The sequence below is a fragment of the Physcomitrium patens genome, chromosome 12 (assembly GCF_059467195.1).
Source record: "Physcomitrium patens ecotype Gransden chromosome 12, ASM5946719v1, whole genome shotgun sequence".
In the NCBI taxonomy this organism is placed as follows: Eukaryota; Viridiplantae; Streptophyta; class Bryopsida; order Funariales; family Funariaceae; genus Physcomitrium; species Physcomitrium patens.
The window spans coordinates 5,372,940-5,434,178 of record NC_143421.1 but is presented as its reverse complement, the minus strand read 5'-3'; the positions used below and the strand labels follow the sequence as shown (position 1 = coordinate 5,434,178).

Below are 61,239 nucleotides of genomic sequence, written 5' to 3'. Positions count from 1 at the left end.
TCTTGGTTGCAACATGAATTACATCATATTTTCTATAATAGATCATAACTCTTCCAAAAATGCCTTCAAGTTATCTAATATTAAATCTTATTATTTAAAAAAATATTTTTAAAAAATCATGATAATATAGAATCTAAAAATAATATTTTAATAAACTTAATCTGTAACCTTAAAATTGAATAGCTTTAAAATAGAAGTTCAATCACCAATTATACTTGAATAATGAATCTTTAAACTATTGATCTTATACCATCAAACTTCTTGAATATGACAACTCTTTGTTCTCTAATACTAAAACAATGTTCCACCATAAGAAAAGTAGGATGATATGGTGTAAATATTGAAGTAGCTCCAATCATCTCTATATCTTTAATTCTTATCAACCTTATTGTTCCCTATAGTAGTAAATTGAATTAATGCATTGTAAGCATTAATCTCAGAATTGCTCTTGTATTTAAGCCATTGTAGTCTTCATTTCAACAATCTCTACCATAATAAAATTAGAAAATATATATATATATATATATATATATATATATATATATATATTGCTTTAGATAATAGAAGAAGAGATTTAAAATCAAAGAATATACTAAAAAAAATATCAGTTTAGAAGATGGTAATCTGTGACTTTTAATATACTTATGTCTTATCAAAAGAAAAGAAATCTTAAATTCTTAATCAAAAAAAGACAAAGCTTTGATATTATAAGTATACTCTTATCAATTTGTCAAAGAAAAGAACTCAAAGAAGATATATAAATAAATGAGATAAGTATCAAAGAGAGATAATAAAATGATAATAAAAAAAAAGTATGTATATTCAAGAAGAAATTAGAATAGCTATTATCAAAGACTAGAAATCTAGAGACTCTTGAAACTAGACTAGGGGCAAGAAAGAAGTTGAAAGTGAAGAAGGCTTCATTCTTGTCTCCATATATATTATTTAATGAAGAGCTCTGTTGTCATGTTGTGATACGATTATATGGTGAAAATATGACTAAAAATGATTTTTTTAATTAATATTCTATTATATTAGTTCAATAAGAATTTAAAATATTTTAATAAGGCTTTTATGAAAGCCTCTTAGCTTATTATCTTGTCTTAATAGCAATTAGATAAAAATTAGTTAGTATTTTTACCTTCTAAAATATAAAAACTTTTTTATTGCCTTAGAAAGGCCATAAATTATTAAAATCAAAATAGAAGAGATAAATGGTTGGTATGATTGATACTAGGATCAAGCTAAAGATAAGATTGGGTTAAAAAATCCTTAGGATAGATTAGATTGATACTTAGAGATAGACCGTTTGTGATGTAGGGTCGAAATCAAACCTCTGGTCACTAAAATGACTGCTTAGGGCAAATTATGGATTCATTCAAAGATCGGAGATTAGACTTTGAGAGCTAGCTTGAAGTTCTTTTCAAGAGCATAAGAATTTTTTTTTTAGGATTTTTGAAGAATTAGCAATTGTTGTTCAAAATCAAGGTTTGTATTGGTGAATTAGATTTTATATAATATAACTAGGGCTAGCAATTTTGGCTAGTTCATGCAATTGGTGTAACATCTATAATTCAAAATTTGACACTATTTAGATTATTAGGTGTATTAAGTGTATACAAAATTTTGTAATAATCTAATAGTGTGGTTTAGAAATATCTGGTTTTTAGCACAAGAGGGTTTTGGAAGTTGGCAGTTTGGAGTTGGGTAGGGTTATTATGATATCTAGAGATCTACTAGTCGGATCAAGGTGAAATTTGGCATGGTGTTGAAAAACTTGAAGATCAAGCTACACACCAATTTTGAATCAAAGTTAATAGTTGGAGAAGGACAAATCATTGCTGGGATTTTTGCTTCACTTTTTAAGTTGGCCACCGAGTGACATCAGTGCAATTTTTGGAGGTTTTTTCACAATCTATAAGTTGGATTGGGCTGAAAAATTCTTGAGCGTATATAAGACTTATATTGAAAATTTCATGCAAAATTTTACATCAAGTGGATAGTCAGATTGGAAGTTACAGCTTGTTAAAACTCACTGATTAGGATTGGAGCTTATAAGAAAAATCTAAATTGCTTAAATATGAAAGTAACAAGGTAATTGAGGTTTATGTGTGATTGAGGCTACTAAGAAGAGTGTTTTTTAGCACTTTTGAATCGGAATTTGAATTATATTCTTCTCATATGGATGAAACCTATGAGGATTTTTTGGATGTTTGTGAACCACAACCTCACCTTCTATAGTTAGGTACCTACTGCATTTCCAAGCAAGACAATTCATAATATGACTCCATGGCAACGTTCTATTGGATCTCCAATATGAGTCCAATTAGAAAGACATATGTCTTAACTTATAAGGTAAGTTTCCTATATATATAACTAATGGTTAACTTATATCACAAGCTATCAACACATACAACATGTGGCTAACTTTGTTAGTCAAATGTTCAACCTATTAATCATCTTTAAACACATATAAAGGTAAAACAATATCTATAAAACTTCTAAAAAGCTTTTCTATAAGATATTATCAAACTTATCTATTTTTACATACTTCTACCTATTCGTATTATCTAGATAACTATTGGCATAAATATGTATGTTTGTGATAATTGTATAGTGAGCAATTGAATTGAAGCCTACTCGAATTTTGATTTAGAACTTGCTTATGTACTTTCTATCTTTGTAATGGAATTTCTAATATTTTCACTACTAACTTGTTTTTTTTGCTTACTCTTCCCCTCACTAATACCACCACAAACAATATTACTCATAATACTTATCTAAATTACTCTAACTAGAATCCACATAATAGTAATAATAAAAATTTGAGAAAAGAAGAAAATATACACTACATTAGAAATACAAAAATATGAATACCTGTAGATGAATAACTCTTCAATCTTAGTTTAGCACTCTTCTTTATAAATAAAAACTCTCCACAATTTTGGTAATTTTAGTTGTAATGATCTTTGGTCACTTCCACATAATCAAAAATTACATGCATAAGAGAAGAAAAACACACTAAGTTCGAGAAGATTGAAATCACATAGTTTTCATGTTCATAAGTACATATTTGTGCTTAAATAATAAACAACTTATCTCTATTAATACCCTTGATTATTCAAAAGCACTATTATGATTTTAGCATACAGATGTCACACTTTCTTTCTCTGCTCGCTTGGCCCACCTCTCCTTTTGAATGTTTCATTATGACAAAGTGAACTTGTTCCTTTTACCAAAATACCTAATTTACCCTTTAAAGTCACAGTGCCAACAGTAGAAGAGAGTATTGGATAGTCTTGATGGAGACCCCCTTCACACTCATGAAGAGAGTCTCAAGCAAAAGAGATGCTTAAATACAAAGGACAAGTCGTCCTTTACATTCATAGAAGATGATGCACATTGCATGGAATAGAGTAACATTGGACTGAATTAATCATTATATGGTTTAGGAGGTGTAGCTTTAATAAGTCTATATATATATATATATATATATTATAATTACATAAATCTTATGGTTTTAGTTTGTGACACACTTTTGAATTTTGGATACATATTTTTTATATTATCTATATATTTATTTTATTTTTTTAATATTATTATATATTTATTTATAATTTTTTTTTATCAAAAGAATATTGACATGTTTTTGTTAGAGATTTAAAATATAGGATGTTTGTGAAAAACTTATACAAACATGTTCTTATAAATCTAACATTGTGCATTTTCACCAAGAACATTTTAAACATTTTACTTTTTAAAGATGTCATATTTTTTAAATATATCCTATTTCATTTGATTCCGTCAAATTCTGTTCATCGTTGCATTTAGGTCAAATAGTGGATTAATTTTATGGATTTCAAAAAATAAATATTTTATCATGTATATAATGAAAAATAGACAGTTAAAGGAGAAGAAATGCCTGTATAGAAGCAAAAATATAAGAATATATGTAGCTCAAGCTTTGCTCATTAACTGAAACTTAAGATTAAGAAAGGAAAAAATCCTATAAAAGTACGTGTATTCTTCAGATAAAGGGACGATGGATGTAACAGTATCCAAAGGAATTCCCAGTTCAAAATTATTTGGCAATTTCTCTACAACATTAACATGCGGATTGTCGGATTGTGTCACTCTCCTCGTTCTAAATAAACTCGATGATACCCGTGTGACGCTATTCTTTAGTCACCTCTGCTGGTGTCCAACAACAATGTCGGTAAAATTACCAAAACTGGACCCATTACAGATTTTCTTGAGGATTAATGCTTCCATTCTGTATGCCACCGCATCATTCTATATTTCTTTTGCTCTCCAGTCATAGGCAATGTCATCGTCGTCCTCCTCGTCTTCAGACTCGTCGTAATCGTCAGCACCCATAGTAGCAGGAAACGCCACTACGCTCTCTGCTTTCACCTTTGACACTCTTTCTTCTTTCGCCTTCCGTAGCATCTCAACCCTCTCCATAAAAGATCTGGAAGATTAGAAATAATGGATTATCAGTAAAAAAGCATGCATTTGATAATTAGAAAAAAGACAAATCCTCTTGGATGAGACACATTATTGCTTCAACAAGAGGCCATGACACTCTTACTGCCGCTCAACTGGCATCAGTTCTGGTACATAATCCCAAGTCCTGAGCTGCTCAATAAGTGAGTAATAATCTTGTAACGAGAAAATGAGTGATACCTCTGCTCAATCTCCTGGAGTTCTTCTCTAATGTCTGCTGCTTCTTCCTGTCAAAATAACACATGAAGAACAAGCCTCTGAATACTGTACGAAATTACAGCCGAAATGTTGGAGCCTAATGGTCAAGCTACTGGTAATATTTAAGCACCAAAGAAAATCGCATCGATATTGAGGACTTCCCAGATCAACAAACCTCATCTTCTTCTTGCTGAATATCGACTGCCACCAAATCCACCTTTATACTCTTCTGAAACTCTTTGTATTCCTCCCTACGTCACAACGGTTCGATAAGCAATTGGCGGCACAAAACCACTTCATAATAAACAATGGATGTGAGATAGCAACAACATTACGGTTATGCAGAAATCAAATGCTCTACAAGAGACACATACACCTGTATATTGACTTTTCTGTCAATCTTGAAGCGAGGTGAGAGGTCAGTTCATGACGTTTTCAATTCAAACATCGTATCTATTTGCTAAAAAAACAGGAGATTTAGAGAGTACACACTCACTTGATGTCAACTTTGGGAGGTTCTAGACCTCTAGCACGGTGGTCGGCATCAACATTATCAAAAAAACCTTCGGGAACCGTCCCAGTGACAGCATCATTCTCAGCAGAGGGAGGTGTAGGTTTTGCAGGTTGCACAGCTCTATTTAGCAACGTTTGAACAACTGGTTCCTGAAAAGTTGGAGAACTACTTGTTGTTTGAACCTTGTCTGTTTCTCCAAAACACACAATAGTTAATATTTCCTCATTGGATTATTGTCCACTCTTGAATTCACTTTCTCGTTGCCTACACTACGTGATATACCCCTTCGACAATCAGGGCATCTAATTGCTTCTCTTATTCGTGATTTCTTACATCATCAGCCCAAACGTACTCAAGATATACGCCAGAATCTAGCACAACAGCGTTTTTGTTAATAAGATGCAAAGGACCAGGATTATCCAAATCCGAGCAGAAATTACCATCAATACACACTCTTTTGGCACTTGGGGCATTCGAGGAATCAAAAAAGTCCGCAGGTAGTTTAGAGGTTGGTGCACTCGGTGTGTCAAAGAAGTCTGCTGGTAACCCGCTGGAGCTGACATTAGGCGCAGCTGGTGTTGCGATTGAGTTGGCTTTCGGAGCAACTGGTGTAATGGTTGAGCTGGCTTTAGGAGCAGGTGGAGGTCTCCTCGCGTGTAACTGTCATGAGATCCAAGAAGTGATCAACATCAATCAAGGTATTCAAACTTCATTTGCAAATAGGAACCATAAAGACCTCCCTCAGATAAATCAAGCAGAAGATCTTATCTTGCAGCTTGAGTCAACTGTGTAAGCCATTGAAGGCCAGTGAAGTGCTATAACAAACATCATATAAGAGAGATATTAACCAATTACACCGCAACAAAAAGGAACAAAAGAAAACCATCTGGAAACCTTCAATAAACTAATACCACCCGACCAGTTTAACACCCAACCAGTTTAAGCTCTGGATTTGAACACTAAAATGTGGAAGGGCTTAGAAATGGCACGAGCAGGAAAGCCACAGCAGCATCCTAATATCTTTGTCAGACCCCCCGAGGCGTTCTTCAAAACGATATAAGTAAGTCCTCGACCCTCGGAGTCCAATCTTTTCCATCCCCTGGACAATTGTTATGCTGACTGCCATCATCACCCTAAATTACCAAACACAGCAGTGACGAGGAACAGCAACTCACAAGACTAGCATGGGTTACAGCTGGAGCAGGCTTGGCAGACTTCGGAAATCTTCTCTTCACAGGTCCTGTCATTGCTTTTCGAACCACCCAAAAGCAGGGCTATCTCGTCACCACCGACTGCTTCACAGCGACCACGAACACGCACTACCGAAACCCTAAATTGTACAAAACCCACGATCAAAATTATAAAACGAGCCCAAACCCTTACATCATACTCCCTTATCGCAAACACATTCCCAAAACCTCTCCAACAGCAATTAAGCATTCTGCACAGACCCAATCTTAAAATGATGACGCCCAAATCGACAGACACAGATCATTGAACCTAAAGGAGAGCTTCTTCACACCTAAACTCGGCAATTGGTGGAAAGAAGTAGCTTCACGGGCAGAATCATCGCAGATCGTTTTGGAATTTTCTACAGAACCGTAATGGGCGTGGTAAGGGTGACAATTCGTGGCTTCGGTGAGAGTTCATGGAGCAGGAGGAGCATCGAAGTTCGACGTGATTGATCACGGCTGCTGGGAGGTGCCTGTGGCAACGACGACGGTGATGAGGTCTGTTACCGACACCGGCGCTTATAGCCGCGGCCTAGCGGCACCCAATGCCGTGAAAGAGGATTCAGAACCGCGGCGTTTTTCTAAAAGCACCGTGCTGTTAGAAGTCTATTAGGTAATAAATAAACAACTATCATACGTTTTTTTTGAGTAAGTAAGTTTCTACGTTACAAGAAAAAAATTGACTTATTTTTTCTTAAAATAATACATTTTATTAGAAGTAAAAATAGGTTGACCTAACATCTTGATTCTGATATTTACAAGAAGCATTGGGAAAAGTTTATTTTGTTAATTATTAATGGTAATTTTAGCAAATTTTGACGGAATTTCTCATGTTTTTGTGAGATGAGCTTAACATTAATTTGACTGACTTTTTTACATCTAAATGAGACTATTTGATTCAACCAATGTATAGATTTAAAAGTTATGGACCCTCGCCTTATCCCACAAAATATATTTTTAAATATATATTGGTGATTTTAATGAATGTGTTCGTTGATTTTTCATAATTATTATAGAATGTAGTGTGCAATTATTAGTATTATGCCACCCTATTACAATTATGCTAACTACATTTTAATATACATATATATATATCTGACTTGCATAATTAATTAATTTTGTTTTATATGTTTTGTTTTGAAAACGAGGTATATATTACATACCCTTGTCAGTTGTATGGTTTATTGTTTTTTGAGTCAATGGTTGTTCAGTTTGAGGTTTTATATATTTCATTAACATTCCATATTTGACATTTCTAAAACACTTTCGATGAAAATAAATAATTCATGAAAGTATTGCGATTGCCACCACAGTTTTGCTACTGCCAGCACAATACCCACTCACCATATATCACCTTCACTCAAAACCTTTCAAATCAATCAAATATTTTTTGTTCAATATCTTTCAAACCATTTGATTGATCAAATTTCTGATTGGAACAAAAAATATCTCAAGTAGATGACAAAAACAAAACCCATGCTGACATAAGCATACCTTTCAATAAACCACAAAACTTGTAATTTATAAACTATTAATAGAGAACATATCCTAGGTGTTAATCACTACAATCACTTGCAACAAAAATCACACACCAATTAGTTACCAACATTCCCAAGTAACTTGGTGAGCTAATGTGATGACACTCAAAATTCTTTACATTTATTACCTTCGCATAGACACCAAGGACGAACACTTGTCATAGTTCAGTATTCATTAGGGTAACCTGCGACGAAAGGAAACAATTCAGAAACCATCAATAGCAAGATGAATTTTAACTTATATGCAGAGTTCTAATCAGAAAAGGTATTTAATTGTCTTCACCGCAATTACCACATCTCGGTACAATGATAACGGCAATGACACTGCTCTATGAGCAATGGACTGAAATACCAACACCATAAAACTTGCCCGCATGTTGAGAATTAGGACAGGAGCATTAAAATCTCCTTGTCAAGGGCCATACTAGGGTTCTACCCGAAGCATGATTTTTCCAGGACAGATGATCCACACTCAACAAGGTGAGCAGCTCGCACTAATATCTAGCTAAAGCCGACCGCCAAGGATGCGCGTGGGTATCCTCTTGACTGCTAGAGTAAACCAAAATAACTAAATCAACATACAGAGCAATATAGATGTGTGTTTGTGTGTTAAAGAGAGGGTGAGCGAGACCATTCGCAACAATAAGCATGTAAGCTCCTGTAGATTCAACAATTTCTGCAATAAAGCACCACCATAGAGACAAGGAAGTTCATACATCCGCAAAAACTGGAGGAATGTGGGCATGAAGCTCCGAATGAGTTAGTATTGAGAATGTTCGCATAAGTACGGTACACATGAAAATGATTAGAACGAAAATACCTCAGAAATGAGCTTTCCTTTTTCGGCCTGTATATTTGGAATCATCTGGGACATTCGTGTACCCTCTATGCCTACGTTGCTCTTTCTTCTTTAAAATCCAAGAACGACCCTTTCCACTCTTCTTGCTATCCTTCCTCTGTTTCTTAGAAGGTCGTTGTCTCTCAGATACATTCACAGTAGTGCCTCCATCTTCATCACACTCGCTGCCACTCTCTTCATCCTCACTCATCTCATTGCCCTCTTTGGCCCTGGGGAGCGCGGTGGCCGTACTAGGTGGGCCACAACTGAGAACAAGAAAGTATTTCTTTGCTCGGGTACTGTGAGGATAATCTACAACTAAACCGCCCGAAAACCCTGATTTCATTGCTGCAGATGAGATCATCTCCAACTGCTGCGGACTCTCCGGGTAAATTTGCAAAACTGCCCTGGCTCCTCTCGCCAAACACTTATATAAGGTGCCAAAGAAAGCTTTCAGCCGTAACCGCGGATTGTTGCACGACTTATCAGCGTTACAAAGCCACTGCACGGCGGAGATACTGATAGCCCCGTCCAAAGTGCCAGGCCGGAAAGGCATACCCTGGCCAATATCACTCAGCAAAAGATCTCCCTCCGTCTCACGCTCCAACGCAACATCCAGCATAGCCTCCGATATATCCATTCCGATCCAGTGATGCCCATTCTCACTCAAAGTCTCTCCGCTCAGACCAGACCCGCACCCGATGTCCAGAAGCAGACGTGACACGCCATCGTCAGGAAGCGCCAGAAGCTCCAGCGCTCGCTCCGACAGCTTGGCCTGAATATTTACAATTCGCGACGAGGTCGTATACTTCCTAGCTTCTGTGTCGTTGTAGAAAATCTCGGGCGGCGCTTGCCTTTCTGGCCGAATCGACATCGCACCCCCCTCTGGCTACCTCCTCGCAACACGCAGAATCTGCACAACAGCAAAGTGGAACAGCCTCGGTTCCACACGGTGTTTCTACCCTAAACCTCCAAAGCGAACTGCAATGCGCAGCTAAACTGCGAGATGCCGGACATAGAGTTGTTGAGAATCACGACGACGACGACGACGACGACGATACCCCTTCGCAGTGCTCCAGTAACACCGATGGATGCTAACTAAGACCCTATATCCTTGAACCCTAACCCTAAAAAGCACAAATCAACTTCCGCTCGCCTCCGAACGCTTCATGGAAGACAAGCTTCATCATCCACGTTCATATGGAGTTGTTTCAGAATTTACTCATTCTATTTGAAAGCACAAAGGAAACTATTACTCCTTAGCAAACCATGGCATTTTCTTACTCTTTATTTTTATATTTTTTGTTTGTACAGTACAGAATATGTATTCGCATAAGGTGTATTTTTTTTTAGTTCCGAACATTCATGTATATTTTTTCTAACTCCGTTTTTTTAGATTTTTTTAGATTTTTTTTTTAATGCATAAATTGTTTCTCGGTTGAATAGATAAGTAAATCATAATCAGTCGATGCAGCTTGGTCGCTGTTTTTATTTAAAGATGTAAGTTGCTGTGAGGTGAAACATTCACTCTTCTTCTTTTGTCAATTTATTTAAAACTGATTAGGTAGCAAGGTAGGTGAAATTCTATCAGAAATAGCACCCATATTTCATCAGTACACAATTTAATATTCATGCAAATTTGTGCATACCTTTTCAATTCTAAATAACTTTATAAATGAATATACTCAAATGTTCTAATGAATACAAGCTACAAATAAAAACTTGTTTGAGATATGTAACTATGGAGTAACCCAATATCTTAAAAATGCCGAAAGTAGTATTAATTACTGTGGGTTCAAATCAAAACTGATGCCTTGTCTAAATGTACCGCATGTAAAAGGAATACAAACTTTTATTGAAATGAAAAAAGAAAAACATAAAACTCAGTCCACTTCTCCTTAGTAAATTTACCATGTATGTATACATTCACTCACACACAAGTGCTCATGAACTGTTATTTTGATTCATACTAGATTCCCAATTCTATGAAGTATAAAATACAATGGTTTTATCTATAATTTCAAAATTAATTTGATAATATGAATAATCCCACCTGGGATATAAGTCTCTTCATATGCTTCAGTGACGTTTCGCGCGTATGCTCACCTTTGAAAAATGGAGGGATTCGTCGTCCCGCCAAAAAGCCCGATTCAAACGGGGAATCCGAACCTACCATCGAGGTAGCAATGTGATCTGCTGCCGTAGGATGTGAATCGGACGGTCCAGAACTTCGATCCCTTGCGTCCCGATTCAGAGTTCCTATTGGACGATGGTCAGTAGGATTATATATAAAGGAAATTTAGTCTCTCATCATAGCGTCCTCCACATTCCCGTAGTTTGTGTGCGTTAGGGTCATTACCTGGTTGTATTGGTAGCTGTTTACCGAGAGTTTTGAAATGGCGCCGAAGGCTGATGAGCAGAAGGCTGGCAAGAGCAAAGCCGAGAAGAAGCCGGTGGTGAAGAAGGCGGAGAAGAAGATCAAAAGTGATGTCAAGGGCGATGCCAAGAGGAAGAAATCGAAGAAGAGCATTGAGACCTACAAGATCTACATCTACAAGGTTCTGAAGCAGGTAACGACTTAAATTGAGTTCTTGAATTATGCTCTATTGACCTGTCTCTGTGCTTCGGGGTGCGTCTTGATACTGACATAATCGTGACTCATATAGGTGCATCCTGATACCGGTATCTCCTCCAAGGCAATGGGAATCATGAACTCTTTCATCAATGACATCTTCGAGAAGCTTGCGCAGGAGGCTGCCCGTCTTGCGAGGTACAATAAGAAGCCCACCATTACATCCCGCGAGATTCAGACCGCAGTTCGCCTGATCCTGCCCGGGGAGTTGGCTAAGCACGCGGTGTCGGAGGGTACCAAGGCCGTGACGAAATTCACAAGTGCCTAGATGCCAGACTATTCACATTTTACTTACATGGTGTTATATTAACACCACCTCACTTCAGAAATGGTCACTCGAACGGGTGTTCGCCACCCTTACTTGAGGAAAGTTCAGTGCCACTATCGAAATAAGTGCTACATCGGTGGAGTCGTGATTTACTCCAGGATCGCAAGTGTGAGCGTAGTGTAAGGGTCATACTCGCCCTACGTATGACGAGAACGTATGCCCACGTTTGTATCATTCAAACTCTGCTTGTGTAGTCTGACTGGGGTAAAACGTATATTCTCATCAGTAGTAGTACTGAACGAGCTGCCCGATTCAGAACCTATATGCTCAAGGAATCACTAACGTCTGTTACACGGGATTGTCTAAACCTGTTGATTGGGTGTTAAACCTTATGTTTTTCTTCCAGGACACCTGTGATCTCATACAATGTGAAGGCCTGCGCCGTAAGTCTCGGTGCATCGGAAATATGCTGAAATTTCCCCGTTCGCTCTCAAGTAAACGGTAGAATCCCTTATATTGAGGACAAATAACGAAGTCAATCCTGAAAGAAACTTAAATCAACTGAATATTCAGACGGTAATAGTTTATGGTAGTACTGTCTGATCAAATTATGACACATAGCACAGATGTGAGGGTTTCATACGAATTACACATCCCCTCAAGCCTAGTCTGGTTGCAGCATGCAGCCCTGCACATGCTTTAGCTGAGGTGGAACTGACAACGGAAATGTTACTTTTCGGATTGTGACGGTGCCTAATGCACTAACGGCATGGAAGGATCATCATTGTGGATGCGGAAGGTGTTATGTTGGTGAGTTGGATTTAGGTGTTGAGGAAAGGATTCACAATCTCCCTCAGCACCTTCTCATCAGTTTCGGCTTGTAGGCTTCTTCCAAACATCTGCAATTGTGTGAGTATACTCATTGTCGACGGCCTCCTTTCTCGCTTTTTACGCAATGTATGGAATTCGTATCGTTCTGTACACGTCTCCCGTTTTGATGGTGGATTAGATCTATCGATAATGATTTTATGTCACCTTCGTTTCCCCGATAGTGGCTTGCAGGTTTGTTGTGATCATCCACAATCATGTGAACAGGCTTGCTTTGACTCGCTCGCATTCTTGGTCTTTCTAGCCGGCTTAAAAGGCTCATTGTTATCAATTCGTCTGTGGGTTACGGTCGTGAGTTACATCCAAGTGCTCCTAAAGTAATTTCACAATGTCCCCTGGTAGTTTCGAAATTCTGCAGGATTCTTTCTTTCATCCGTAACCGTGTGTGCACTCTGTCAACCACCTCCATTCCTATTGGAAGAACGTGTTCATTCGACTAACTACATGCACGTCATAACCAAATATGTAATATTTAGGTCGATGTAGAAAAGAGTGACTAATCTTTTCCTGTGAGCGATTTGTGTAGAGTAAAGATGCCACCTCAATGCCGTAAAGATGGACGTGCTTTCGATAGCGTAAAGATGAGTAGCTTGTTATACCACATCTTGAAGACTATTGTACAGTAACTTGAGTGGAATTGCACAATTGTAATAGTAGTCACATTCTATGTTGGTATTGTGTGTAAAACTTTATCAAATCATGGGCCTTTACAACATTTCCATGCTGTGCTTCATATTATACTAGTACACCCATCTTTCTAATTATTATTTTTTGTAATCATAACATGATAGCACAGTGGTAGTAGTAGTGACATTTTGTGTTGCTTTTCTGTGTTTAGTGTGGCTTCATTAAACTTCAACAATTCTTTTTTTTTGTAGACAAGATCATAGAATGCTCATTCTTGTGTTTGCAATTCAATTCTTTGGAACGGAACAACTGCTATAGTATGGAACTGGAGGGGTGTGGAGGGAAAATGTTCCACGATGTGGTCGACAATATTGAATATTGTGACTTGTTGCAATTGTCAAAGTGTTCCTAATCCACCTTATTGTTAGGCGCTTCTCAACAACCACAATTGTTTGCGTATGTTCGTCATCAACTCCCTCCTGTCTAGTTTTTGTACTGACTCGTGAAAGACTCATTGTCTTCCAAAGCTAAGTCAACATAGTTGTGAACAAAAATCTCAGATCATGAGTGGAGAGTATGCACCTCTCAACATAACAGAAGGCAAAAAGTTTCTCCAAGTAACGGGCAGTTTCAGCTTTTGCACTTACGGAGCTCATCATTGTTAGTTTAGATGAATTTAGATATGAAGTAAAACCTAATACGAGTTCATCTAAAACCAAACTATCTTATTCAAAATATCCTTGGATAGACCTAATATTTGGATAAATACTGTTCGATAGACTAGTAACAGTGGAGCACAATTTCGAATTCCTCAAAAAACCCGAGTGAAGAAGACATGAATTCCAGTGATCTGCATCTAAGTGACTGCATTCTCCACAGATAGTATGTGCACACAATTTTACAGGACAAAATTCTGAGATGGTTCACATAGTATAACTGCAGAACGAAAGTCATTCTAGAAAAGAAACAAAAAATGACAATTTAGATGACTAGTGGTGATGTACATATTCACCACACTCAGTCCACCTGAAATGGTAGACAACACTACTGCTACAGAAAGCCGGAATATTGCCCATCATATGTTTAAGCGCCATCCAGGGCAGCGACCCCCGGGAGCACCTTGCCTTCCAACAGTTCGAGACTGGCACCTCCTCCAGTAGATACATGGCTCATTTGGTCAGCTAGGCCAGCCTTCTCGACGGCTGCCACGGAGTCACCTCCTCCAATGATGGTGATGGCACCCTCTTTGGTCAAGCCTGCCAAGGATTCAGCTACAGCGTATGTACCTTTGGCGAATGCGTCGAACTCGAATACTCCCATGGGTCCGTTCCACAAGACAGTCTGTAATAGAAGGCAAAAAAAACTCAGGCATCTAAACCTCTTCCAGGATTATGGTTCTAGCTCCAGTTTGACCTAAATCTCAGACTTCCGAATTCAAGCCATAGAGCAAGATCAGTAACAACACAACTAGAGACAGGAAGGAATCAACGAATACCTTGGAACCCTTCAAAGCTTCCTTGAATTGCTCAATTGCCTTAGGGCCAATATCAAGTCCCATCCATCCTGCAGTAGTAAACATACGACGGAATGACAATGTGACTGAAAAATGTTATCGAACTGGTAGCTAAAGCTGGAGACACAGTATCATGCCAGCTCTCAGCACATTGTTAGACTCGTGGTCGATTTTAATAGTGTGTAAGTTCCTATACAACTTGATGACTTAAACATACTTCTCTAAAGCATGAAGGAGGACAATCACTGGAATAATGACACATACTGCGATGGTAGACCACCTACCATCCGGGATGTGTGAGGAGCTGCATTCTTGAGTATTGGCATCTGGAGCATACTTGTCAGCGACCAAGACATCGACTGGAAGGATAAGCTCAACACCCTTCTCTTTTGCAAGTGCCACAAGGTTCTTAGCCAGACCAATCTTGTCCTCCTCCACAAGGGAGGATCCTATGCTCTTACCATCTGCCTTAAAGAATGTGAAGATCATGCCACCTCCTAAGATGACCTTGTCACATACATTCATCAAAGATTCAATCACAGTAATCTTTGATGAAACCTTGCTGCCTCCAACCTGAGCAGGGCAAGACGAGAGTGAGCAGCCGGTTGATCCACGTTACTTGATCTCGTTAGCAACAGAGAGGCATACCCCGATCTGTCAAGCATGCGTGGTTTCAAGAATTCGCGGTTGACAGCACTATTGGTGTCGAGAACTCTGCTTTTCATTGAAAAAAAAGAGTTCAATGAGTTGATACAAACATGATTAACATCTTTACAGGCAGCGCTAAATCTCACACGCAGCACTGATGACTTACGATGGCAACAAAAGGTTTGGCAGGGCTCTTGATGGCCCCGGATAGGTATGCCAATTCTTTCTCGAGCAGAAATCCAGCTACCGACTTGGGAACGAATTCAGCAATGCCTGCTGTGGAAGAGTGAGCACGGTGGGCGGTGCCAAAAGCATCGTTGACAAAAATATCGACGTTCTTGGCGAGTTTCTTAGAGAACTCCACATCGTTTTTCTCTTCTTCCTTGTAGAAACGGACATTCTCCAGAAGAAGCACTTGTCCTTCCTGAACGCGAAAAATCATATAATAACATTATTATATCGGAACTGACACGTATGATACAGGATTGTTGAAATGTAATTCAACTGATCGACGTTATGTTTGTGCAAATGAAGTTATCACCACATCACACGGTATAACAAATCGTATCAAACATTGTGATTCAGCAAACATATGTCGTGGTTACCTTCAATGCGGCGATTTTAGATTCAACTTCAGGACCAACGCTATCAGGCGCCAATTCCACAGTCTGGCCAAGCAAATTAGACAACCTGCCTGCATTACCTCACAAAGAACAATGGGAAGATTAAACAACTGTGATTCCCTCACTCGAGCACTAATGAAGCCGGCGGTTGTTTTGTATTGAGAAAGTTCAGAAGAAATCGAAAGCTAATGCAAGGCCATCCACACGCTTCAGTACCAAGTACACATAATACAGACATTGCAACATAAAACCCAAAGCTCACGTGCCTGCAACGGGTTTCAGGCTGAACTTGTCCTCGGGACCCTTCTTGGGGCGGCCCAAGTGACTGGCGACAACCACCTTGGCTCCAGCCTTCACGAGATGCTGGATAGTAGGAAGGGAAGCCCGAATACGGGTATCATCGGTGATGATCCGAGCATCATCAAGGGGTACATTCAAGTCTGCTCGCACAAATACTACCTTCCCCTGAAATTCCGATTCAGGAACATCCTTGATGCTGGCTTTGCGGTTAGCAGCCTTGGCCACAACAGGAACAGTCTTCGCACCAACTTCGGCGCGTACGCAACGCAACTTCTGTTGAACGGGCACAGCCGATGTGCTCAGGAAGGTCTTTAAACCAAGGTTCTTGCCAACAAAAGCCGAGGAAACTGTGCAGTTCCGAAAAGAGGCTTGCGATGCTACAGTTGTGGTCAGCCTGATCGCACCCACTGCGGATCTAATCGCGAGAGTCTCCATCTTTCAAGCTCTGCAAATCATCAGCACTCGAAATCGTCAGCACCTAAAAACACAGTAATCCCCAGACGGGATACAAGATGTGTCCCGATCCGAAACCTCTACAGTAAACATGAAACCCCCAACAGAATGCCCCCCAGATTCATCACATTGTGACCCTAACCCTAGTGCCATCTAAAATTTAACGCCCATCTCCTATCTAATATGCAGCAACCTCCACAAATAAGTCAATAAACTTCATGACAAATGCGACTTTTCAAAATGAAGAGCTCTGCCTCAATCCCAACATCAGCAACTGATGATACCATGACCATGCTTTCCGAATCAAAGCATACCTCAACTGCCAGAAGTAAGAAGACTTGGATTCGTTCAAAGAACCACTGCACGAAGACGACTAAACTTCACGAGAAACTGTGCGTAATACTGGGGCCAGCAGGCGTTAAGATTCGATGTGATCGGTACGTGCGAAGGATGGTTAATTTGGCATGGCCTCCCGATCGTTCTCAATCGTCCCCGATCGGACTTAAATCGTGCACCCGCGACCACTAGAGACCAGAAAGGCTCCGTTGGTGGCGGTCCCCTCACCCGCCCCCCACGCGTGTTGTTTAGACAGTTGCGAAGCATCTCCTAAATCATTTTTTCAACCGATGAAAAGAAAGAGTCGTTAATCGCATAAAAATGGCTGAAAGTTACGTCTACACTGTCCGCATAAGAACTGAGTCTTTGATTCCTTAACAGAATGCGAAGATTCTGCATCTGGAGGCGATATTTCATGCGTGAAGTGAGGAAAAAAGAAGGGGAGCAAGATCCGTTTTAGTCGAGTTTTCTTCCTGATCTCTGGTTACAGCGTCAAATGCAGCGGCTATTCAATTTCTTTTAAAACCTTGACTATGGTCACTTCAACACGTTTAAATTCCAACGTGCCATTGCCCATGGTACTTGCTGCCACTTGACATCGAATACAACCAAGAGCCAACTGAATTCTGAACATACGTGAATGCTGGAGCAAGCAAGTGCCACAGTAACAAGAGAATAGTGGATCTCGTGAACTCATTTTTCTTTACCATTTTACAATTCAACAAAACATGGAGGGAGTGTACATGCTCCTTCGATGAGGGCAAAAAGACCTCGAAGTTATTATCTAACAAGAGGGCTCTTGCAGGGAAGGCCGTGATATTACCATTCTAGATCAAAGAGCTTGTAAAATTGGTTTGACCAATGTAATCAAGGCATGAACTATAATCTACCAATGCGTTGACACTAGTTTGTCATCACTACCATGATATACTGCAGGTACTCGACATGCAGTCGCTACCTTCAAGCGTATCCAGTGTGCGAGACTGTCATAATTAAGGCAACTTGACAGTAACCTCCTTCCGATCAGCTCCATATGCCTGTACACGTAAAACCGTGAATATCAATCACCCTCTGAAACCAAGCAAAACATGTCGAAAGAAAAGAAAAAGGTCTAAACGAATACATGTTCCAAATTACTAAAGATACTCTATGACCAACATGAAAAAAAAAAAAAACGCTCAAACGTGGAGAGGTAATACAACTGCCATGCTGGGAACGCTATTCGGGCTAGGGGGAGGAATAAAATAATGCAACTTCACTCAATTATAGAAATGTTCACAGAAACTCATAAGTGCTTCTAATCAGTGCTATTGAAGTGCCTCTCATCAGCAGCGTGATCCGATTCAGGATGACAAAAAATTAATATGTTAGGTACACACAAACCAAAAGTAATTTGCTGCGTGCACCATGCAACATGCAAGAACAGAGTATTACCTCAGATCCGTAACTCTTCCGATAGATGTGGGAGAAGAGCTCCTCTGAATCGGGCGCGGGGCTCTCCTGAAGATAGACAACCAAACACGTTCAACAGCGAGACCATATGCTATCTTAAAGTTACCAATGCATAGCAGTAGCATGAACACGAATTAACTATTGAAAATAACTCAACAATGAACAAGTGTCTCCCAAAAAACATAAGACACTCCAGGTAAATCAACTTAATTCACAAGAGCACTCCCCCAAAAGTTACAAACCTTGGCCTTCGCAAGAGCGTCTTCAACTTCTTTCTTAGCCTCCTTCTCAATTGCCTGCATTAACCACAAAACTTTGGTGAAAACATAGAACTTAATAGAAAATTACTGTGAACATGAAGACCCAAAACAAAGAACAAGGACAACAATTGAAGCATAAGAATTATGAAGAAAAACATTGTTCTTCACCTTCAGATCCGCAACCGAAGCAAGCTCATGAGTCACCAGCAGCTTCCTTATCCTTTCAATGGGATCACGCTCCTATACGCATAAGAATAAGGGATTACATAAGTGAACCTTGGTCTGGTCATTTCAGCACAAGTCACAAAAAAGAAATCAACGAGTTCTTTGAACTGAAAGCAACCCCAACGCAGCGCACAGAAACTTTCACAACATGGAGTGGAAGCACACCTGTCGGACACCGGAGATCTCGTCACGAGTTCGATAGGTGCTGCCTGGGTCAGACATAGAGTGACCATGATACCTATAAGTGTCCATCTCCAAAACCTTCATTCCACAAAACACCTTTCAGAAATCACTCAAAAACAAAGTGCGTAGCTGACGGCACGTAACACTCCATTGAGAAAAGCCTGGAGAATAAGACGAGCATTGACGTAATGATTTTCAAATTTTCCAGCAGAACTTACCATGGGACCATTCTTCAAAGCATGCTCCTTGGCGAATTTTACGGCCTGCTTCACAGCCAAGCAGTCCATTCCATCGACCTGATTCAAGGACAAGCATTGTCGATGCGTTTAGACGTGAAAAAAACACGACATTCAAATCTTTTTCTTCTTATATTGTTCACACGTTGCTCTACTTTTCAAAGCGTACAGTTCCAATCTGTGAAAAAAGTAAAATAGAAATCAAGCTTTTCCAAGACTGTGAAAAGGTATTGACAAGGATACGATCCTACTGTAAAGTATCATACGGTTCGAAAATCAACAGCCCAGAGAGATCAGACAGACCTTCAATCCAGGAACGTAATCACCGCGTTTGTAGTATTCGGGGCTCTTGGCTGACCGCCACTCTGCCGTACCCATTCCATCTGTCATTAACAGAGCCAATTCTTAATTCCGACAGAATTTCACGCCAAGGAGAACGATGCATTGGTAGTAGAAGACAATTGAACATATTCGAGCCAGAAGTCTACATTTCTACCCGCATAACTCCAAATGTTCAACACATCGATTTAGGGTTTTAGAGCAATTATACTCACAATGATTGTTCTCGCAGACATAGATAACTGGCAGATCCCAAAGTGCAGAAATGTTCATGGCCTCGAACAGCTGTCCTTGATTAGCAGCGCCATCACCATACATAGCAAGCGTCACCCCATCTGCCTTCAAGTACTTCTGCGCGAACGCTAGACCTGCACCCAATGGCGTCTGAGCACCCACAATTCCATTTCCACCATAAAACCCTCCCTTCTTGTTGTACATGTGCATGGAACCACCTTTCCCTAAAGAGCACCCATCCTTCCGCCCCATGAGCTCCGCGAAAACCTCCAACACACTTCCGCCTCGCCCCAAATGCGTGCAATGGTCCCTATAAGCCGTGATAATGCAATCCCTCTCGTTCAAAGCCGCCTCCATCCCGACGCACACAGCCTCCTGCCCATCATACAAGTGACAAAATCCCCGAATAAACTTGCTCTTGTACAAACTATCGGCCGCGATCTCCATCCGCCGCATTACAAACATGGTCTTGAAAAAACCCACAAGCTCCTGGGCGGAAGTTTCCACCGACTGCGAGGGCGCCTCCACATTGTGTCCCTTGAACGGCACAGGGATGTCGAGCACGATCGGATCCGCGCTGGTGCTGAGCGGCCTAGCGAAAGCGATAACTGCCGGCGCAATCGCCCCGCGGTTCAGCGCCTTGCCTGTCTTCTGCCACGCCTGCCGCAGCGCCATGGCTGCCGCTCGCTCCCGACCTTCGACGAACACCCGAAGCTTCCAATTCCAGGCAAAGCGCGGGATTGAATCGGGAGAGTGGACAGCAGCAAAAATCGAACCCACCAACAATGTGAAAGGGAATGGGAATGTGAATGCGATCGTGGGGTGGCTGTCTTCGACACAGGTCGAGGGAGGTCGCAGGGGCAGCGACGACGGAGCCCGAGGGGAACGCCGCGAATGGCGAGGGGGCGCGATTCGGGTGGTGTCGTCGTGTCTTGCGCTGCGCAGCTGCTGCTGCCCTTTAGCGGGGCTCGCGTGGTCTTGTCTTTGGCTTGGTCTCGGGTGCCCTTCCTTCGCATGGGGTCGTCTTGTGACGAAGGGAGAGAGCCAACATAAATATCCCACGAATTCCACACCCAGACTCTTCCGCTTTTTCCACTCATCACATCCACACTTCAGGGTGTAAAACGGGTGGATATGTTGTAGAGAATTGTAATTTTGTGGAAGGATGTGTGCAAATGTGAATGTAGTGAAATGGAGCACTAGTGATGACATTGGAAGTGAGATGGAAAACTAGTATAGTGGTTGATTGCATTTTGATGAAATGTGACTACTTTTTGTTGGGTGTGTGTGTTCAAATGCCTCGGGGTTTTGTGAGCAAAGTACCTTGTAAAGATAAAACGAATGTATTGCAAGGATGTGTAGAGTTTAGGATTTTAGAATTGCATTATTTCACAGATGATGCATTCTAAAAAAAGATTGGAGAATGTTTTTATGTGTAAATTAAATTTAAATATGGTTGTAATTATGCCATGTGGCTACAACATATTTAAGAAGTTATTTTAATGGAGAAAACCACAATATAAGTGTCTTCAAAATAAATACTTGGTGCATGAGCTTTGTGATATTTAAAAAGTTTTTACATGCATTCTTGCTAGGAAGCAAAAGTAAAGACCAAAACTGAAGTCAAATGAAGTCCAATTTGAATTTCATCAATGTTTTTTTATTTATGTATTAATTTAAAATTAATTTATTTTTATTTTTATTACATTTGAGAATAAGTCATTTGAGTATATTCATGATTTATGATGTATTTCTTTTACATTTTTATTTTTATTTTTTACTTACACATGCATATGTTATGTTTGTATGTCTATTTTGATTCATATTATAAAGGATTTGGCAAGTCTGATATTCATGATCTTTGATTTTGATCTTTTTAAATAAAGAATAAAATATTTTATTTTCTCAAAAGGATAAAGATACTTTAAAGATTATACATATATTATATTATTGATATATTTTTTTTCAATATTTTCTTCTTGTGTAGAAATCCATGTGATATTATATTTCTAGTAAGATTGGTATAAATAAATAAATAAAATAAATAAATAAAAACCAATTACTATCTTTTATACAAAAACATACAAGAATATTGATCCTTGTTATGCATTGACTTTTTTTTTCTAATTCAACTAATATCATTAATGATTAGTAAAAATCATAAAGATAGCAAGAGTTTCTTCAACAATTATTCTATCTCAAGTAGCTCAAAACAATACAATTACATCTATTAAAGAATTAAAAGTTATTACTCTACAAAACTTTAATAGTATCAAATCTAAGTTTTAAAAATTCATCTACTATATATACTAAGTCATTGAACTCCAATCTTGAAGTTATTTTAATTTTTTGAGTCAATTTTTTAATAACTTTGGTTAAAAATTCTTGTTGTTTCTTGATTTCATCTTTTAAAAACAAGAAGATCTATTATTGAACAAAATTAATTCTATCTCTAGAAAATTATTATCTAAATATAATAGATATAACACATTATGTGCAATTTTACTACAAATAAATATAGTTTTCAAATTTTATCATATATAAATATAAATATATATATATATATATATATATTAAATATTCAAATTCCAAAGTTATTTAAAAATTCTATAAAAAAATATATAATAATAAGAAATGAATAATAATATATGTATATATATAGGAAAATGTTAAAAAGTCCTATCCATTTACTAAATCAATCCACCTTATTGTAACCACCACTAGAAAAATGGATTATCTCCAAAGACCATCATTACAATTATGGCCCTTGTCTCAACCTCCTTTGTTTCCAGCTCCTACTTCGTGTTCCTAGCCTCTCTCCCTCTCTCTCTCCTCCTTCCCTCCCCCTCCTCCTCTTATTCCTTTGTTTCCTGCAATAGAGTAGGTTGATTTAATAAATGGATGGATCATTTTAACATTTTTTTGTACACATACATAAAATTTAAATAGTGTATTTATATAAAAGACTTTTTTTAGTCTAATCATAGTTTATACAATCTTGTAATATTCAACATAAAACAAAGACTACTTATAATATATTTTATGATTTTCTAATCTATTTAGTATTTTTAAAAATACATAATTATTTATATCAATTGAATTTATTCTAAATATATTAAATTTAATTATCTATAAGTTTTTTTTTTGGTAATGGTGGGTATTTTGCTTAACAATATTTTTGGAAGTATGCACTATAACTTATGGTTTTCTAAATATGTTATATGGAGATATTTATAAAAGTCTCAAAGGATGATTATGCATTCCAATTATATTATATTACTAATATGCTACTTCTTTGCACTTTAGTTTTATAGTTGCAAAGAAAATAACTTTTATAATTTATAATTTTTATTTTTTAAATGAATTATATCAAATAAATAAATAAATATGTATATTATCATTTTATTTTATAATCAAGTATATGTTAAAATTAAGATTCTAAGTATTTGATACCTTATAATGATAATAATAATAATAATAGTTATATAGACAACTTATACTTTAATGAATACTTTCTTACTTTATGTTTTAGTTTTTTTAATTCTTTAGGTATCTTGTGCTTAAAAATGTACTTTCTGTTAATCCTACATTTTCTATTAAGCATACTTGTCACATGTCTTTTTAGATCTGTGTAGGCAATATGAAAAGGTTAGTTTGGCAATAGCTTTGTATGGTCTTATAATCTATATTTGTCATCTGCATATGCTTTTCATTCATGACAAGAGACTAGTGTATAAATCTAATAGTTTAAGTTAAAGCCCACCTTAATGATAGGGTGTAATTTTGTTCTAAACAAACATGTGTTATCTCTACATATGGCCATCTACATTTGGATTGGAAATTAAAAATAAAAATAAATACACATTTTTTTCATTTAGATTTGAAATTCTTCTATCTTAGTTGGCCATATTTAATTTTGACAAGAGACTCATATATGTAGGCATGCTCTATAAAACAAACATTAGACTATAATGGTTTTTTTGAAGCAATCTATATGTCCTATATATGTGGTAGATTAAAATAGATAATTCTTGAATTTTGACTAACAAGATATATAAAAATTATCTCTCATATGTGAAATATATTTTTAAAATATTTTATTGTGTTTTTAGGGGAATGTTAAATAGACCCATGTTTTTACTACTCATGATGAAGAATATGATAATCATGATGAATGTGGTTGGTTTTCATTGATTTCAAATCTAGCTATGGAGAAATGAATCTAGAGATCATTTATTTATTTATTTATTTTTCATAATGGGTGGATCAATTTAGTAAAAGCTTGGACCTATTTAATATTTTCTTACATTTATTATAATACGTGAAAAGCAGCAAATTTAAGTGAGGCTTTAATTAATAATGTTTCAGTGTGTATTATATTATTGCACTATAAACTATGTGTTGATCAATTTGGACTCATTAGGCAAAGTAGAGATACAAAATCAATTGCAACTATTATAACATACCATCTTTATGACAAAAAAAAAATATTTTTTTTTGTTTTTGTTTTTTTTTAAATGCATGCTTTTGATAATTTGTCAATACTTGCCACTTTAACAACAATTTCTAAGATAGTTTTTTTTTTTTTTTTTTTTTTTTTTTTTAATTTACTTATTTTAAAAATGTAACATATATCTGTATCATTGAATTAAGAAAGTTTTACCATGGACTTATTAAGACACAGGACATCCGTAGACTCACGAATGCAAGAGAGAAGCAGAGCCAGTGAAATTTCTATTTGTATACAACAATAACTGCTTCTAATACCCATGGACACTAATACATACAACAAGAGAAATAACAGTAAATTTTGTAACAACTAGAGTATCCATATGAACAGAGGACAAGATATTTCATGTACCCGTGGAAAGACTCCGCCTGGGCAGTAACTGAGCAGCTCCGGACCTTAGTCACATTGAGCCTAAGGAGACTAGTTAGGGTTAGGGTTTTATCGGGATTGTTCCTGACCTGCACTGGATTTTGTCTCTGTTTTCTTTCGTGATTTGTTGCCGTCGTGGTGATGGTCCTTGTGAGAAATCCCTCTGGATCGGTGGATTTGTTGTTCCTCAGTCGGGGTTTGGTGTTGCAGCCATGACGCTGCAGCAGGTGCCTGGAAGGACGGCAAAGGCTTTGAGCGTCGGAGGAGCTCGTGCCACAGCCCTTACGAGAAGGCTGTTGTTGTTGTCGCGTGAGTATGGATTCCCCATCGCTTCGCCCTCGATGGCGTCGTGCTCCGTTTCGAGAGGTCTGATGGGGGGATACAGTATTGCCAGGGGTAGAGTACTGTCCCAATTGAGTGAGGTGGTACCCTCATCGTCGTCATCCTCTGCATTGAGTGTTTGTAATTTCTCAAATAGACCAGGGGAGTCGGAAGAATCGCAATCGAAATTTTCTCAGAATCCCTCTTCTTCGTTTCCCGCAAGTGTTCCGTCTCCGCAGGTTGTGATTAAAAAAGTTAGTGACGCTTTTCGGAATGCTGCGTCATCTACTGGAGATGTTATGCACAGGATGAGGGAAGCCAAACTTGTGGATTCTGTTAGAACAGGGTATACGTTTCTGAAAGAGGAGATGAACAGGACATCCCCTCAGAGAAAACCCAAATATTCTGCGCCAGACGATTCTGCTGTGCGTGACATTCCTCCTGTGAATACCACCGTCAACTCTATAGTCCCGGTTGTCAAGAAGACAACTGGGTGGGAGAAAAGATGGGAGGATCTTAAAAAGAAGGTGAGAGACGCTAACTGTACGCGATTATATCTGCTTGTCAGAGTCGCTTTGATAATGCCGGGGTACTGACCAGGCGACTTGTTACAGGCCAAGTCGCACCCAGCCTTCAAACGATTCAAGACGGTCACGGGTCATCCGGTGGTCACCAAGGGTCAAGAAGTAAGTTCCATCATCAGATAACTACCCTTACCGGGCGGGGGAGGCGGGTCGTGTTCTGCGATTAGGACTTGAATTTGAAATTGATGCACACGGCAATCAATCAGGGTGGCCGTGTTATGTTCTTTACAAGAAACTGTATTCTGACAGTTGCGAGAAGGGTAAACGACCGTGTAGTTTGGGGCAGTCATCCTCTTCTAGGTTTAAGTCCCTTGGTCTTTTTATAAATTGGTGTACTATGCTCACGCACATTGACGGTTGTGCTTGTTTGATTCCGATTGATTGTTTTGGTTGTTTCCTCAGCTGGCGGAGGACATAAGAGAAAGATGGGAGACTAGTGACAGTCCTGTAGTTCACAGAATTCAAGAGTATGTGCACCTATGCCATTACTAGCATTTTTTAGAGGGTCATCGATTTGCTAAGATGAAATAGAGTCCGAAAGAGTTTAACGTTTGTAGACTTAGTATGTAGAAGTCTGTTCCTATCATATGAATTGTTTTGTCGATTCTTTTCAACAAAAGTGGAATTTTTCTTGTTTATCCCTTCTGCTCTCCCTTACGTTGCGGTACCTATCTTACTTCTCAGAAAATAATCTAGAAAAATGTCTCATGTTGGTGAAGTGTTGTACATTTATCTTAGTAACCAGACGAATTGGCTTTGAGAACTTATTTCTGTGGCAGGAGATCTGACATGACGATGAGGGTTTTGTTTTCTGCAGTATGAATGAGTCTCTTTTTGGTGAAACTGCGACCGCAGTAGCTATGCGGGAGATCCGTCGTCATGACCCGTAAGTTGTCACGTAGCTTGCTCACTATGTCTATTGCATTGATCTGCATCGTGGTGAAGTCGTATATCTTTGGTGTTGGATAACAGATACCGCCCTCAATGATAATTGGGCCCTGATGTGGAAGGTGCAGTCAGAATAAGTGCAGTGTTATCTTCTAGTTTACAATGATGAAGTGCTTATCCGAGCTACATGTGAGTATCTGCCACATACATTCTAGTTCGTTGAAATACTAATTTGAAGTGTTGGAGGTTGATTCAGGTCATTTACATTTTCAGACTTCCTTGCTGAGATGCAAGAAGAGATACGTCCTACACTTCGAGCTTATCTCAAGGTGAAGGTTGTTTTATGGTTTATGTGAATCCCCAAGCAATGCCCCTTTCTTTTGCTTTTTTTAATTGTGTACTTATTCAAGCTCTTGTTTTTGAAATTTGTACCAGGGTGATGTACCCACTTTGAAAAAAAAGTGTTGTAGGGAGGTACTGGAGCGTTGTCAAGCAGAGAGAAGTGCATTGGAGAGTCAAGGCATCTTCTTGAGTAATGAGGTACTATTCTTCTAGCAATTCATTTATTGCACTTTTATGGTGGCTGGCATCATGATTGCATAAAGTAGATCTCTTATTCTGCCTGCATGATTCTGTTTGATCTTTCTGGATGACTTCAATATCATGTCTATGTTTGTGTATGTCTGAGCAGATTTTACATATATCAGACATTGAAATAAAGGAGACAAAGTTGTTGGGGAATTCTCCTATCATAATAATTAATGTGAGTATTTATTCTCATGATCTTAACTGGTATTCACAATATATGATTTGTGACAGACGATGCGTACGGCTGTGAGTTTATTAGTTGGAAAGTCCTTGATTATGAGTTGTTCATGCGTAGAATTCTTTAAGAGGCGTGAATTCGCAGCATCCTCTTTCCTTTGTTCTCTAAGGTATTCCCTACATTTGCGGCTGGAGGCTTCAGCTAATATCTGTTGTCGCTGGCTGTTTCATTTTTTGACAGTTCCAAACTCAGCAAATTCATTGCGCTCGGGACAAAGCTGGGAATATTATTGAGGGAGCTCGAGTACGTCAAATCTTTCATTAAGTCACGTTTTTGTTTATGTTTTTGTTTTTGTTTTTTTTTTGTTATTGAATTTCAATTGGTCGCACCTTAAAACCCTGTCTGACGAGATACAAAAACATCATGAGATTGGTTGGTTCTAGTACAACCGAGGTTCTTTAGTTGTAAGTCCTGGTGCTTATTAGTAATACGTGTTCGCTTTGGTTAGAATAGATGTACTTCGTACTTGTTCCACACGAATTTAGGATTGATGCAACCCTGTTATTTTGTAGGATGATATCCACACAGTGTTTTATGCCTGGGCCATGCAACAAGAGAGTCCCGAGGAGACAAGTCATGGTGAGTTTCAGACGCGGTGGAAACTGAGAGAAATGCAGCAAGCCGGCATTCAGGCTCTCATCTAAATGACGGAGATGCACACGAGTTGTCCTTTTCTTAGTTTATATGTTCTTTGATTGGGCTGTATTTCATCCCTTGAAGAACAAACTCGTTTCCATGTTCTGAAGTACAATCACGGATCGACACTGGCGAGGCCGGTGCAAAAATGTGCTTTTTGCACTGAAATAAGTGGTTGTGACATTTCTGCGTGGGGTTTGTTAGAGTACCTCATGGGCAGGAAGTTCTCTCGAGGATCTCCCTAGAAGTTTCTCAGCAGCAAACAACCACTTTGCAAGGCACTTTGCAACTTTAAGTCCAGGAGATTGCAAATTTTTTCAGAATAGAAACATGGAATTACTGAAGTTTCCCGCCCAGCAAGAGTGTTAATGCTACACTTCTCGCGAGAGAGGTTTCACCTGCTACGGCTGGTTCCCTTCCTAGTACTTAGTAGAGTTGCAAATCAAGAAAATCCTTACACACAGGCTGTCCTTTTCATTGTTTACCCTGAAATGCGCATAGGGGTTTACCGATCCTTAACGGGCTGAATAAACTCACCCATTTTTCGGAATGTCTTCTTGACATTGCCTTTCAAACGTCGCTGTAGTTTGAAGTTGAACTGTTCTGGTTTGAAAACTTGGAATGCGTTCTAAATATATAAATAAAAACCCTAGATTAATATATTTTAGTAGCAGTAAATTTGCTATATTTTTTGAGTTTTATGTTTTTTTTTTACAACATATCAAAATTAAAAAATATCTTACTAAAAAAATAAGATAACAGGTTTAATTTACTCTGTAGAATTCAAATTTATAAACAAGTCACACATCGCAATATACTAGACTTTCTAATTCTTTAAGAGGTTTAGCTAAAAGATTTGCAATATAACTAGGTAAACGCTTTAAATACCATACATGCGTTACTGGACATGCTAGTTTAATATATCCCATTCGATATCTTCGAACGCGAGATTCAACAAATTCAACGCCGCATTGTTCACAAAATTTTGAATATTTTTCAATTATTTGATACTTTCCACAAGCACAAATTCCACTTTTAATTGGACCAAAAATACGTTCACAAAATAATCCATCTTTTTCAGGTTTATGTGTTTTATAATGTAAAGTATATGGTTTTGTGACTTGTCCTACGATTTCTCCATTTGGTAAAACTCTTTCAGCCCAACTACGTATTTGTTCAGGTGAAGCTAATCTAATTCGAAGATGGTGATACTTTTCTCGATGAATCATAAAATAAAATTTATTTTTTTATATTAAACATCCTTGAATTTTATATTTAAGTTTTTTTCAAAGATAACGGCATGATCTAATTCTAAAGATAAAGAGCGTAATTCGCGAACAAGTAATAAAAAAGATTCTGGAGCAGTTTTAGGTTTAGGTATTGGTTCTCCTGTTATAATGGCACCAAGTACTTCATAGCGTGCATGAATATGGTCAGACTTAATAGTAAGCATTTCTTGCAAAATATAAGCAACACCAAATCCTTCTAAAGCCCAGACTTCCATTTCCCCGACTCTTTGTCCTCCTCGTCTGGATCTACCTCTAAGAGGTTGCTGAGTAACAAGCGCATAAGGCCCACTAGAACGTGCATGAATTTTATCATCAACTTGATGAATTAATTTTAGCATATAAGCTTTTCCTACTGTAACAGCTTGCTCAAAGATTTCGCCAGTTCTTCCGTTTAGTAAACGACTTTTCCCAGGGTTTTCAGGTTCAAATAACCAAAGGTTTCCTGTTTTTTTACTAGCTTTATAAAGTTCAGAAAAAACTAATTTTCTTGAAGCTTCTCGTTCATATTTTTCATCAAAAGGAGTTATTCTATAATGTTTTCCTAAAAAATAACCAGCTAAGCCAAGTAAACATTCAAAAATTTGTCCTACATTCATACGTGATGGTACTCCTAAAGGACTTAATACCATATCAATAGGCGTTCCATCTTGTAAATAAGGCATATCTTGTCTAGGTAAAATCTTTGAAATAATACCTTTATTTCCATGTCTTCCAGCTACTTTATCTCCGACTTGTATTTTTCGTTTTTGTGCTATATAAACATGGATTATTTTTTCATAATTACTCGAATTTTCTTTTTTAGAAATCCATATTACATCAATAACTCGGCCTTTTCCATTTAAAGGAACTTTCAGGCAAGTCTCTTTTGCGTTAGTTACTTGAATACCAAATATAGCTTGTAATAATTTTCCTTCTGGAGCACGTAAAGATTCTTCTGTTTCTTGAGGTGTTAATTTTCCTACTAAAACATCCCCTGTTTCTACCCATGATCCTGGTATTACAAGTCCGTTTTTATCTAAATGACGGAGTACACTATTTTCTAAATGCGGTATTTCTTTAGTAATTTTTTCAGGGCCTTGATTTGTATTTCGAGATTCTATTTCATATCTTTCAATATGAATGGATGTGTAAATATCTTCATAGATTAAGCGTTCGCTAATAAGTATTGCGTCTTCAAAATTATAGCCTTCCCATGGCATATATGCTACTAAAATATTTTTTCCTAAAGTTAATTCTCCTTTTAAAATAGCTGCACCATCCGTTAAAACTTGCCCTTTTTTTAAAAATTTTTTTGAAATAACTTGCGGTTTTTGATGTATACACGTACTGTTGTTAGAACGTTGATATATAATTAAATGTGTATTAACAGTTTCATTAGTATTATTAAGTAAACTTATTTTTTTACCATCAGTATACATTATTTTTTCACTTTGTTTTGTAATCATTACGTTTCCGGAATCTAAAGCAACTTGACTTTCTAATCCTGTTCCTACAATACATTTTTCAAGTTTTATAAGTGGAACAGCTTGACGTTGCATATTAGAACCCATTAACGCACGGTTTGCATCATTATGCTCTAAAAATGGAATAAGTGAAACCCCAACAGAAAAATATTGTAAAGGATAAATACTTCGAAGATGTATTTGTTCCCAAGCAATAGCCAAAAATTCTTGTCGATAGCGAGCTGGAGTTATTTGTATTTTTTGAGTCCCTTGGTCTAAAGCCAAACAATTTCCTGTAGCTATTCGATAATATTCGTCTTCTCCTGCAGATAAATTAATAATTTTTTCTTCTTTAACATTTTTAGAGATTTTATAAAAAGGACTTTCCAAAAATCCCCAATTATTTACGTTAGCATGAATTGCTAATGACGCAATAAGTCCAGCATTCATACCTTCAGATGTCTCAATAGGGCAAATTCGAGTATAATGACTAAAGTGAATATCACGTACTTGAAAACCGGCTGTTCGTCTTGTTACTCCGCCAGGACCTAGCGAGCTTAATCTTCTTTTATGAACAATTTCCGCCAATGAATTGGTTTGATCGAGAAATTGGGATAAAGGATGTGAGCCAAAAAACTCTTTAAAAGTAGCAATTAATGGTGTTTGAGTAATTAAATTTTTAGGACTAAGTAAGCGTTTTCTTTTAGTTGTTCTACGCATAACTTGTCGTACTGAATTTTCTAAACGTATTAATGCTAATTTTAATTGATCTTGCAATAAATCGGCTACAGAGCGGATACGACGATTTTTTAAATGATCTATATCGTCAAGTGTACCAATACCAAATTTTATTTTTATTAAATAATCTATAGCAGCTAAGATATCTTGCGGTAATAAAAAAAATTCATTTTCAGGTATATCTAAACTAAGTTTTTTATTTACATTTAATCGGCCAATTTTTCCTAACTCACATCTTTGCTGAAAAAATTTTTTTTGCAATTCTTTACGTATAGATTCAGAAAATAAAAGGTCTCCTCCGATATAATATAATTGTTTATAAAGTTCTACCATAGCATCCTCAGTAGATTGAAGATGCTCCTTTTTTTTTTTTTTTTCTTTTAAAAAATCTAAAAAAATTTTTGAAGAACAAACACTATCTAAAATCTGTTTTATAGTTAAGCCCATAGCTAATAATAAAACTAAAATAGAAACTTTTCGTTTTTTACTTATACGGGCCCAAATTCTTGTTTTGCTATCAATTTCTAACTTTAATCTCCCTCCCCAATCAGAAATAATTGTACCTGTATATATAGAAATTCCATTATGATCTAATTCAGAATTATAATAAATACCTGGACTTCGTAAAATTTGATTAATTATTACTCTTGTAACACTATTAATTCTAAAAGTACTTTGATAATCTATTAAAGGAATACTTCCAATGAATATAGTTTGTTTTTGAATTTCTATTTTTTTTTTTCGACGAAGCAATCGACATGTAACATATAAATCAGAAGAATATGTATTATAGTGAAATTTAATAGTAGTTTTTTCTGGTTTTATTAATTTATATTCTTTATTTAATAATTCAAATTGAAATTCTTGATTTAAATCAAAAATTTCAGGAAAAATATTTAGTTCAGAAATTAAATTTTTATAAATAAAATAATAATAACTTTTAAATTGAATTTGTCTTAATTCAGGAAGTGAAAATTGAAATTCAGATAAAAATGAAAATTGAGATGGGGGGGGAGCTGAAAGTGTAATAATTTTTTTCATAAATTATTTAAATTTAATCATAAATATAAATATTTTTATAATTGATAAAATTGAAAAATTATTATGATATTAAAAATATATTTATATTTTATTTTCTAAACTTTTTTATATTATATATCTAATAATATTTGTTAAATAAATGTTTATTAAATAATAATTTATTAGTTTAATTTATTTAATTTAATAAATTATTATTTATTTTTTTGATTAATCTTAAAATTTAAACACGTCGTTTTTTCGGAGGTCTACATCCATTATGTGGCATAGGAGTTACATCACGAACAAAATTTAAAATAACACCACTTCGGCGAATAGCACGTAATGCTGTATCTCGCCCTGGACCAGGACCACTTATCATAACTTCAGCTTGTTTCATACCTTGATCAATTAAAACACGAATAGCATTTTCTGCGGCAGTTTGAGCTGCAAAAGGGGTACTTTTTTTTGCACCTTTAAAACCACAAGCACCCGCAGAAGACCAAAAAACGACTTGTCCACGTATATCTGTTACAGTAACAATAGTATTATTAAAACTTGCTTGAATATGAATAACTCCTTTAGGTATTCTACGTTTACCTTTACGTAAACTAATTTTTTTTATTAATTTTGCCATAATTAGTATTGTTATTTATTTATTTTAAGAAAATTTAAAATATTTTAATATATACACATTGATATTTTTACAAATAAACATATATAAAAAATATTTAAATAAATTTTTTAATTTTTATTAAATTTATTTTTAATAAAAATTTATCCTTGTCTTTGTTTATGTTTTGGATTAGAACAAACTACCATAATTCGTTTTCGTCTACGAATTAATCTACAATTATCACAAATTTTTTTAACAGAAGCACGAACTTTCATTTTTATATTCCCTATTTTAATGTAATCTATAATATAAAAAATGCAAATATTTTTATATTAAGTTTTTTTAATTAATTATTAAATTTTTAAGATTTATAATTTAAAAAAAAAAAGTTTAACTATTTGAAGATTTAGCGCGAAGACGATATGTTATGCGTCCTTTAGTCAAATCATAAGGAGTTAATTCTACTTTAACTCGATCTCCTGGTAATATTCTGATATAATTACGTCTTATTTTTCCTGAAATATGAGTTAAAACTTCACACCCATTGTCTAAACAAACTCGAAACATTGCATTAGGAAGTGATTCAGTAACTACACCTTCCATATCAATCAAATTTTGTTTCTTCATTAACGGGAAAATCTCCTTTTTTAATTTAACTAACATTAAGAAATATAGTACTAGCTAGCTTTTTTATTTACAAAGATTTTCCTATATAAAAAATTTAAATAAAATGTAAATAAATTACCATACATAACATAAAATTTCTCCTCCAATTTTTTTTTCTCTTGCTTCTCGATCGGTCATAATTCCTTCAGACGTTGAAAGAATAACAATTCCCATCCCACCTAAAACTTTTGGAATTTCTTTATGATTAGAATAAATTCTTAAACCTGGTTTACTAATACGTCGTAAAGTTGTTATATAAGGCTTTTTTTTTTTTCCTTGATATTTCAAAGTAAAAATTAAAAAACAATTTTTACTTTCTTCGTGTTCTCTAAAATTTTCTATAAATCCTTCTTGTAATAAAATTTTTCCAATATTTTTAGTAATATTAGTTGCTGGTACTTGAACTGTTTTTGTTTTTTCTAAGTTGGCATTTCTTATAGATGTAATCATATTAGCAATGGTATCGTTACCCATAAAACTCCTTTTTACTATTAATATAACTAAGCTTTTTAAATTTATTAAAAAAGCTTCTAAGACAAAAAAATAATTTTAGTTTTTTAGAAATTTTTTTGCTAATTCTAAAATAAAAGTAGTTTAAAATCAAAACAATTAAAAAAATTAAGTATATAAAAGATATATATATATATATAATATTTATAAAAATAAATTTAAAAATAAAAAAAAAATAAATTTATTTTAAAAGATAAAATAATTAAAAAACATAAATATTGAATATACAAATAAACATATATATATAATTTTATTTTTTTTAGTTAAATTAATTAAATACTAAGACAATACTAAAGTTTAATATACCTTTTTTTATAATACTTCAGGTGCTAACGAAACTATTTTAGTAAAATTAGATTCACGTAATTCTCGTGCAACAGGGCCAAAAACTCGAGTTCCTTTAGGATTTCCTTCTTGATTAATAATAACTGCAGCATTATCATCAAATTGTATAATAGTTCCGTTTTTACGTTTAAGTTCTTTACAAGTTCGTACAACAACTGCTCGAACTACTTCTGATTTTTTTAATGGCATATTTGGTATTGCTTCTTTAACTACGGCAATAATAATATCACCAATATGTGCATATTTACGATTACTTGCGCCTAAAATTTGTATACACATTAATTTGCGCGCTCCACTATTATCAGCTACATTTAAATAAGTTTGAGGTTGAATCATTTTTTTTTTTATTTTAGCCCCTTAAAAAAAAGTAAAAAATTTTAAGGGGGGATATATTTAATAAATAAAATATTACTAATTTTCAATATTTGTATAATTATTGTGTTTTTTTTTATTTAACGTTATATATAAAAAGTAGTTATATTTAATTTTCTTTATTTTTTTATACAGATGTAATAGCAGTAATAAATTGAGTACGAATAGGCATTTTATAAGCTGCAATTCTCATAGCTGCTCTAGCAACACTTTCAGGTACTCCGCTTATTTCATATAATATTCTACCTGGCTTAACAACAGATACCCAATATTCTGGTGAACCTTTTCCTGAACCCATACGTGTTTCAGCAGGTCGCATAGTAATAGGCTTATCTGGAAATATACGTATCCATAATTTTCCACCACGACGTGCATAACGTGTAATTGCTCGTCGTCCGGCTTCTATTTGTCTTGATGTAATCCAAGATGGTTCAAGTGCTTGAAGAGCAAATTTACCAAAAGCAATAGAATTACCTCGAGTAGCTATTCCTTTCATCCTTCCTCTATGTTGTTTACGAAATTTTGTTCTTTTAGGGTTATAGTCGACGTTTTTATTATATTATCGCCTCTATTTCAAAATCGGACATGAAATTTTTTTTTCATCCGGCTTCTTGTGAATAAATTTATTTTAATTATTATTTTATTTAATTTATATTAGTTATTTTTTTTTATATAACAATAAAATTGAATATAAAAATAAAATTTTATTATAAATTTCACAGGCAAATATTAATTTATTTAAAAGTATTTTTTTTTTTCTTTTAAATTTTCTTTTTTTTGCCATCCTATCTACTAATTAAATATTTTTCTTAATTATTTTTCATTTTTATTTAATTATAGATTACATCGTTTTTATTACTTCTAACTATACGTTTAGGTTTTTTTATACAGTGAAGTTTTTTTATTATTTTTCATCAAATTTCTTAGTCTTTTTTGATGTAAAACTTTTCTTATTAAAATTTAAATATAATTTATTTTTTTTTTTTAAATTTGTTGGACCTAAATCAAATGCTTAAGAAGAATTATTAGAATAATTAGACAATAAAATTGTTGAGAACTAAAATAGGCTTAAAATTAGTAGGGATTTATTTTACTTCATATCTATTATTTAGAAAACATCTTAATCTACTCTAAATACACAAAAGAATATGAATTTTATATTTTTTGTATATTACAAAAACTTAGAGCTATAGGATTATACACTATTATGTGATATCACAACTATATGGTGAAAGAGAAATTAAAAGACAATATTTTAGATAAGCTTAAATAAAAATATTTTTGTAAATTATCTTTAAAATATAAATAATAAACAGAGACATAGTTTAAATTAATCAATGTTAATGCTATCTTTTTAAAGAAAAAACTTTTATTTATTTTTTATGAATATAAGTGATCCAAATAAAAATAAATAAGATAAATGATTGATATAGGTATTTTTAGAAAGATATGAAAAATAGATTTTAGCAAAAATTACCATAAAATATAAAAAATTAATACTTGAAGAAGACCAATTGTGAACCAATATCAAAATCAAATCCTAAGACACAAAATTATGCACTTACAATGTCTCTAAGGTTCTTTGATTGATTAAAGTGTGGGATTTGGAAGAAGAATTAGGAAAAGATCTTTGAAAGTTGATTTTATGTGATTTGAAGGCATATTAATGTTTTGAAGACTTTTCAATATTAGAGATTTATTCAATAGATTTGAAATTTGAGAAATGACAAGAAGCTTAAAAATTTGAAGATTGTATGAGTGTTGTAGCATATTTATAAATAAAAGTTTGTTAATTTTTCATTGTGCTTGATTTAAATGCATTTAAAAAATTTGATATGAATTAAGTAGTTAGATTAAAGGTTGTGAGTTTTTTTTATAGGTTATGGTCTCAAATAATTAATATTTAGTATCAATGAGGGTTTTTATGATTTTACAATATTTATTTGTTTGATCAAAGTAAAAATTGGTGAAAGCCATTTAGATTTAAAAATCTACTCATCTATCAAAATTTGAAACAATTGAATGGTTTAACAAAGAAAAATTGTTATTGAAAGATCCACATTCAAGTTGGAGAAGGATAGTAGCCATCATCCTAAAAGTTTTGGGAGCTTTGCTTTTAATCACTGAATTTGATTCTTTTCAAATTTTATATTTTTATTAATTATATATGGATTGAAATATGAATGAAATTTTAATTAAGATCAAAGGTTCAATTAATATTTATTGAAGTTTTAAAATAATTATGGTAATTGATTAATATTTATTCAAGATTTTTTGAAATTATTTAAGATTTAATTAGAATTTGATTACAACTTGATTAAGATTTCATTAGGATTTTATTAAGAATTTGGTCTAAGATTTAATTTGAATTTATTTAATATTTTTATAAAATTAATTTTAGTTTTTTAAAATTTTATTAGGATATGATTAGAATTATATCAAGATTTCATTAGGATTTATCTAAGAATTATTTAAGAATTATTTAGGATTTATTTAGAATTTTTATTTTAATATTTTTAAATATTTTTTTATTATTTTTTAAATATTTATATTTTAAATATTTTTAAAGTTTATTTTTATTTCTTTAATGTATTTATTTTATATTTCTTTAAAATTTATTTAATTTTTTCTTTTGAAATTAGTTTATGATTTTTTTTTTTTTTAAATTTTTATTAAATTTTTTTTGAGTTGGTTAAATTTTTTTAAGGTTGTAAAGAATTAATTAGATTTTATTTAAAATTCTATTAGACTTAATAGGATCTTGTTGTTACAATTTTTATTCACCTTCTATAATTAAGTACTTGGTATATTTTCAAGCAAGAATTTATGTTATATGATAATGCTAAAATAGATAAGTTTATATTTTATACTATTTAAGTTAACTTCTTAGGATACATCATTTCAAATAATGGCCTTATAATGGATCTTTAAAAAGTTTAAACTATTAAGAATTTGAAGGTTCAAAAAATAGTAAAAAATATCCAATATTTTGTGGATTTTTTCAATTATTATTAGATTATTGTGAGCTATAAATCCTCCATATTTTATTTTAAGAAGAAAAATAACTTCACAACAAGTTTGGAAGATAGTAGAGATTGATTACAAGATTACTTTAATGGTTGGTTTTAATTATCTAGATAATACCTTCTAAGCAATGGTTATTATTTAATTTAGAACAAATAATAAAAAACAAAGTAAGAAAAAAGAAGAATTAAGAAGTACTAGCAAATAGAAGTAGTTGGATGAGAAAAAAATGGATAGAATAAGTAATTGGATGAAAATAGGTACTACTAGATAAAAACAACACTTCTAGATGAAAACATGTACAACTGGATGGAAACAACATTTTTAGATGAAAACAACACAATCGGATGGAAACATGTTCAGTTGGAATAGAAACAGCACAATCAGATGAAAACAATGTTATTAGAGGAAAATCACATAGTTAGATAATTACAAGCACAACTAGATGAAAACAACGCATGAGTAAAGCAGCAGTAGTAGTTTCTACTAGGGCAAAGCAACAACAACAACAAAAAAAACTCCTAACTTTAAACCCTCATAACTTTTCATTTCAATTCCAAATTTGATGATTCTTTCACCTAACCTTATTAATTTTCTCTCTCCTATATAATGGATATGTCCAAACAAGAAAATAATCCCACTAACAGTGACCTCAAAGAGGACCAATAAGAATATAAAACAAACAACTTATAACATAAGTTTATAACAAATAAAAATAGTACAAGTCTTTGATGTCACAATGGGCCATCCTTACCAAGGACTCAAACCAAAGGTGAGAGAGAGAATAAGGCTTTGAGAGGGCCTTATATACCCAAGCCCTCAAGCCATTTATCGGCAATTACTATTACTTGTAACTTACAAGTAAAAACTAATTTAAGAGTCTTCCTACTACCTAATTCATACAAGTAGTACAACTTGTCATTAAGAAGTCAACTTACACCTTCCATGATCTTCAACCAATGCCTTTTATAAAAAGGACCAATGATTGGCATCCATTTTCCACAAGGTGATGAAAAATCACCATGGATTTCAATCAATGCATAGGTTTTTAATTCCTAATAACTTAATTAATCAAAATATCTGTAAAATAATTTATTAATTTACTTATATTAACTTTTGAAAGAGATTCTCTAGAAAATAATTTGATTTTTTATTATGGAAGTAATAGTTGAAGAGTAGAATAGCTCTTCATCTTCTTCCCTCACCATCACTTGTGGCTTCAAGAGCAAAGTAATTCTCTATCTTCTTCCGTCACTATCACTTATGGCTTCAAGAGTAGAGTAATTCTTCATCTTCTTTCTTCACCATGACTTGTGGCTTCAAGAGTGTAATAACTTTCTATCATTTTCTACCATACCCCAACTACAACTAACTTTATTTTTCCTAAAAACCTCTAATTTCTTACAATAAAAAAATAAATAATATTATATCTTGTCAAAATACCAGAAATTAAGTAAATAAAATTTTGGTGCATTATTTTGGTCTTACAATTTTCATTAATTTTTTTTTTTTGAACTTGCAACTTCACTTACATGTTTGACATATAAAGACAAATTTTAATAGAGCAAAGAAGTTAGAGCATCTTTTGAAGACTTAAAAAGAATATTTATTTTTATATCAATTTTGTATTATGTAGATTTTTTCAAAGCATTTATTATGGAAATAGAGACATTGAACTTTGCATTAAGTGTTGTATTATTACAAATGATTGTAGATGAAAAACTCTAATTAATAGTTTTTTATTTCAATAAATTTTTAGTAGGTAAGATCAACTATAAGATCTACAACAAAGAACTTCTTACAATTATGGATTCATTTCAAGAATGGCATCATTACTTAGAAAATTCTTTCAATTTTGTCACTGTATATATGGAATACAAGAATCTTATGTATTTCATGATTTTATTTATTTTGAATTGTTACCAAGTTCATTAGAGCATGTTTTTATCAAGATTTAATTTCAAGATTATTTATTGACTATAAAAACAACAAGGTTTATTAGACACTTCTTTTAGACATTATTACCTTATACCAAAAGAAGAAAATTGAGCTTTTAACAAATGATTTTCTTGAAGATAGAATTTTTTTCAACTTTTAGTAATGAAATCAACACTGATTGTTGACTCAATCTTTCTTAAGTTTAATTGACTATATACTCTAATCTTTTTGTTCATGATAGTAAGAATAATTATTGTAAATCTCATGATACTTCTAAGATTGAATTCAAGAATAGTCTTCTCAATTTTGAATAACAATTATATAATCCAAAAGATAAAGCTTGATTATATATTCTTCAAGTTTATCACAACTTCTTCATAATAAGACATTTTGAATACAATAAGACTTTGAAGCTAATATCTAAAGATTTTTGGTGGTCTCAAATGTAAAACAAAATTAAGAACTTTGAAAATCATGTGATATTTGATCAAGATAAAAAATTCCTTATTATTGATCTTATAGATTTTTTCAACCATTACTTATTTTAAAATAATCATTATCTTTTATTTCTATATATTTTATCATGGATCTTTTAGTGTCAAGTTCTTATGACTATAAATTTGTGATATTAGATTGTTTCACTAAAATTTTTAATTTTGTACCATGTACAAAATCTATCACATGTGAAAAAAAATATCTAAGTTTTTCTTGACAACATCTACTACTATTATAGATTATCCAAGGATATTATATCAAATAAGAAGATTCAATTTGTATCAAGATTTTAAAGATTTTCTTTAAGATTTTAAAGATAGATACAAAACTATCTTTGGCTTCCTATTTTCAAATTGGTGGACAAAAAAAATGCATAAACCAAATTTTAGAAGAATATTTGAAGTGTACCATCAACTATTAGCAAGATTATTAGACAATTTTTTTTTATTAGCAAAATTTTCTTATAATAACATAGAAAATTCTTATTTTTAAAAATATTTTTTTTGCTAATAAATTATCTATTATTTGATACCTTTGACTTCTCAAAAGTTGATCATTCTACAGCAAAAAAATTAGAAAATTATTTAATCTGAGGTATATATAATAATAAAGACACAATTAAAAGAAGTTCAAGAACAACAAAAGATTAATAAAAATGCTTATTGTAAGGAATAATGTCAATTCTACATTGGCAATAAGGTATAGGTACTTTGTTGTAATATCTAGACTTTTTTTTTTATAACAAATTAGTCTACTATAGACTTTGACTATTGTTTATATGTCAAAAAATCAATCTAATTGCATATCAATTTCATCTATTGGAATCTATGAAAATCCATCTCATATTTCATATCTTTTTTTAGCCATATAAAATAATGAATATTCTATGTAGAAGACAAATACTATTACTTTTTATAGAAGTGGATAATAAATAAGACTTTAAAATAAAAAAGTCTTAAATTTAGGGCTATATGAAAATATGTTGGAATATCTTGTTTATTGGAATATATATAATATTATTAAATTTATAAAGAAATCAATTAAAAATCTTGTAAATGCATCAAAGAAGGTCAAATCTTTCATCAACAACACCTATCAAAATTAAGATAAAGAGTCAAGTGATTTCTTGCTATAAAAGAAATGATATTTAATGAATATTCTATTTTATCTTTTATTTTTTATTATATTTTCTTTATATTAGTATTATCAATTAGATGGAGAATCAATAACCAATTGATTCAACTTAAAAACCATTATTTGTTGTTATACTAGACAAAACATTGTGATTGTCACAGCCTTTAAGATGATGTAATTAAGATAAAGATCTTGAAGAATAACATGTTTTTCTTTGAATAAATAGTAAAATACAATGCGTTTGGTATCACAATGTTAAAAAAAACTTTTTATGTTTGATAATTTTATTAGAAGTAGTAACAATTATTCATAGTATTATAAATTTTTTATTTGAAGAAAGTTATAAAGGTATCAAGGACATAAATTGGAAGAAGATGCATAAACCTAAAAAATTTGTATTAAAAGAAAAGTGACAAAATAGCAATAAAATAGTATGTATATTAAAAAAAAAATGGAATGTCTATTGCCAAAAGACAAGGAAATTAGAAACTCTTAAATATAGACTACAAAAAAAAAATAAGTTGATAAGAGTGAAGAGGGCTTCATTCTTGTGTCTATATATACTATCTAACTAGAAGCTTCATGGCAATGTTCTATAAGACCTCTAATATGTGTTGACTTTGCAAGACACATGATTTAGCTTACAATATAAGTATTTTATGTGTGGGCAATATAATTAGCTTGTTCTTCAAGCTATCAACATGTGTGGCACATGGCCAATTTATTGACGACGTTTTTAACCTAAAAAGTCAATTATAGATACATATAAAGTCATAGCAATATCTATGAAGCTTCTACGAAGCTTTTATAAAAGATATTATGGAATTAACCTACTTTTACCTACTTTTATCTAATCATATAGGTAATTATTGATTTATATGTATATGTTTGTGACATTATCCTCTCTTCTAAGGACGAGTTTCACTAAGAGTGGTCTTCATATATTGAAAAAATCCAAGATGCAGCAAATTATATTTGCCACATACTCCAATCTTTGTTCTCTTTGAAGATAGTTGATAGGCCCTCTCAATGATTGATAGTGTGCCATACCAAAGTGAGAAGACTATCCTATTATTTGGTCGTTGTTGTGGCTTTTGTAACTTCCTTCATATAAAACATTTGAAATATTATCAAGAGTTGTTCCTACCTGTAATAAAATCATCAAACATCAAAAGTCTCTTCTAAGATTGTGATACCAAACATATTGTTTCTTGCCATCTATTTGAAGAAGGATATGTTGTTCTTGAGGATCTTCATCTTCATTTTCTCATCTTGAAGGTTATGACAATTGCAATGTCTCATTTGGTAAATTTACAAATGAACGTTCTTGAGTTGAATCTGCTTGTTGTTGGTTCTCCATCTCCTTAGCATTACAAATACATAGAAGCTACAAAGAGAGATAAAAGGTAGAATGCAATCTTCTCTGGACCTTGTTTCTTTTAAAACAAAGACTAATTATTTTTCATCTTAATTTTGATGGATTTCATTGATGAAAGCCTCCACCGCCTTTCTTGTATTAGTAAGATTCTTTTCTTGCTATCATAAGCATTTACTAATATCTTGTCCATACCAATGGATAAGATATTTTAATTTATTTTGGCACCATCTTGAGTCTAGAACTTCTTCGACTTTGAATTCTTCATTATTGTCTACTTCTATAGGAGGAGGTAAAGTTTGTCTTCTTCTCGGTATATTCATAGTCTTGTAAGGTTCAAGAAGAGATATGTTAAAGACAAGATGGATCTTCATTGCCTCCGATAGATATAATTGATAAGCAAATGGATTGATTTATTCACAAATAGGAAAAGGTCTAAGCCTACGGTAGTCCAACTTATCACAAGGATGGATAGTCTTGATATTACGATGAAACAAACATACCTTGTCACTTACATTGAATTATGGTTGTTCCTTTTGATAGGCATTTGTATTGATTTTTTGTCATTTTTTAGCTTCTTTTAATTGCACCTTGATTATTGCATGTAGCTTTGACAAACAATTTGCCAAACCTTCTGTAGTAGGATTATCAACTTTTGAAAAGTCAAAAATATCAAGTCATGGATGGTAACCATAATTGGCAAAGAAAGATGTTTGTTGCATAGAAGAATGCATCATATTATTATAAGAAAACTTTATCAATGACAAGAGGGTTCTCCAATTGTCTTATTGGTAATTGATGGTACATCTTAAGTATTGCTCCAAAACTTGGTTTACACACTCTATGTGTCTATCAATTTGAGGATGAAATTTCAAAGAAAGCTTTATATCCATCTTTAAAATCTTAAAAAGAGTTCTCAAAAATCTTGATACAAATTGAGTCCCCCTATCCAATATAATATCTTTTGGCAATTCATAATATCAATAGATATTATTAAAAAAAAGCTTGGTAGTTTCTTCACGTGTGATAGATTTTATACATGGTACAAAATATGTCATTTTAGTAAAACGATCTACTATCACAAATATAGAATCATACAATCCTAAGACTAAAAGATTCGTGATAAAATCCATAGAAATAAAGGACCATAGTTGTTTTGGAATAGGTAATGGTTGAAGAAATCCATAAGGTCGATTCTGAGGAGTTTTTGACCTTCAACAAATGTCATCCGATTGGACAAAGTCTTTTATAACCTTTTACATTTGCAGCCAACAAAAATCTCTAGATATTAGCTCTAAATTCTTATTGTATTGACAATATCGAGCTGCTAGAAAGTCATGATGTACTTGAAGAACATGTAAACGTGCTTCTTTTTTTGGTGCATATAAGCATTCTTTGACATAAAGTAGGTTGTTCTTAAATTCAAATTTAGAAGTATCACAAGACCTAGAAGAAGTATTCTTAATATCATGAACAAGAGAATCAGAAGACATACTTGACTGAATTTATTTGAAAAAAGTTGAATCAACAATAAATGATGATTTCACTACTTGAAGATGAAATTGTCTTAACTTGAATAAAATTATCCTTTGTTGATTAAAAGCTAAATCTCTTTTTTTAGGTGTAAGATAAGAATGTTTAAAGTAGGCATCAAACAAACATTGTTGTTTTTCTGGCCAATAAGTGATATTAAATTCAAATCTTGACAAAGACATGCTTCAATAAGCCTAGTAATGATTCAAAACACAAGCTGATATGAAATAATTGAGGTTCTTATGATTTGTATATACAATGATTGGACTGGAAGTCCCTTCTAGATAATAATGCCATTCTTAAATAGAATCCAGAATTGTAACAAGTTTTTTGTCATAGATTTCATAGTTAACTTTGGTTGCTGAAAATTTTCTGGAATGAAAAGCTAGTGGGTGAAGTTTATCATCTATTCCCATTTGTGATAATACAGCACCCAAAGCAAAGTCCAATGCCTATGTTTCTATAAAGAATGCCTTAGAGAAGTCAACGCGATACAAAATTAGTGTAGAAACAAAGGTTGTCTTTAAAACTTCAAATGATGCTTCTACTTCTTGATTCTATTGAAGTTTGTCTTTACAAATCAAATGTATAAGTAGAGTTGCAATTCGAAAGAAGTCCTTGATGAAGATCTGATGGCAATTGGCAAATCCCAAAAATATTCAATATCTCAGATTATTTTTGAGATCTTCCAATCCATAATAGTTTGAAGTTTTTTAAGATCGATCATAAGTCCATTGCTTGAAATGATGTAACCTAAGAAGTTAACTTGAGTAGTGTCGAAGTCACACTTTTCTATCTTGGTATAAAATCTTACATCTCTTAATTTTTGTAACACACAACAAATATGAAGTTCATGTTCTTCTATGTTCGTAGAATAGATCAAGATGTCATCAAAATAACAAACAACAAAATTGTCCAACAACTCTCAAAAATCATCATTTATAAGATGTTGAAAAGCTATTGGTATATTTAAAAGTCCAAAAGGCATGACATTATATTCAAATATCTGTACGTGATTTGAAATGCAGACTTCCATTCATCTCCTTCTTTGATGTGTATCAGATTTTATGCTCCTTGTAGATCTATTTTTGTATAAATCTTAGCTTGATTCAATTGATCAAAAAGTCTTGATATTAAAAGTAGTGGTTACTAGTTCTTGATGGTAATTTTATTGAATCCTTCATAATCAACACACATCTATAATGATTCATCTTTTTTCCTCACAAATAGAATTGAAGCTCTTGTTGAAGATTTGGAATGGCGTATGAAGTTCTTGGCTAGATTTTCTTCAATATACTCCTTGACTTTGGCTAACTCATTTTTTAATAAATTATAGATTGGTCCAAATGGTAGTTGTGTTCCTTATTAAAGGTTAATTAAGCAATCATAGGAATGATGTTCTGGAAAAGTATTCGTATTTTTTTCTCAAATATATCATGAAAATCTTAATATTGGCTTGAAATACCACTTAAAGTCTTTACACCATTAGAAATAAGTGTGGCATAAATGATATAAGGTGATCTTTTTTTTTTTGCAGCATGCAAGAAAGTCCTTGCATTTATAAACATAGGTTTAATTGTATTAGACTTGTGATTTTTTACTTGATTAACTATACTCTTAATTTTACTTTTAAAAAAGTCAAGAATACAAGAAATCCAATCTACTCAAGAATTATATTTCTCTAACTATGATAAACCTAAAATGATTGGATTAGATAGAGATCTAATGATATTAAATACTATAAAGCTATTATGACCATTAATTATTACTTCTATAGGTAGGATTTTGTGAGTAACATCTTCAGAAGATAACAGACGACCATCTATGATTTCTACATGAACATGTTTAGTTTTCCTTACTAAAGATATGTTAAATCTTTTAGCAAATTCTTCATCTAAAAAACACGCTGAAGCTCTTGAATCTAACAAGGTACATGCTTTGTAATATATAGGTCCTAAAATAATAATTAATATTAAATAAGGAAAAGATTTAGAAGAGAAAATAGGACCTTTATTAGGTATTGTACAAGGTTCCAATGGCACTATTCCTATTGTAGCTAGACATACTTGTTTTTTGATATATTATCTTTTTTGATATTTGTACTCCTCATTTTATAATTGTATCATTTTTTTGGATAATATTGAGCAGTGTGCTTAGGTTCTCTACAATATAAGCACAATCCTTCTTGACGACGATGAGTCTTTTCTTGCTTACTAATGATTTGAAACATACTACTTCAATTTGCATATCTTCTACTTTTGAATGTATGTGTTGAGGAGGCATTGGTGTTGCCATTGAATTATAGTAAAATTCAAAAAATTGATTGTCACACTTCACAATAAAATCAATTGCTTGACTGAATGTTTAAAGATCAAATAATTTGAGCATCAATGTTTTTACGTCATATTATAATCTATAGAAAAATTGGCTAATAAATGTAACATTATTATACTTAATATTAGATACAAGTTGTCAAAATTATGAAGCATATAATATTATGGATTAATTATTTTGTCAAAAATATAGATCTTGTTGATTGTAATATGAATTGTATCATTTTTCTATTTATGGATGAAAATTTTGCTAAAAAAAACCTCTAAATTATCCAATATTGGATCTTATTATTCAAAAAAAGATGAAAACTACGATAATATTGAACCTGAAAGAAGTGTACCAATGAATCTAACTTGTGATCCTAGATTTGGATAGCTTTGGGTTGAAGTTCAATCACAAGTTGTACTTGATTGATAAATCCTCAAAACTTAAATCTTGTACCATCAAACTTTTCAGACATATTAATTCTTAGTTCTCTAATATTAGAAGGATGTTCTACCATAGAAGAAGGGACATGATTCGATGCACATATTGAAGCAGCTTCAATTATATCTATATCATCACTTCTTGCCATTCTTGTTGCTCTTTAGAGTAGTAAACTAAGTTGATGCATTGCAAATATTAACTTCTTCAATTGCTCTTGCATTTGTGCCATTGCACTCTTCATTTCAACAAGCTCTACCATAATAATATTTAAAAAATAAATATCTAATATGCTTTAAGACTTAAGATCAAAGAAGATATTAAAAACAATATTAGTTTAGAAGAGAGAAATAAGTAACTTCTAATACACTTATGTCTTATCCAGAAAAAAAAATATATATTCTTAATTAAAAAAAGATAAAGCTTTAATATTATTAAAGTTATTTTATCAATCTATCAAGAACATGAACTGTAAGAAGATGCATAAAGCTAAAAAATATGTATTAAAAGAAAAGTTACAAAATAATAATAAAATAGTATGTATAATAAAAAGACATTGAAATAGTTATTGCCAAAAGACATGGAAACTAAAAACTCTTAAATCTAGACTAGAAGCAAGAAATAAGTTCATAAGAGTGAAAAAGATTTCACTCTTGTCTTTATATATACTATCTAACTAGGAGCTATATGACAATGTTCTATATGACTTTTAATATGTATTGAGTTTAGAAGACACATGCTTTAGCTTATAAAGTAAGTTTTCTATGTGTGGGCCATATAATTAGCTTGTTCTTCAAGCTATCAACATGCATGGCACATGGCCAACTTGTTGATCATATTTCTAATCTAAAAAGTCAATTATAGATACCTATAAAGTCAAAGCACCATCTATAAAGCTTCTAGAAAGCTATTATAGTAAATATTATAGAATTAACCTACTTTTACCTACTATTATCTAAATCATATAGGTAATTATTAGTTTACATCTGTATGTCCATCATAAAAGGTCCCAACAACAATCAAATATGAAGGTGGTATTTTTGTCTTAGCATAGGATATTATTGATGGTTGAAATGACCTATCAACTATCGTTAAAGGGAATAAAGATCAAAATATGTGATAAATATAATTTGTTGTAACTTAGAATTTATCAACATGTCATTACCGCATCTTATGGAATTTATTTCTAGAATATCACAAACACACATATTAATTCTAATATTTATTTTAATATAATACATAGATAGAATTAGATAATTTTTTTTTGATAATATCTTATAATAAAACTACTTAGAAGCTTTGTAGATACAATTCCATCTTTATACATATCTATAGGAGATTGATAGGGTTAATACTTGGCCACTAAATTAGCCACGTGTCATATGTATTGGTAGCTTGTAATACAATATAACTATGTTACGCACATATATGAAACTTGTCTTACAAATAAAGACATATGTCTGGCAAATTGGACATATGTTAGATGTCATAGAGAATGTTACAACATATCTTTTAGTTAGATAGCATATGTAGAAGCAAGAATAGAGCCTTCTTCACACTTATCAATTCCTTGCTTGTTTTTAGTCTAGTTTCAAGAGTCTCTAAGTTTTTTTGTCCTTTGGTAATAGCCATCTTAGTTTTATTTTCAATATAATATATATATATAAACTTTGTCATATTTTTTTGAAAAAAATCTCAATTATTAATTTATTTTTATTAATTTTTTATTCTTGATATTTTTTAAGCTAAAAGCTTAAAATAGTTCTTCATTGTGACCTTCATCTTTATTTTGAGTTTTTTTTTTTTTTTTTTTTTTTTTTTTAAAGACAATTCATTCATTGCATAAAGATTCATTCTTACAAAAATTGTCAAATTTGATCTTGCTTTTATCTATTTCAACCAACCAAAAGCTTCATAAGTTGGAAAAATATGAGATTTGTTAATTTGTTATATCCTTTTTTAAAGAATATTATTAGAATTCAATCATAAAGCAAGGAACCACATGTATGCATTGTAAGCACCTTAAGCATGTATTAAGGATATCAAGCAAGTAATTAAGCAAATTTACTATTTCTTTATGAAATTTTATGGTTACTAAAAGATAGTTTGTAACTAAGATGTAATCAAGACCACATCCAACTTTGAAGTTGACGGGGTACAAAATTACAACTCTAGCCAACTTCTTAGCTTTGTTAGATGATTTTTATCTTCAAATTCAAAGAATAAATCTTCAAATGAGTCATTTTAAATTGATAAAATTACAATATAAAACTTATATTATATTTATTGAAAAAATTTAATACTATTTAAGCACAACTTTTTCATATATAATAATATTTACATTTATTATTTCAACTTTTTTGTCATAAATAACCTTTCACCAATGTTTTATAATAAAATCATTTAATTTAAAATTTAATAAAAATAATAAAAATATATAAGATAATTTGGATATAATATAAAGAGACCAAAAAGTCTTATGATTGGTTGTATAAAAAAAATGTTAAAAACTTAAGGAATATAAGAACAAATATTAAAATGAAATAACATAAAAATTAGAAAACATGAGAATAAGGGAATATGAAAATGTAAAAGCATGAAAAAAAATGAACTTAAAAACAATGGAGTATAGATAAATGAGGTAATGGATGGATGTACTAAAGACAACAATATACAATGACCTTGATTTTTATGAATATATAAATATATATATATATATATATTAATTTAATAAATTATTAAATTATTTTTAAATATTTTATATTTAAATTAGTAATAAAATAAAATAAAAATAAATTAAGATTAGACATATTAGTATTTATCTAAGCATAAAAGTATAAATTTTAAAAGATGGTGTTGACAATTGTAATTTTTTTCAACTAAGTATATAAATAGCTTAAGTTGTTTTAAATTACTACTATTTAATTAGTAACTAAAGATTAAATGTCCTATTAAAATATTACAATACATTGCTCTACATCAAGGACTTTGCAATAGATCATGCTTAGTTATTACTTAATCAAATTATATAGGCAAGACTTTAATGTGGAGACTATAAGAGACAATTGGCTTTTCTTTCAAGGATTTTATTATGACCATCATCTAAGATTTTATTTAAGTTTCACCAAAGGTAATTTCTAATAAAGCTGGAATTTGCAATAATCATTAAAAAATCTCAAAGACAATTATTAATGAATGTAGGAATAGATTTTGGCTCTCCTTTGGCATACACCTAGACATTGTTGAAGCTATTCATACATGTCAAATATTTATATCCATTGATCCTTATCATGCGTCCATAAATTTTTATTTGTTTATTTTTTTTATTTGATTAATTCATTCATCCAAGTGAAAACTTGAGGTTATTTACTGTGAGGCAACGTGCTTTAAGAGAACCTTTCATAAACAAACTTTGTATTCTAAATTATTTGGATGAGGGAAAAATGATTTTTAGATGATATTTGATACTTGCATGTTGGACAAGGACATTTGTACTTTTCAACAATGGATTTTAATTCTCTATATTCTTTTTTTTTTTCAAAAAAATAAATGATCAAATCAAAGCAATGTTTGTAATATAATCTTTTAAATTTGTTTCTCATTTGTATTATATAAAGATCTTAAAGTCATGTATTTGATCCAACATTTGTCTTTTTAGTAGCTTTCTATTATTTATCTTATTTTACTTCTTTATTTGTCTTTTAAAATGATAAAACTTTTACATTTACAGCTATACTATTTAAGATGTAATTTACAGTGAGCAGTGCAGCTACTAATTACTTTACAATTCATCATACAATTATTATCTTACTACTCATTTTAAAAATCTAATATATGATATTTTAAAATTGTATAAAATATGATATTATATATATTGATATAAAGAATAGAGAATAACAATATTGTTTGTTATGTAACCCAAAACATGTTAAAAAAATTATTACATATTTAAACTCAGATTTAGATTTATTACAAAAGAAATTTTTTAAAATAGTTGTACAATTTTCAAGAAAGAAATAAATGAACCTATTTGTCTAATATCAGTTAAATCCACTTTTTTAAATACATCACATATTAAAATAACTAAAGAGTGGAAATATAGATAAAGTTTAGATAATGAAGAACATGAAATAGATATATACAAGAATTGATGTTTATTGAATTTGATTATATATATATATATATATATATATATATATATCAAGTATCAATATAAAAAAGAAAATGCATAAAAGAATAATTTTTGTGGTTTACAGAACCTTGACTAATAATAGTAGATTATATATTTATAACCACTTCCTTGGTTTTTGATAATATGTTTTAAATAATACTAACATACCATATATTTATCCATTTTATATATTTAGGAGTGGTCAATTTTCAACATAGCAACGTCAAATTAAAATTTTATAGCTTTCCCGTGCCCAATGGCATGGGTTTCTACTAATATATATATATATATATATATATATCCATACACACACACACAAAAATAATCCAAATGTCATCTTTATTCTAACCAATAAAGAATTTATATTTATTTATTTTCCGATCCTTTTTTTTATGGGATTCTATTTCATATTTGATATATATATATATATATATATATATATATATCTATTGTAACCGTGTTGGTAACCCCATTAATAAGAATGAAGAAAAGAAGAATTTCCAAGACTGACGAAACGGATCGCCTACGGCATCATCAAGCGAGTCCTTTGACCATGGACCGAAGGTACGGTCTTAGGGGCTGAATGTGGTCGCATGCACGCCTTCTTCACCCTGCCCTCGAAGAAATCAAAGAAGTTATTTGTTGCTCTGCCTCCGTTAAGCTGCTGCCTAAACCCTATTTTCTCATTTAGCTCGCCAGTCAAGCTCAAGCTGCGTAGTTGCGATCGATCGTTGCCCCTTCTCCACTCCGGCTTCGTAGCGTTCCAGTACAGTCTGCTTCGTCACAATGCAGGCCCCCGTGCTGGTTCTCAGTAAGTCTCATCACCGAGTTTTTAATGAGGTTTTTGGTTTTTGAGCTCGTTCTTTGGTAGGTTAACACAGGGCGTATGAAATCCTCAGAGGCATCTTTTAGATTCCCCCCCCCCCCCCCGCATCTCTGTGACTTCTATTGAGTTCTTGCGGAAGCAGTGTGTAAATTCTTCCCGGCGGCTTGTAATCAGATGAGTCCACAAAGAGGGAGACGGGAGGTCGGGTTCATCGCGCCAATATTCAAGCCTCGAAGGTATTTTTGATTATACTGATATATTTTTGAGTTTTACACTTTGTTCAGCCAACTTGGCTATGGATCTGTTATTGCTGGATTGCTGAACTTCTGACGCGGTCGTGCTGTTGTTGCAACACTCGTTATATTCCATGTCTGTTTGTATTTGAATGAGCTTTGATGTTTAGCTAGAGCTTCCGTTCTATGCGCTTTGCTCTCGTTGGAAATGCCTGTACATCTTTGCGCAGTTCTTGAAACCGTTTTTATTTCGAGATACTCAGTGCATTTGAGATCGCCTTAAATTTACATTCGGAACATTTTAATATTAGTGAACTCTATTCATCTACCGTACCGACGTTCCATCTATTTGTACAGGCCGTTGCAGATATCATTCGAACAACCCTGGGACCTAGGTCTATGTTAAAGATGCTCCTCGATGCTAGTGGAGGTAATTTTTTATTTTTATTTATTTACTGAAGCTTTGAATGCTCTTCTTCATTAGTAATCGCTACGTTGATATCCTGTAGGTTTCAACTGTGGAGTCGTTTCTTACAGCGTATTTCTTGCTGTCGCAATACTTGATGAAAGCGTTTCTGACGATCCTAGTTCACTTTGCAGGAATCGTACTCACTAATGATGGAAATGCAATTTTAAGAGAGCTTGATGTGTCGCATCCTGCTGCTAAGGTTAGCACTGATGGCTCTGAAAGCCTGGCTATGCAAAATCATCTTTTTGGGATGTTTTAGTTTATAGTTCATAGTTTTGTGAATGATGATGTTGATCTTCAACTTTTTCTGTGCAGTCCATGATAGAACTCAGTCGTACGCAAGATGAAGAGGTTGGTGATGGAACTACGTCAGTGATTATTTTAGGTGACTTTCTCACCCCTTCTTCAGAACATGACCATTCTTTGTAGTTATTTTAAACATCACTAGAGCTCAGCATATGCAGTGGTTACGGCTTGTGTAATGACCATACGTGGTTCCTGAGAAGTGAGCAATAAGCATATTTATAATCAGCTATATTTGTTTATCTCTGAGCTTTGGGTTCTGGTTGAGCATACCTTGAAGTAAATGCCTTGCATTTGCCTTCGCCACAACTTTCAGGACTTGCGTATTTAATTCGGCCTTTTGGCTGGTTGATTGGTTTGTTTGTTTGTTTACTTTTTGTCGCAGCTGGTGAGATGCTCTACGTCGCTGAACAGTTTCTTGATAGGCAGTTCCACCCCACTGTCATATGCCGAGGTTCGTACGCTGAAACTATGGTCTCTTGATTTTCTTCTTGGCTATACTTCACAATTGATTAGTAATCGATGCAGAGAATGGGTTATGGCAATGCTATTATTCATCCTTCTAGTCGTATCTTGCAATGGTGACCTACAGAAGATAAAGTTAATGTGTGAAAAAAACTCAGCTTTTTGAATTCCTGGAGACTTCACGAGAGGAGATGCATATCTGCTGTATCTGGCGAGCACGGTTATCCATGATTTACTGTTGAACTCATTCTCAAGATCTACGGCGATCTTTTCTTATGTGCAGCTTATACTAAGGCTCTGGAGGATGCTGTTGCTGCTTTGAAAGATATTGCATTCGACATTGATGTCACCGACCGTAAGTGCCTTTTGAGTTCACCCTCTTTATTCCGGAACTGGTTTGGCATTGCTGAGAGATCTTAGAAGTTGGTGGACCTTCAAAATGACAGAGTTTCTGGCTTTTTCTTGGGTTCCAACTCGTTTTCTGAGATAACTCAAAATTCCTATACTGAAATCATCTAATTTATTTTCAAGCCTAGATCAAATTTTATTGGTCTAATTATGCGTTTTCTATATGCGCAGGTTCGATGATGCTGAATATTGTGAGGAGTTGTATTGGAACAAAGTTCACTAGTCGTTTCGGAACTCTCATTGCCGTAAGTTCTCAAACTGGGATGCGCGAAAAGTCTGTCAAGTCGACTTCCATAGTGTACTGATTTGTTACGTGCTTGTTGGTTTCATGTGACTGAAAGTGTTTTTCTGTCAGACATGGTTTTGTTGTTGATTTAACGTGCAGTGCTTGCGGCAGTGTAGGGTAATTTCTGTACTTACCAGTGTATAAAGGGAAGTTTATTTCTATATTTCTTCCAATGCAGGACTTGGCAATTGATTCAGTGAGCACTATATCCATTGACTTGGGGAATGGTCTCCGAGAGGTTGACATCAAGAAATACATCAAGGTCGAAAAGATCCCTGGAGGACAGTTGGAGGACTCACAAGTGCTCAAGGGAGTCATGTTTAACAAAGATGTGGTCTCGCCAGGAAAAATGCGACGGAAGATTCTAAACCCTCGTATCATACTTTTGGATTCTCCACTGGAATACAAGAAAGGAGAAAATCAGACCAATGCAGAGATTATGAAAGAAGAGGACTGGTAAAGCCATGCTTAAATCTTGTCAGTAGATTTTGTTTTTAGAAACCTATTGCTATTTGTGTATCCTCTCTGTTATTTGAAGTGCGGTTTATGTTTGTGTCCAATTCAAGATAATAATTTTGGATTCTACCGTAGTTTCTATTGCATTCCATACTGTATGTTGATTTGTATCAAGAACTGTCTGGACTGCTGTAAGACTTATGACACTGTCGGTGCATTATTTCGTCATCTTGTTTTATAGGCCTCCTTTTTGCTTGTTATATTGTGCAGGGCTACTTTACTGCGAATGGAAGAAGAGTATATTGAGCAGCTGTGTATTCAAATAATCAAGTTTAAGCCTGATTTGGTTATTACTGAGAAAGGATTGAGTGATCTGGCTTCACATTATCTCAGCAAGGCAGGCATCAGCGCAATTCGTAGGTTAAGGAAGACTGACAACAACCGTATTGCCCGTGCTTGTGGAGCCACTATTGTAAATCGGCCAGAGGAGCTACATGAGAGTGACGTCGGTACTCGTTGTGGCCTTTTCGAGGTTAAAAAGATTGGAGATGAATACTTCTCTTTCATTGTTGATTGCAAGGAACCAAAGGCTTGTACAGTATTGCTAAGAGGGCCGAGCAAGGATCTTCTGAATGAGGTGGAGCGCAACTTAGCGGTGAGATAATGATTTAGAACCGCTGTGAAACGTCTCTTTCTTTAATCAGTCTGTCTCAATTGATTCTGACTTGATGGCTTTTTCATACCGTGTCTCCTTCTGTTTACGAATGTTTACTTGGTCATGGATTGACACGACAGGATGCCATGGGGGTAGCTCGCAATGTTCTTAAGGACGCGAAATTAGTCCCCGGTGGAGGAGCCTCAGAAATGGCTGTTTCTTCTATATTGAAGAAAAAGAGCATGTCAATTGAAGGTGTCGAGCAGGTTCGTAAATCTAGTTTTGTGTGCAAATCCTGCCTTTGTGTTGCATATATTATCACTACGATCTGAGCGGTAGCATTATTTATGGTCGATGTTGCACAGTAGAAACATCTCATTGGATTTTAATGTATGTAGGGTCTTAAAACCTTGTGATTCTGAACGTGTTGTGGTTGATTGCAGTGGCCTTACAGGGCAGTGGTACAAGCTCTTGAAGTTATTCCTCGAACTCTAGCTCAAAATTGCGGTGTCAATGTGATCCGTACCATGACCGCCCTTCAAGCTAAGGTTCGCTCTCCCTTCATACAACTTGTGTATGAAGTAGGCTCATGTTTATTTCTGTAACTTCTTTCTCTCTTCGTTCATGCCTCGTTGCTGTCTTTATATTTTGGAACTGGAAACCACATTTTTCTATTACTTTTTGAAGATGTTGAGCACCGATTCCGAGAATGTCCGAATGGGGGTAGTAAGAGTTTTTAAGTCCGTATACATTTTTAATCACATAGCAACGTTTGTTTGCAGCATGCTAATGGCGAAAATCCTATGGTCGGCATCGATGGCAACACTGGAGAAATCACCGACATGAAAGAGCTTGGAGTAATGTCCTGTTACCCTGATGTACCCTTCAGCGTACATATGTTAATTAAATAAGTATATGTTTATTACCTTATTGATTCAGAGCACAGTTTTGTAATGAAGGATGGGAAGGAGTGTAGTCTACTTATCTGATGTCCAATCTGAGTATTTCTCATACTCAGTGCACTGGATTTGTTTTGACTAAGCAGGTTTGGGACTCGTACGGAGTGAAGCTACAGACTTTCAAAACAGCAATCGAAGCTGCCTGCATGATTTTGAGAATTGATGACATTGTCAGTGGTATCAAGAAGAAGCAAGCTCCTGGATCCGGACCCAAGCAGCCGGTAACATCAACTGGAGAAGATGTTGACAGTGAGCAAATGATTCCGGAGTAGGTAGATATGGTTGCATCTAAAAGTACACTAGAGGTTTCTGTTATGCCATTAGATTGATTTACATGGATCAGCAACACCAAGAATTAACTGTTGGCTCATCCAAATCAGTATGTTAGGGGCTGCTATCTCTCACGTCAATGCTGGTTACAAGAGGGCTAGTTTTCAAGGATGGAACTTCCACCACCCCTTTTTTGCTTAGAGTGCTCTGTACATTCTTTTTAGAGACCTTCATATGGAGCAAGGAAAGCGGTGGATGATAAACGTTAAAGGCGGTATGCAGGGCTTCCTTTTCATCAGCCATAGCAGGAATTTAAATTTTTTGTCAGGGAGCTGGCTCGAATTTTCAGAGTACTGTATTTAATGTGTGGAAGGGGACTTTTTCGAATTCATCTGATGCCAAAGAGATAACTTGTTTTGCCCAGGTTAATGGTTTACTTGTCCGTTGATTATGGTATGATGCGTGTTTAGGCCATCAATCTTGTGACTGATTTTTATTACCTTTCAGGGTTAAATCCTGAGAGCTGGAAGCTGTCCATCATTGAAGAGCCACATCGTGAGTTGGCCCACATTTGACACACGTTTATTTGAGGACCATTGGAAATTCCTTGAGGCATGTAGAAATCTAATCAAGGGATGTTGACATGTAAGTAAGTGAGGTGATTTTTGTAAGTCACTAATTAGATTTCCCATTTATAAATCCTGCACTCTTACACTAACTATCTAGTTGACAATTTTTTTCACTCATGCTGGTTTTAAAGGTCCCCTAAGTTTATCCAACATTTGTGGCAAATGTATGCTTTCATCCAATTTTGGTCCACAATGATTTATGGTTTTGATGTATGAGCATCTGATGTGTAAAATTCACCTCTGAAATAGTTCATAACACTGGGCAGTTAGAGGTTATTTTGAATGTGGTTGATGTACTGTAGTTTAATTCTAAGTCGTACGCATTAGTATTCATGTACTTATGTGTTGTTACTTTGCTCTATTTTCATCCACCCCGTTGTTTTTACACATTGAGTTCAACGTATTTTCACGCTAGAATTTGGAGTTTTTCGAGTTGGATTATTATCACTATAATTGTTATATATATTTTTATTTTTTTGGTGGATATGGTGTGTGCTTTGCATGTACTATGGTATGAGGTGGTTTGCTTTAGAGGTGTAATGGGTGCTACAAAAGAATATTTTAGGGGGTTCTTAGACTCAAAAGTCCTCTTTGAAAAACCATGGTTTAAAAGTCTCATAAAGGTTTTCTACTTGGGGAAAAAAAGTTGCATTTACAAGTTAGTCATTGGAGATAGTTTAAAGTAATGTAAACCTACAACAGAAAGAAATCATTCTTTCATTATGATTCTAAGTATGATAGCTCAAATGATAATTATGATAATTATGGAAAATACACAAAAAATAATTTAATTGTAAAACAATATTTATGATAAAATTTGACAGAGTTCCTTATTATTATCATCATCATAAAAACAGCCTTCTGAAGGTGGGCATAACACAAATTTTGGTAGATAGCTCTATTCATGCTTTATTTTTTTTTTATATATATAAATATATATATATATATATATCATTTATTTATTGTTTATATGTTCTTGGTTTTTGAAGTCTCAACATTTGGAGATAATACAAAGTGAGAAGAGACCACAAAATAGATCAATCTATTTTAAAATATTATAACATTAATTATATAAGCTCATGTCTTGAGTCCAGTAGTCATTTAAAATATTATATATATACATACTCTTTGAATAAGTTTATTTTTTTATTTATTATTAATTTATTAATTTATTATTTTTAATAAAAGAAACAAATATTAATTCCATATGTATAGAGTAATTAATATAACATAGTGTTATTTTACTAAAAATTGATCAAACATACAGACAATTGCAATTCTACCAAGCTTAAGAGTCACTAAACCTCCCGAAGATTGTAGATTAGATGCACTAAATGTTTAACAAATAGGACATACTTTGTGCTACAAGGATGTTGCCTCCACTTCCCTTGCTAAGAGGAAAGATGGTCTAATTAATGATTGCCTATGTCTCCCTTTAGAACCCCCGCACGAGCTATTATTAGTGGCAAGCAAGGCCACCAAACTTTGTCCATATTCAAGAGATAAGAATACAAGACTAATAATTTTAACACATTTTAATAAGACTTCTTGAATTTTTGTAGAAACCATCTCTTTAAGATGTGTCTATGGAAAATTCCAAGAAACAACAATATTTATGCTATTTAGAAAATAAAACATTTTAGTTCAATTTTTTCTTTAATAGATTCCTAGGTTGTTCTTTAAAAGATTCTAAGTATACATCCAATTAATTGATGTCTTTTAATTTCAACCAATTACAAGTTTTGGCCTCTCATCTTCTTTCCAAATATAAAGACTCTATTAATGTTTGTATTTTACATGTGGGTAATATATGACCTATCAAAAGTCATCAGGTCATAATAATACTTCTTGCTATTAAATTTATGCAATTAAGTGTCTTATCTAGTTGGATATAATTTTGATGATTTGGACTTTGTGTTTGATTCAAATTTATCTTTTTATAGGAATAAGTTATGAATCCTAATTTTAGAATTTGGTGTAGTAAGTATTGGATACCAAAATCTAAATAAATAATGATAATTTGACAAGAGTATCATGTTAAAAATTACTTTTAAAAAAATTCAAAATCAACTAAAATAGTGATTTAAAGATTGTTTTTACTGTGATTGGGTCTGTTTTCAGGGAGTTTGATTTAACCTTTTTAATTATATGTTTTGAATATTGTGCTTTTGTATCTTAATCCATAATTTATTTGATATAATATTTTATTAATTTCATAGATGTGAGGCATCTGTAAGAGTGTTGACCAATGACAATCATTTTAGAGGTGTTGTTGTGAAAGATTGTGACACTTAATACAGACAACAAAGAAAAAAACAAATACATGAAAGACACAATAACATACACAGGTGAGCTGAAATAAACCTGAAAAACACACAAGTTAAAGTGTAGTGACTGGATGTTCATGTTCTATAATTTTGACCTTCACATATAACAGCACAAAAACTATCCCAAGACAAAAGAATAAGACCACCTTCTATGTTAATGCACGAGAACAAATATTTATGATGGAGGAGTTTAATTTAACCATGTTTGTAAGCACATTACTTCTATGGTTTTTATCATTACTGGTTTACAAAAATGACAAAAATTAACATCATTTCAAAGACCAATACAAACACCACCAATGGCTCGCACCCATTTCTAGTTTAGTTATGTTGTTCAATTCCTACTACCAATCTCACAACCGAAGACATTGTCATAGGTCCTACACAGGTACTGCATACTTGCCCAGCTTGAACACGCTCTACAGACTCCCCTTGGAGCACACTCGACCCAATAAATGGCACTCAATTACAGTCATTGAATAAAAAACCAGACCCAGTAACCAAGTTTAATATATCGGTCGGAGAAGCATTTCCTTTAAACCTCTCAAGGAGAGACACCCACTTCTGCTGGCCCATGAATGTCGATCGCTCTGTCTCCGTCCCTCGGCTCCATCCTCAAGAACGCTAATGTGCTTTATGAGTCTGCGCAGCTGTTGACAGAAGCACAAGCTCCCACAGTACTACGAATTGGAGCTTGAGTGGAATCAGAAACCACACCAGCACCTAGGAAGCAGAGAAAGCGGCAAGCACTGCGACGTATACAAGTGATCTTGGCGACCTTGAGGACGGAGCTGGGGATGGGATGGACGTTCTTGTAGGGGCAGAAGCGGGCAGGGCTCCCCGAGAAGTTAGATGTAGGGTGTTAAACGAGCCATATGAATCCTTTCGAAAAGATGCCAGTCGGTTTTATTTTTGTCGGTGTCGGCCGGTCAACGCTTGTTTCGGCAAGTCATTCATGTCGATCGAAAGAAAAATGACTCCCGTTGCGTTTCGGTAGAAGTTGTGGAGATGTTGCAGCTTTTTTGTTGAGTATAGGATCCGATTCGGTTGGAGTGGGATGAAGGGGTGAGAGGAGGCCATGGTTGTGACACCTTGGCTGGAGGAGCTTGCAGCTTGTTGTCGGTGCTGGTCGTTGTTAGGAGACAACGTGGGGCCCGCGTTGTGATATCCGCAAGATATTATGTGTTTGTGAGTGTTTTGGTCTTCTTCGTGTCTTACCCACGAGACGCTGGATGGGTCAGGGATCAGATCCAAGGGAGACGACGAACAAGAGAGATTTCTTGATTCTTCACGCCGATTCTTCCATGCAACTGGCGGTTTCATGCCTCGCTCCTCGAGCTTGTGCTTCGACCTT

At 33.7% G+C, this 61,239-nt stretch overlaps 7 protein-coding genes and 1 long non-coding RNA gene across 9 annotated transcripts; 3 read left to right on the top strand and 5 right to left on the bottom strand.

The window, feature by feature from the left end:
- Positions 1–3,953: 3,953 nt before the first annotated feature.
- LOC112289275 (uncharacterized) lies at positions 3,954–6,913 on the bottom strand. Its single transcript, XM_024534369.3, has 7 exons — positions 6,741–6,913; positions 6,394–6,548; positions 5,659–5,878; positions 5,201–5,405; positions 4,880–4,955; positions 4,687–4,733; positions 3,954–4,471 (listed from the first exon to the last, which is right to left on the bottom strand). The coding sequence occupies exons 2-7, from the start codon at positions 6,463–6,465 to the stop codon at positions 4,294–4,296; spliced, it is 798 nt and encodes a 265-aa protein (XP_024390137.1). The 5' UTR covers positions 6,466–6,548; positions 6,741–6,913; the 3' UTR covers positions 3,954–4,293.
- Positions 6,914–8,087: 1,174 nt separating this feature from the next.
- On the bottom strand, positions 8,088–9,922 carry LOC112289312 (18S rRNA (guanine-N(7))-methyltransferase RID2). Its single transcript, XM_024534436.3, has 2 exons — positions 8,809–9,922; positions 8,088–8,173 (listed from the first exon to the last, which is right to left on the bottom strand). Exon 1 carries the CDS (start codon positions 9,698–9,700, stop codon positions 8,810–8,812), a length of 891 nt encoding a protein of 296 aa, XP_024390204.1. The 5' UTR covers positions 9,701–9,922; the 3' UTR covers positions 8,088–8,173; position 8,809.
- A 289-nt stretch (positions 9,923–10,211) lies between these two features.
- Positions 10,212–10,868, bottom strand: LOC149988010 (uncharacterized). The gene is made up of 2 exons (XR_016505732.1): positions 10,738–10,868; positions 10,212–10,410 (listed from the first exon to the last, which is right to left on the bottom strand). It is a non-coding gene; the product is annotated as an uncharacterized LOC149988010 (long non-coding RNA).
- A 287-nt stretch (positions 10,869–11,155) lies between these two features.
- Positions 11,156–12,077, top strand: LOC112289576 (histone H2B.11). Its single transcript, XM_024534856.3, has 2 exons — positions 11,156–11,396; positions 11,493–12,077. The coding sequence occupies exons 1-2, from the start codon at positions 11,223–11,225 to the stop codon at positions 11,724–11,726; spliced, it is 408 nt and encodes a 135-aa protein (XP_024390624.1). The 5' UTR covers positions 11,156–11,222; the 3' UTR covers positions 11,727–12,077.
- A 1,942-nt stretch (positions 12,078–14,019) lies between these two features.
- Positions 14,020–17,374, bottom strand: LOC112289575 (uncharacterized). 2 transcript variants are annotated; one of them, XM_073537900.2, is made up of 7 exons: positions 17,093–17,374; positions 16,288–16,770; positions 16,008–16,092; positions 15,569–15,826; positions 15,039–15,327; positions 14,737–14,804; positions 14,020–14,582 (listed from the first exon to the last, which is right to left on the bottom strand). In XM_073537900.2, the coding sequence occupies exons 2-7, from the start codon at positions 16,758–16,760 to the stop codon at positions 14,325–14,327; spliced, it is 1,431 nt and encodes a 476-aa protein (XP_073394001.1). In that variant the 5' UTR covers positions 16,761–16,770; positions 17,093–17,374; the 3' UTR covers positions 14,020–14,324. The 2 variants fall into 2 exon arrangements, with proteins under 2 accessions (XP_073394001.1, XP_073394002.1); XM_073537901.2 differs by lacking the exon at positions 17,093–17,374 and having other exon boundaries at positions 16,288–16,897.
- A 423-nt stretch (positions 17,375–17,797) lies between these two features.
- On the bottom strand, positions 17,798–20,828 carry LOC112289574 (pyruvate dehydrogenase E1 component subunit alpha, mitochondrial). Its single transcript, XM_024534852.3, has 8 exons — positions 20,025–20,828; positions 19,774–19,853; positions 19,453–19,530; positions 19,217–19,312; positions 18,995–19,066; positions 18,809–18,862; positions 18,549–18,614; positions 17,798–18,151 (listed from the first exon to the last, which is right to left on the bottom strand). The coding sequence occupies exons 1-8, from the start codon at positions 20,716–20,718 to the stop codon at positions 18,107–18,109; spliced, it is 1,185 nt and encodes a 394-aa protein (XP_024390620.2). The 5' UTR covers positions 20,719–20,828; the 3' UTR covers positions 17,798–18,106.
- A 4,108-nt stretch (positions 20,829–24,936) lies between these two features.
- Positions 24,937–28,752, top strand: LOC112289178 (mitochondrial import inner membrane translocase subunit TIM44-2). The gene is made up of 9 exons (XM_024534171.3): positions 24,937–25,770; positions 25,858–25,929; positions 26,230–26,294; positions 26,645–26,713; positions 26,972–27,044; positions 27,151–27,255; positions 27,407–27,478; positions 27,722–27,784; positions 28,054–28,752. Exons 1-9 carry the CDS (start codon positions 25,135–25,137, stop codon positions 28,183–28,185), a joined length of 1,287 nt encoding a protein of 428 aa, XP_024389939.1. The 5' UTR covers positions 24,937–25,134; the 3' UTR covers positions 28,186–28,752.
- Positions 28,753–52,242: 23,490 nt separating this feature from the next.
- Positions 52,243–57,358, top strand: LOC112289967 (T-complex protein 1 subunit gamma). The gene is made up of 14 exons (XM_024535757.2): positions 52,243–52,410; positions 52,600–52,661; positions 53,016–53,088; positions 53,259–53,326; positions 53,443–53,512; positions 53,816–53,884; positions 54,179–54,250; positions 54,475–54,548; positions 54,768–55,045; positions 55,316–55,700; positions 55,841–55,966; positions 56,144–56,248; positions 56,483–56,557; positions 56,746–57,358. The coding sequence occupies exons 1-14, from the start codon at positions 52,386–52,388 to the stop codon at positions 56,929–56,931; spliced, it is 1,668 nt and encodes a 555-aa protein (XP_024391525.1). The 5' UTR covers positions 52,243–52,385; the 3' UTR covers positions 56,932–57,358.
- Positions 57,359–61,239: the final 3,881 nt, after the last annotated feature.

Bases quoted from the DNA above. Each gene is read 5' to 3' on its own strand.
- LOC112289178 (XM_024534171.3), top strand. From the start codon at position 25,135: ATGACGCTGCAGCAGGTGCCTGGAAGGACGGCAAAGGCTTTGAGCGTC. The intron at 26,714-26,971 runs GTAAGTTGTCAC...AGGTTGATTCAG, and splicing joins GAGATCCGTCGTCATGACCC to GTCATTTACATTTTCAGACT. The intron at 27,785-28,053 runs GTACGTCAAATC...GTTATTTTGTAG, and splicing joins ATATTATTGAGGGAGCTCGA to GATGATATCCACACAGTGTT.
- LOC112289576 (XM_024534856.3), top strand. From the start codon at position 11,223: ATGGCGCCGAAGGCTGATGAGCAGAAGGCTGGCAAGAGCAAAGCCGAG. The intron at 11,397-11,492 runs GTAACGACTTAA...TGACTCATATAG, and splicing joins TCTACAAGGTTCTGAAGCAG to GTGCATCCTGATACCGGTAT.
- LOC112289967 (XM_024535757.2), top strand. From the start codon at position 52,386: ATGCAGGCCCCCGTGCTGGTTCTCA. The intron at 54,251-54,474 runs GTAAGTGCCTTT...CTATATGCGCAG, and splicing joins CGACATTGATGTCACCGACC to GTTCGATGATGCTGAATATT. The intron at 56,558-56,745 runs GTAATGTCCTGT...TTGACTAAGCAG, and splicing joins CCGACATGAAAGAGCTTGGA to GTTTGGGACTCGTACGGAGT.
- LOC112289575 (XM_073537900.2), bottom strand. From the start codon at position 16,760: ATGGAGACTCTCGCGATTAGATCCGCAGTGGGTGCGATCAGGCTGACC. The intron at 14,805-15,038 runs GTAGGTGGTCTA...TTACTACTGCAG, and splicing joins CTCCTCACACATCCCGGATG to GATGGATGGGACTTGATATT. The intron at 14,583-14,736 runs GTATTCGTTGAT...CTTCTATTACAG, and splicing joins AAGCTTTGAAGGGTTCCAAG to ACTGTCTTGTGGAACGGACC.
- LOC112289275 (XM_024534369.3), bottom strand. From the start codon at position 6,465: ATGACAGGACCTGTGAAGAGAAGATTTCCGAAGTCTGCCAAGCCTGCT. The intron at 5,879-6,393 runs GTGAGTTGCTGT...ATCTCATGACAG, and splicing joins CTGTAACCCATGCTAGTCTT to TTACACGCGAGGAGACCTCC. The intron at 4,472-4,686 runs GTATCACTCATT...CTAATCTTCCAG, and splicing joins CTCCAGGAGATTGAGCAGAG to ATCTTTTATGGAGAGGGTTG.
- LOC112289312 (XM_024534436.3), bottom strand. From the start codon at position 9,700: ATGTCGATTCGGCCAGAAAGGCAAGCGCCGCCCGAGATTTTCTACAAC.
- LOC112289574 (XM_024534852.3), bottom strand. From the start codon at position 20,718: ATGGCGCTGCGGCAGGCGTGGCAGAAGACAGGCAAGGCGCTGAACCGC. The intron at 19,531-19,773 runs GTCTGTCTGATC...TCCTTGAATCAG, and splicing joins ATTACGTTCCTGGATTGAAG to GTCGATGGAATGGACTGCTT. The intron at 18,152-18,548 runs GTAATACTCTGT...TTACGTGTACAG, and splicing joins GGAAGAGTTACGGATCTGAG to GCATATGGAGCTGATCGGAA.